Source organism: Salminus brasiliensis, chromosome 3, assembly GCF_030463535.1.
Source record: "Salminus brasiliensis chromosome 3, fSalBra1.hap2, whole genome shotgun sequence".
Lineage (NCBI taxonomy): Eukaryota > Metazoa > Chordata > Actinopteri > Characiformes > Bryconidae > Salminus > Salminus brasiliensis.
This window is the reverse complement of record NC_132880.1, coordinates 50,565,003-50,637,091: the sequence shown is the minus strand read 5'-3', so window position 1 is coordinate 50,637,091 and position 72,089 is coordinate 50,565,003. Positions and strand designations below refer to the sequence as shown.

The following is a 72,089-nucleotide window of genomic DNA, read 5'->3' as shown; positions in this document are numbered from 1 at the left end:
CTGGCGAGGCCCACGGGCTCTGAGTGGTAGGAGTGATGCATTCTGATGGTAAACACATAGCTGAGCAGACTGGCTGCACTGTCCTTAATAAGCTGTTATTGGTGTGGAATGTTTGGAGTTGAAGTTATTATAAGTGTAAAATTAGACGGAGAGCTGAAAAGTAAAAGAGCTGTGTGCTTCTGAGAGCACTTTTAAACATTTCTGACAGCTGGAATTCATACCGGTTTGATAATAAACTTATAGAAGTGTCAGAAAGGGACGGTAGCACTTCATTTAGATAGTCTACTGCAGGTGTGTTGTTTACCTACTACTATTATATACAATTTCATTTTTTTGTCTGTGTATTTTTCTGTTTTCTGTGTATAAAAGGTTATACCCTGATCTTGAAGCTTTGATATATTTGAACTGAATGAATGCATATATAATATTTAATAATATTTTAGTTTCTTGTTTAAGTATTCAGAATCAGATTCAGACCCTGACTCTGGCCTACAAAGCCAAGACTGGACCAGCCAGCCCCTCCGTACTTGATGGCGATGGTCAAAAGCCGATCTGCACTGAGAGTCCTTCCAGCTTCAAGTACGGCTCGGCTCGACCCGCCATCCTTTAAGATCCACGGAAGACGAGCGTCCAGACTTTTTACTGTCCTGCACCGAAGTGGTGGAGCGAATGTCCCCTGGGTGTCCGAACAGCACCAAACACTCACTGTCCTCAAACCCAAACTGAAGACCCTCCTCTTCTGAGAGTACTCAGGCGAAGAGAAGAGTACTATGGTCTCCATACTGACTTGTGTTTAGTAGAGTCTAAGATTAGAGGATCTGAATTTTACTCTATTTAAACTAGCTGAGGTTCTTCTTGGGTAAATAGTAAAGCACTTTTGTGAGTCGCTCTGGAGAAGAGCGTCTGCTAAATGCCTTAAATGTAAATGTCACTGAATTCAATCAAATCCTCACAACAATGCTTCGAACGACTTCCCTGGGTTTGTACATACACTTTTACTGGGACTCAGTTGGGCTTCAAATGGTCCTCATTGTTACAGCCCAAGTTAATCTCACATGGGTCTCATTTAGGCCCTATATGCAGTGTCCAACCCAGATGGGGTCAAATCACTGACCCTGGTGGGCATCCATATGTGGGTCAATCGTGGAACCCACACAGACCCCACATGGCCATATTAGCTGGGATATCAATTTCGCACACATCTCTATTATAAACCCACATCTTAATGGAACCCAAAGTGGTTCCTCTATGGCATCACTCAAAGAACCCTTCTAAAGACCCTTATCTCCAAGAGTAAATGAGACATTAACATTAACGTGTGAACATCTTTAAGGCCTAAAAAAACAAACCAGGCAGAGAACCATTCTGGAGCCTGTGTTTTAGGGGCAGAGGGCAGATCATGAAGCAGGGGAAATCCTGTGCTTGTGCTTGAGGAACACTGCTGGAACTGGAGTGAATAGCTGGTTGAGCTCCCTGTATTGGCTCATTGTCTCGGGAAGCCTAAAGAAGCAGCGTGCCGCTTGACAACAGCTTGCTTCCTGACGACACCCAAGTGACTCCCCAGAGTCTCGTTAAGAACGACACACACAGCGTTCTGCTGGAGAACCCATGCGGAAAATCCTATCTGTGGAAATATAACAGGGCGGAGTATTATATTATATTAAACGAGAGCTGGAGTTATCGGCACTGGAGCCAGCTTTGGTGTAACCGAGGTATTCACACAGCCAGCGGAGTCTTTCCCCTCTGCCAGGTGAAATGGGCGTTCTTGGAAGTCTGGAACTCCCCGGGCCAATCAGAATGGCTGCACTAAGAGCGTGTAAGGCTGGACGATTAATCCATTACACTTTCAATTACTAACGAGATAATCAAGATTAAACGATTCTTCTCTCATTTTGTCTTGTTTATTTATTTATTTTACAGTTTTTAGTATTTTTGCATATTTTATTTTAACTTTATGTAATTATATTTTATTTTTAATTTTTTAAAATGCTTTATTTGCTTGTGTATAAAAGGTTATATACAAATAAACCCTCCACCCTTTCACCCCAACCTTGAAGCTTAGATATATTTAAACTGAATAAATGCATATATATTTAATATTTTTTTATTTTATTATTTCAATCTTTTTAGTCCCTAAAAGTCCCTATTTAATTGAATAGTTTTAGTTTTATAACCATATTAAATATTACATAAAGTATTATAAAATATTACAAAAATATTATATATGCACTTAATCAGTTGAAATGTAGCTAAACTTCAAAGACTTCCATGATGTTTCCAAAGTCAAAAAGTAATCGTGTTAAATAACTGTGATCTCAGTATTGACCCAAATTATCTGTGTTTATGATTTTTGTCATAATAATCGAGCAGCCCTGGACATCTGAGTGTGAACAGCATTTTTAAGCTTTAAAGAAAGTATCGTAAAGGTTACAGTGTGATGTAAAGTTCTTGGAGGTCTGGAACGTCCTGAGCCACACTGAACCTGAATCTGAACAGGTGCCGTCTGAAAGCCTGTGTGACACAGAATAGAGGCTCTCAAACAGGTCCTCAGAGACGCCTAGATCATCTACATGACGTGAATAAGATTACGGCAAAACTGTGGACGAAGTGAAGAACACTGCTGATCTGGGTCCAGTGTCTCCTGTCTGTCGAGGGGTGGATCTACATATTAGGCAGTGAGTGAACAGTCAGTTCTTGAAGATGATGAAGGTGATGAAGCAGGAAAAATGGACAAGCGTAAGAACCTGAGACACTTTGACCAGAACCAGACTGTGATGTTCTAGATAATGACTGGGTCAGAACATCTCCAGAACATCAGCAAGCAGGTCTTGTGGGGTGTTACTGCAGTATGCAGTGGTCAGTACCTACCAAAAGTGCTCCAAGGAAGGACAAACGGTGAACGAGAGACAGGGTCATGGGCACCTAAGGCTCATTGATGCTCATGGAGGCTCCGCCCACCTCATAACTTACAGGACTTAAAGGATCTGCTGCTAACATTAGTCTTGGTGCCAGAGACCACAGCAGGACACCTCCAGAGGTCTTGTGGAGTTCAGTATAAAAATACACAATTTATCGTCACTGTCAGACAAAAACCTCATATCTCAGACCAGCAGCTTTAGAGAAGGAGGAGAAAACCTTCCAGGTCATTTTGGAGCATTTCTATTGGTCTGTTAATCATGAAGTTCTGATACAGTATAAAGAACAACTGCCAGATTCACATTATGGAGAAAGATGAGAAACGGCAATAACGGAGATACAAGGTTTTTTTGTGGGACAGCATCTCTATACTACACATTAACATACATACACACAACTGCACTGTCTGTTTCCAACACACACACACCATTAATATACAAGCTTTAAATACACAGATGCACACACTGCTATTTACATACGAGGCGTTACAGGATATATAAAATAATATATACATTTAATATGCAAATATACAGGCAAATTCACCAAGGTGAGGGGGAGTGCAGTGGGTTATATATTGTTTAAATGTGTTTTTAATGATAATTCTGCTTGTCTATATATATATATATATATATATATATATATATATATATATATTCACACAGCCAGCAGAGTCGTTCCCCTCTGCCAGGTGAAATGGGCGTTCTTGGAAGTCTGGAATTCCCCGGGCCAATCAGAATGGTTGCACTAAGAGCGTGTAAGGCTGGACGATTAATCCATTACACTTTCAATTACTAACGAGATAATCAAGATTAAACGATTCTTCTCTTATTTTGTCTTGTTTATTTATTTATTTTACAGTTTTTAGTATTTTTACATATTTTATTTTTATTTCATGTAATTATATTTTATTTTTACATTTTTAAAATGCTTCTTTATTGCTTTCATTTTTTTGTCTGTATTTTTTTGTTTGTGTATAAAAGGTTATATTCAAATAAACCCTCCACCCTTTCACCCCAACCTTGAAGCTTAGACATATTTCAACTGAATAAATGCATATATAATATGTAATAATATTTTATTTTTAACATTTTTAGTTTTAGAAACATATTAAATGTTACATAAACATTATAACATATCACAAAAATGTTATTTATGCACTTAATCAGTTGACTAAGTATATATATATATATATATATATATATATATATATATATAATCTATATAGATTATAGGATATATAATAAAATATCATTTGATTTGAGTGATTTAGGCTATGAATATTCTTTTTTAATAAATAATTTATAAGCATTTTCTGATAGGATAGGCTATCCCAATTGACTACCTACTGTTTTAACTCCTTAACCCCTCTACATAGGCCCACACTTTAGTTCCTCGCCCTCAAAACTGCAGCTATCTCATAATGAACAATTCACATGCCCTAAAATAGAACCCTGTGGGACTCCACAAAATCATTCAAATCATAGTAGTTTCTGCATTCTGATTAATAACAGAATAATAAACCCAGGGTTCAGAAGGTCAACACTGCAGAATTTCTGAAAGGAGATTAGAGTACTTTCTGATATGCTGCTATCAGGATATCCCACAGGTTTATTCCCTGCCTATAAATAAACGCTCTGGCAGGACAGGAGAAGACCAGCTGAGGCTGAAGCTGAAGTACCCCAGACAGACCCCCTGTCCCCTGTATTCCCTCTCTGCTCTGCTGGAGGTTAAGCAGCTGAAGTCAACCTTACCTCAGTCAGCAGACCCAGGCTACAGTCCCCGACCGTCTCTCTCGGTGCTGCTGCTGCTGCTGCTGCGAGACTGTGACCACATAGCCTCAGATAGTGACCCTCCAGATACTGACCCAGCAGATAGAGTTACAGCCGAGCTGGGGTTAAAATTAGACCAACGCCAATCAAAACTTCACCACGGTCCTGCGCTGCTCTCCCAGTTAATCCTCCCGCCCTGGAGACCTCGACTCAACACTGAAGATCTCAGAGCAGGGCAAATTCAGCCCGCAGCACGAGCGGGCACACCCGGGCTACCTTTACGCGTCCGCCTGCTCGGTCTGGAGTCCGCTGTGCGCTCTGCGCTCTGAGCGCACGACCACAGCGTCACAACGCATGCAAATGAGTCCTCGAGTGGGCGGGGCTCTGGTGTAGCCCAATGCTGCCTTCAAGTCCTCCTCAGAAGTTCTTCCTGAGAGCTGTGGAGGTCGCACGCCCCCTGGAAAACTACTGGTTGTTTACAATCTTATGCAACAGTGTCTACGAGAAAAACTGCTGACTGAGGATATAAATATAATTATAAATATAAATATAAATGGTGTATATATGCAAAATAGCAACAACACTTATGCAGAAGTGTTTATGTGAAAAAAAATAAATTAATAAAAACATTAAATATCTTAAATAATTTAAATAATTAAATGTTAAATTAATATAAAAAGTTTTATACATATGAATTTAACATGTAAATATAAAAATGTAATTAAAAATGATGTATTTAATATTTTATTTGCAACATTCACCTTAAATTCAGTAAATAAATCTTATTTATTTAGTTATTTCTTTATGTACTGACAGTGCAGAAGTGTCTCTGTAGACGACATCACGTTGAAAACACATCACTGTCACACTGAAACCTCATATCTCCAAAACAGCAGCTTTAAAGGAAGACTTTCTCATCTTTCAATGGAAGTAAATGTACAAAGATTTTATTCCAGGTCATTTTGAAGCATTTCTATCGGTCTATTCATTGTGAAATTCTGATGCAATAAAAAGAACAACTGCCAGATTCACATTATGGAGAAAAGTAGAAAATAGTGAAAATGGAGATACAAGGTTTTTGCGGGACAGCGTTGATTAAAGATGTTGTATGATGTCAATCTGTGTGTATCTGGAGATGGTGGAATAGTAAGAGGTCAGTAGATGGAAGTGAGAAACCGAGAAGCTCAAACTCTGCTGTTCCTCCTTCAGAAGAACCTCCAGCAGAACCAGAACAGAGCTGGAAAACAGGCCGATTCCAAACCCCCAAACTGTTACATCACAGAACCTGTCACTGGTTCACTGGTTGTTCGTCCTTGGAGCACTTTTGGTAGGTACTGACCACTGCATACTGGGAGAGAACACACCACAAGACCTGCTTGCTGATGTTCTGGAGATGTTCTGACCCAGTCATTATCTAGAACATCACAGTCTGGTTCTGGTCAAAGTGTCTCAGATTCTTACGCTTGTCCATTTTTCCTGCTTCATCACCTTCATCATCTTCAAGAACTGACTGTTCACTCACTGACTGATATGTAGATCCACCCCTCGACAGACAGGAGACACCGGACCCAGATCAGCAGTGTTCTTCACTACAGCTGGTACTAATGTTATGGCTGATTGATCCATTTTAATATGTGGATCCACTGTAAGTAAGGGTAATTAGTTAGCACTCATCTCTGTGTCCGAGCAGCTCTATCAGACTCTCTCACCCCCACCTCCTCTTTTAATACAGAGACATTTATTATATATATATATATATATATATATATATATCTGATTAAGGTTGGTTTGATGTTCTGGGTGTAAATAAGTGAATAAATCCTCTACAGGAAAATTAACTTAAATATAAACAATATAAATATGCTCTGCACATTTTTTTATTACTAAAATATTATTATAAATAAATGTGTTAAATTCAGTTAATACACAGTAATTATATACAAAATTTCAGCAGATATGCAGATAACCACCACTGGTGTTGTGTAAATCCAAAGATAGCATCCCAGCAGAGAGCCTATTTTAGGTGTCCTGGGAGAGAGAGCGCTAGAGAGACAGAGAGAGAGGGAGAGAGAGAGGGAGAGAGATAGAGAGAGAGTGAGAGAGCTACACTTAGAGTCAAATGCATTTTTTACCACATCAAATTATTAAAATCATGTGAGTTTTACAGATCGAAACAGGATCTCACATTTTTTTGACAATTAAAAATCCTATCCATCCTATCAGGAATATAGTTTTATGAATCTTGGTCATAAGGTGGTCTGTACTTGTTAAAACAGGACATATAAGATCAGATAATCCTTTATTAGTCCCACAATGGGAAAATTCTCACAGCAGAAAGGGATAGCAAAACACTCAGATGCAAAAACGTAGATAAATTACCAATATATAAACAATAATATTATAATAAACACAGTAAAAAAAAATCATAGAAAATTCAGTGAGTATGAACACAGATTTGGTTCTAGATTTCTCTTCAAGGCCCACCCATCACTGAGCCCCCACAGAGCCTCAAATCTGTCAGGTTTATGCTCACGTCACATTACACAGGTGTAAAGATGAGTGTAAATGTAGGTGCATCGTCCCTCACAGAGTCCAGGTGTAGTTTGGGTGGGGGAAAGTCTTTGTGGGTGCAGTGTGTGACTGAGCATAGGGTTTCCAGTAGTAAGTGCAGAGTGCAGAGTGTGTTGGGTGTATGGGGAGGAGGTGTAATGATCCAGATGAGGTACTGGTCCACTGTCCTATTGTTCGTTGACTGGTTTTGGTCTTCAAGCTTTTGTACCTCCTGCAGCTGGGCAGCTGTGAGAACAGGCAGTGGCTATTGACTTCCTCAGACAGCGGCTGGTGTCGAAATCCAAAAGGTTTGGCAGCTGAACCATGATGGTGCGCACCACCCTCTGCAGAGCTTTCCCGTACCAGGTGGTGATACAGCCCATCAGAATACTCTCCACAGGGCAGGTGTAGAACGTCCTGGTGAATGCAGGGGTTCATGCCGAACCTCCTCAGCCGTCTGAGGTAGAAGAGGCGCTGTTGTGCTTTCTTCACCACTCGTGTGGTGTGTTCTTTTGCTGACCCTCTCCACAGTGGTCCCCTTGATGGAGATGAGGGTGTGCACTCTCTCCTGTTTCTTGAAGTCCACTAACAGCTCCTTGGTCTCGCTGACGTTAAGAGAAAGGTGGTTAAGAGAAGCAAATTTAATGATGACATTGGAGCTGTGTCTGGCTGTGCAGTCGTAGGTGTAGAGGGAGTACAGGAGCATCCCAAGAACATCCCTGGGGGGCTCCGGTGTTGAGGGTCAGTGAGGAGAACGTGATGCTGCCCATCCTTACCACCTGCTGTTGTCCCGTCAAGAAGTTCAGGATCCAGCTGCACAGAGAGCTGTTCAGACCCAGATCCTGGAGCTTGATGTCAAGCCTTGGAGGATGATGGTGCTGAATGCTGAGGTGTTCTTCTTGCCCAGGTGGGAGAGGGCAGGGAAACAGCATCGTCAGTGGATCTGTTCCACCTGTATGCAAATTGCAGTGGGTCCAGGGTGGCAGGTATTGATGAGCAGATGACCAACCAGCCTCTCAAAGCACTTGCTTATGATTGGGGTTAAAGCAACTGGGCTCCAGTCATTTAAGCAGGTAATGCTGGCTGTTTTTGGAACATGGACAATGGTGGCTTGTTTGAGAGACATGTTGAATATGTCCGCAAAGACTCCAGCTAGCTGACTGGCGTATGCTTTAAGCAATCTGCCGGGTTTGCCATCTGGGCCAGCAGATTTATGTGTGTTGATGCGCTTAAAGGATCTACATACATCAGTTTCGGAGACAGAGGGTGGGTGGGCAGTTTAGCTGGTCTGGTAGCGTGGCACTGGTGTTCACCATGGAGCAACGGTCTTCGTGGCACAGAATCCTCTATACACTTCCAAATGTATCCGGTGACCGAGTCAGCGTAATCGTCAGTCCACATCATCAAAACAGTCCTGGAGCTGGAGTCTGATTGGTCAGTGATTTACTACCCTGATGGTGGGGGGTGGCTCCTGTTTGAGCTTCTGCCTATAGGTAAGCAGGAGCAGGACTGAGGAGTGATCTGATTTGCCAAACGGAGGTCCGGCGAGGGCTTTTTATGCCTCCACACTTTATTTAAATTCAGCTGCAGCACTGAGCAGGTACTGGATCATTACAAGTAATACTGGTCTTCCTTTAGGAGGCGTTATTGATTCATTAAAAGCACTGCGTCCTGAATTAATGTTATTTTAATATGTGGAACCACTGTCAATGTAATTAGTTACCACCCATCTCTCTGTCCAAGCAACTGTATTCATTTTAGGCCACTCGATCAGATTTCCACTTTCATTGTAAATCACCAGAAGCCATTTACAAAATAAATGTCCTATCTAACTCATAATGGTCCAAAACTAGTCCAAATTCAAGTCTGCTACTTGAACCTTAAAACTGAGAGCATGTTGACAAGTTTTTGCTTTTCCTGTTGTTTTTTGGCTATATGAGGCAATATACCAGCAATATATATATAAACTAAAAGTGGTAGAATATCATCACTGTCACACATAACATAATGACATTATATATATGTATATATATATATATATATATATATATATATATATATACTGTATATATACATTTAAAAAACACTTCAGATCTTATCAGAACAGATGAACATAAATGAGGTACACAGGTTTCTCCTGGACGCCCCCCAGTCCAGCCAGTATATATATATATTCAAACACACAAACACACACGTGTAAGTCAGGGGAAGCCAAACAGAAAATGTTTAATGAACATTAATATATATAAATTTAATGCTGATATATAGAATGATATAGAATAAATGTTGATATATATATATATATATATATATATATATAGAGAGAGAGAGAGAGAGAGAGAGAGAGAATTAATTTAATATAGATCAGCATTCATTCCATATATATATTATATCAGCTTTCATTCAATATATATTGTGTATATCTACACTGATTCTTGTAATATACATGATTCTTAATCTATTCCTATGTCAAATGTTGTTACTATTATTATTGTTATTATTATTATTATTACTTTTGTTACAGTGATTTAGCCACATTGACAGACAGAAAGACAGAAGGGAGAATGCTGAGACACAGGGTGGGTCAGGCCTAAAGATGACAGCCTCAGGCCAGGTGAGATCCATTAATGCACACTGACAGAGCTTTAAATACTGTAGCTGAGAAGTCTCACTCACTGCCAGCCCGGCTCATCGCTGCCCCACCCAATACAGTGACTACACTCACGCCACAAGCACTGACGTCCACGACGACATCACAACAAACGTATATGAATAGATGACCTTTTATTGTAATCCAGAACATCATTACTGCGCTTCATCAGTCAGAGAGCCGCCCACGAAGGCAGGCGTGTGATCTTCCTCTCTCACGTTCAGCATGCGAGTGCTTTCAGTATTGATCTGATAGCTCTTACACTCCACAACTCACACACCTGTAGACTAGAGAGGACGCAATAAAGCATGAGAGTCCGTTCATCTCAGACACCTACAGAACTTCAGGTCCTTCATGTGTTTGTAATCTACAGTAAAATCAGCACATATGAATTTCTAGGCCCCACACATTTCTGTCTGATCCACAAAATGCCATGTTTGGTCAGTTAGGTGATGGTCAGAGTTAGGTGGCGTCCCAATTGCATGCTAATTAGCACTAGATACTAACTGGTTTTGAGTATGAAGTACGTAGTATAAATAAAAGTGTCCAAGTTGATTTTACTCAAAAATTCATGATGAATATTCAGAACTGGCCCGTTTGCGAGTGTGGTTCCGATGGACACTTTTATCCCACAATGCAATTCAAAACAGAAAATTGTAGCTACTCACATCTGGATAAATTTCAACAAAAACAGAGCAATACACAATTGGGACACAGCTCCTATTTCACATACACTAAATGGACAAAAGTATTGGGACACCTGCTCATTCACTTTTTCTTTTAAAAGGAGGGGAATTAAAAAGAGATCCTGCTTCTGTTGGAGAAACTGTCTCAACTGTCCAGGAAAGAAGCCTTTCTACTAGTTTTTGTAGGAGCATGGCTGTGAGGATTTGATTGCATTTAGCGTAAGTGAGACAAGAGTGTTAGTGAAGTTAGGATGTTGGATGATCACCACCCCAACTCATCCCAAACGTATTGGAGAACACTGCCACAGCTTAATGCTGGAGGGATTTATATCCCACCATGCCTAATGCCAGACGTGGCTTAGAGGGGTCCAGTAGGTTTATGACCCCTATTCTACTGGCAGTCCTTCTCTACGGGCTGTGTGTGTGCATTTGCACATCTGGCTCGGCAATGGGTGCAACTTAAAGTAGCTGAATGCATTCATTAGAAGGGGTGTCCACAAATATTTGGACATATAGTGTATGATTACTTCAATAAAGGTATCCTACACTTCACTGCACTTCACTATTACAATTTAGTGAGTGCTGACCGGACAGTGCTGTGACTGTCAGTATATGAGCCAAGCTACTGTTCTATCATCCTTTACAGCAGGTAGATCAATGCACTCAAGTGATTCATTGCACTTCATTTTCCTTTAAGCAGATCCTTCTTACAGTGTTATTATACAGTTAGTACCACCTTCATACAAATAGAATATATATATATATATATATTATATAAAATCCTTCATAAAACTAAAATATACAAAATACATCAAGTAAACGTAAATAAAACATAAAGTGTCCAATACAGGCATGTGGCACTATGGCAACTATGGCAAATTTGTCTTCATGTCTATACATTTCATCTTCATATATAACCGATCTAAGTCTGTTGGAGTTGGAGTCCCCCAAAGTACAATAATGTGAGTCCAGCATTTCAGCTCCTCGGTGGTTAAATTCATGTGCGTTACATTTTTTTCTTATTTCCACCAAATTTCTGTATAATTTAAGGGTTAAGATGTACTCAAACTCTGTACGCAATCTGGAGATACTAACTGAGCCAGAGTTGTTTACAGTGGTGGTGAAAAATGGAACGCCTTAAAAAACTACTTCACAGAAAGTGTATTACTTACATAATAGATAGGATTTCACTGCTTGATGCCTGAGACGCTATGCTGTTTTTTGCTTTAGTGCTGAGATAGGTTTGTGGCCTAAAATATACATATTATATGGTGGAAGGATACATACAGGGCACTAGAAAAATAGTCCCCACAGAGAACTTACTTTTTCAGGTTATTTTAAACACAGTTTCATTTCAATCATTTATGAGTGAATATATACATTTATATACATTTCTCTGGTGGGTTTGGGTAGTAAATAAAATGCCTATATTTGTATTTGTGTAATAATGGCAACAAATGCCTAGTTCCATTTACCACCACTGTAAAGAAATCTGCCATTTTTCTTTTCGCTTCTCAATAACTCAATTATTACAAAATTTAAAAAACTGGTGGAATTCCCCATTAAATCCTTGTCGTCATGTCGGTCTACCAGTCTCTCATAGCACTGGTTCCTTTTTAGCAGTGCTTGGTATTGGAGTACCCCTGCCTTGCACAGTTTACTCTGGAACACTACGTCGTAGTGCTACTAAAGGTTCTCTGGAGCACAAACAGTTTTGTAAACAGTAGTGTGGAAGGAATCTAGGAACCTAATGAGGTTCTATCCCAGCTACCATGTCCATGCGGGTCTGTATGGGTAGCCTAACTGGACACTAGAACGTTTCGTTCTCAGGTTCCAGGTTGGCCCCACATATGGATGCCCACCAGGGTCAGTGTTGGGACAGGAGGGGTTACACATGAGCCCCATTTAGGTTGTACACTACACACTGGGCCTGATTGGGACCCATGTGGGATTAAGGAGTGCTATAATAATGGAACCCATTTGGGAAGCACAACTGGGTCCCATTACAAACCCGCCCACAACACAGCTAGCCCACGTTCCACCCATGTGAGCCCCACAAATGCAGGCTGGCTGGGATAGAACCATATGCCCAAGAACCATTAAGGGGCCTTACTTTAGTAGCACTGCTACTCATGAAGAGCTTGTAAGTGAGGCCTGGCCTGGTTTCCCAAAAGCCTCTTAGCACAGAAAATGGTCGAGAGAGCTTCACACTGAACTCTCTCTCTCTAAACTAAGCTGTTTTTGGGAAACTGGACCCAGATTACTTGCAGGGCAGGGGAACACCAAGACCAGGAATGGGAACCATGGTCTTCTTCCAGTCAGCGTGGAGCCTGAGCACCTCCTTTGCCTTCAGTATTTGGCGAGTCCTGGTAGTTTGAAGGCAGGCCGACGCGCATGTGGCGTTTCTCCTTGAATCGTCCCGAGCGGGACACCCGCAGGTTGCGGCGGCTCGTGCCCTCGCTGAACGTGGGCTGCACGGCCGAATCGTCGTATGTCTCGTCGCTCAGCAGCGAGGTGCCCCCGTCTGCCTGCTGTTGAGGCAGTTGGACGTTCTGCCACTCTGGTTCGGTGGTGCTCTCCTTCTGGGTGGAGATGTTGGTGGTGGCGGTCCCTGAAGTGGCATGGGCTGCTAGTTCCTGCTCCAGCATGGACGCTGATTCTCTAGCTGCCTTTCTCCTCTTCCCCACAAACGACCTCCACCAAGGGGCGGTTTTCTCTGTCATTTTGTACCTAGAACCAGGATACAACAGGTCCACTGTCATCACCATGCCACACAAAACATCTACATCAGTTACAGGTCTGCATTTTGTTACACAGGTAAGAGAATGGAGGGTTGGGAGTCTTGCCCAGGGACTCATATTGGTGCAGAGTGGAGGGCTTGTCCAACCTGGGGACTGAACCCTAGTCGTTTGCCACTAGGGAAGGTGGTGGTGTTACCCTTTGTCACACCAACCACAAATGGTAGTAAAATATATTGTAATATTTCAGGCTACACTTGGCCTGACTGTGGTTTCCAGCCCAGGTCCTGCACTTTGTAGAGATTCCCCTGATCTAACACAGCCACCTGCCAATTATCTGGAAATTTGGATCAGCCCCTGCTGAACTATAGTGGTTAACAAGTCCCTGAGTTGAAATAGGGTGTCAAACTGGGTTCCTTCCAGGCCACAGCTCTGCAGAGTTTAGCGCAGGCCTTCAAGAGGTAAAAACGTTAAGCTCTGCAGATCTGTGGTCCAGAAGAAGCCCAGGTTAACCAGCAGGGAAGCACTCAAATCTTCTAGACCTAGAACCTGCTGAACCTTTAACCATGTACACCTTCAAAATAACAGGATTTTTCGAGGGGTGTCTTGTAAACGTGACGGTTCCTTATAGATATATTAAATATTAAGATTGTTCTTGCAGTGTTGGGTGTTGGAATGGAAAATTTGCTAGTTCGGGTTTAGCTTATGGTGATTTAGGAGAAGACAGTAAGAGAGGGGGGAGGACTCAGAGAACTTTGGGCTGGAGTTCGAGTAGCTTCTGTCTTATGGTTGGATGTCAGCTCCATCTGTGGTAAGTGGAGCCAGGAATGAGAGACGACATGGTTAAAGGGAGGTGAGGGCGTGGTAAAGGTTTGCGAAGACTTGTCGTAGACATGCGAACTTTAGTTAATTAATTAAGTTAATAATTTTATCAATAGACAAATAAATCTTAATTAGGGACAAATTTAAGCCCTATTGGTGTCCTGAAACCTTTCCTTTCCATGTGCCTGTGATTAAGCTCTGAAACTTAGACTCTATTTTAACTGCACTTTACCTTCCTTTCTCCATCTCCTTTGATGTTTTACTGCTTTTGAAGTTTGGGATGCAGCTGTCTGTTTATTGTAAATTATGCTTTTGTTCTTCTAAGTTTTATCGACTCCTTCGAGGTGCTGCAAAAACACATAAACACTCACAATGGGAACGAGCTGTTGTGCAACTGACTGTACAATCATACTGCTGAAAGACATTTAAGATAGAGGAACGAACGGATTGCTGCAATTCACAGAAACAACTGAAGTCCAGGCCCCGAAACATGTAGGCTCTGTACGCTCTGAAAACAGGTGGAGAAAACCCCCAAGCACAGCATAGTTGCGTGAGTTTAGCGACGTGCTAAGTTCGATCAAAAGGGAAAGCAAGTAAACCTGGATGAGTTACTTTGCTAAATGTTGCTGAAAACAGTGGAAAACACTCACTAAGAGATCTGAGCCTCAGGTAGCTGTTAGACCTTCCTGGCTACACACTGCTGTTCATGGATCATTGGTGCTTTGGAGTCCAACTGCTGCTTGTTTTGGTCCCAGTTTGGCCGTTTCCAAACTAAACTAAATGCTTTACCAAAATACTGAGCGAGTGGCAGTCAGACATATGGTCCATATAACAGTAAATGATTGACACGCTGCCAGTAAGCTACCACGCCATGTGAGAGACTGGGGTTCGATTCCCGGTCTGGGTGACTGGGTGCTGCTCTACACCAATAAGAGTCCTTGGGCAAGACTCCTAACACTACATTGGCCCAACTCTGTAATACGAGTAACCCTGGATAAGAGCGTTAGCTAAATGCCATAAATACACAAGCCCCTAAAACTCTCAAAGTCCCACCTGGAGAGAGCTCGGCCAATTCTGCTCTCCTGGACTTTTTGGGTACTAATGGCAAACCTGCATGGTGTGGGATTCGGATTCTCGACCCCCAGGCAGTTCATTAGACCACTGAGCCACTCTGAGCCCTGATTATCAGGTGTTGTTAAATAAGCTATTATTGACTGTTATTCTGATTAACTGATACACAAACCAATCAGCCAGAACATTAGAACCACTGAAGCTGCAGTAGAAGAAAAACACTGCTGATCTGGGTCCGGTGTCTCCTGTCTGTCGAGGGGTGGATCTACATATTAGGCAGTGAGTGAACAGTCAGTTCTTGAAGATGATGAAGGTGATGAAGCAGGAAAAATGGACAAATGTAAGAATCTGAGACACTTTGACAAGAACCAGACTGTGATGTTCTAGATAATGACTGGGTCAGAACATCCCCAGAACATCAGCAGGCAGGTCTTGTTCATGGTATGCAGTGGTCAGGACCTACCAAAAGTGCTCCAAGGAAGGATAACTGTTGGTCTTGGAGGTCCCACCCACCTCACAGCTTACAGGACTTGTGGAGGAGGTCCTCTTGTGGAGGAAGTCCATTCCTCGACAGCGCAGAGCTGTTTTGGTGGCACGGGGGGGGGGGGGGGGGGGGGGGCTACACTACATTGGACAGGTGGTTTTAATGTTATGGCTGTTCTGATGTTTTGTTGTTGCATCAAATTCCTACTGTTCAGCTGGTTCTTGGGGAACAGGTCTACAGGCACTGTTCGCTTCAGCTGGGGAATGCCAGCATGGTTACACTCAGTTAGGTCCAGCAGGTTCTGGAGTCCAGCCTGTCAGTGGTGCACAGCACCGTCCACAGTTCTGGCTCCATTAACCCACTGTAGGAGGTCCGTGAAGCTCTGTCAGACAGAAGCAAAAGCAAGGCAGTCTAAACCTGCTGAACCTGAACCTGAAGGCCGGCTACAGTCAGTCCCCCTGAGGCTGTTGTTTGTTGGTAAATCCCCCCGAGGCTTTTCAGAGGCAGTGATTCATGCTGCAGGAGCGAAGCGGCTCCTCTGCCTCAGTGACTCACCTGGAGGTGGTGGGGGAACACGCAGAGATCTGAAGGCCCCGGCTGCGGGCAGAAGTGTGAGAAGCGAAGCTGTGGTCAGGTAAGACTCCCCAGGTCCAGCTCCCTCAGCTCTCAGCTGCTGAAGACCTCACCTCCTCTCGTCACGTTTAGTCTCCTCTGACGAACCCACGCGGTCATGGTCAGGCCCTGAGCACCTTTAGGACTCCACTGAGGGCTCAGGTGAACTTCCTCTGTCCACTGAAGAAGTCAGCAGTGTCTCCTGGCCGCTCGGCTCAGAGACTTTATAGCGTCGTCGTGTTTTACTAGAACCTCTGGATTCCACCTCCGAAACTGGCACGAGCGCACCTGTCCCGTGTCCCCATTGGACGAGCAGCAAGAGGATCGGTCACGTGAGCTGCACTCAGGTAAGCCTGAGTTAGGCGGTGGGCGGGGCCGGGGCCGGGGCCGTTGCCGAGGTAACGCACCGCGAGTGGCTTCCTTACACTCGGTGAAACTTTTCAGCGCGCGCGCGCTCCCTCTCCCTCCCTCCCTCCCTCTCTCTCTCTCTCTCTCTCTCTCCCATCTTTCTCTCTCTCTCTCTCTCTCTCTCTCTCTCTCTCTCTCTCTCTCATTCTCTATCTCTCTCTCTGTCTCTCTCCCTCCCTCTCTCTCTCTCTCTCTCTCTCTCTCTCTCTCTCTCTCTCTCTCTCTCTCTCTCTCTCTCCATCTTCCTCTCTCTCTCTCTCTCTCTCTCTCTCCCATCTTCCTCTCTCTCTCCCTCTCTCTCTCCCATCTTCCTCTCTCTCTCTCTCTCTCTCTCTCTCTCCCTGTCTCTCTCTCTCTCTCTCTCTCTCTCTCTCTCTGTATCTCTCTCTCTCTCTCTCTGTATCTCTCTCTCTCTCTCATTTATCTCTCTCTCTGTCTCTCTCTCTCTCTCTCTCTCTCTCTCTCTCTCTCTGTCTCTCTCATTTATCTCTCTCTCTGTCTCTCTCTCTCTCTGTCTCTCTCTTTCTCTCTCTGTATCTCTCTCTGTCTCTCTCTCTCTCTGTCTCTCTCTTTCTCTCTCTGTATCTTCTCTCTTTCTCTGTATCTCTCTCTCTCTCTCTCTCTCCCCTCTCTCTCTCTCTCTCTCTCATTTATCTCTCTCTCTGTCTCTCTCTCTCTCCTGTCTCTCTCTCTGTCTCTCTCTTTCTCTCTCTCTCTCTCTTCCTCTCTCTCTCTCTCTGTATCTCTCTCTCTGTATCTCTCTCTCTCTTCATCTGTATCTCTCTCTCTCTCTTTCTCTCTCTGTATCTCTCTCACTATCTCTCTCTCTCCCCTCTTTCTCTCTCTCTGTGTATCTCTCTCTCTGTCTCTCTCTCTCTGTCTCTCTCTCTCTCTCTGTCTCTCTCTGTGTATCTCTCTCTCCTCTCTCTCTCTCTCTCTCCTCTCTCTCTCTCTCTCTCTCCCTTCCTCTCTCTCTCCTCTCTCTCTCTCTTCTCTCTCTCTCTCTAGGTGGGGAGCATTCTTCAGTGTTTTAAACAAATGAACCCAGCCCTTCAGTACAATGCTGCTGGTTACTGATAGTCCTCCTGCTGTAGTTTAGAGGAGCAGGATCGCTGTCAGGGTGGAGGCGTGTTGTGAAAGTCGGCTCGGTCGGTGGTTGTGAATGTTGCGAATGCTGCTGTGGCTACAGTGAACACAGGGCTGTGTGACAGCTGCAGAATGTGGAGAGTGGCTGGAGCTGCTGAGGAGACTGCCTTACAGTGCTGATGTACAGACGGTCAGCAGGGCCATGAAGAACTTCACCACACAAACAACGGCAGAACAGCTGTTATCTCGAGATCTTGAGAAAACCATGTTGTCTTACTGTGAGATCTCGAGAAAAGTAAGTATTCATCAGGAGATACAGGACGACACAGGAAGATATAATTAGCTCATGGCCTTTCTGGACTTCTGCATGGTTCGGCAGGCCGTTATTAATATTTCAGATTCACTTGCATCCTCTGCAGAACGTTTTAAAAATATTGCTTTGTACTTTAGTATAAACTTCATCTCCCAGCTAACATGCCTGTATGAGTTGCCCAACAAGGAACCAGAACATTGTGTCTTTGGGCTCCACCTTGGCCCCACATATGGATGCCCTTCAGGGTCAGTGATGGGACAGGAGGGGTTACACATGGGCCCCATCTGGGTTGTACACTGCACACCGGGCCTAAATGGGGGACGCTTGTGAGACTAGGAGTGCTGTATAGATGGAGCCCATCTGGAAAGCCCAACTGGGTCCAGTAAAAACACACAAGCCCATGCCCACCTGGAACCCACCTAGCCCCTGTTCCAACCCTGTTCCACCCATTCAGCATGCTGGCTGGGTTTATAAAAGTGCACGGCCTAAATACACACTCATTTAATTTACTCTCCAATTTTAGATTATTATTAGCCAATTACCCGTCCTACTCATTAGTACTCTCCCCCTATCACATGTAATGCTTCCAGCACTGGACGAGGACCGCTGGCCACTTTAATATTATTATTATTATTAATATTATTGTTGTTGTTGTTGTTGTTATTATTATTATTATTATTATTTAGCATTATTTAGCGACTCAGGGGCTTTCGCTTAGTATCGTTATGATACATCACGATTTTCTACATTTTTACACATCTGCACACTCTAAAGCTTCATCACTGTTTGTTTACTGAATCTAATGATGGGTTACTGATGACAGGGTTGTGGGTTCGATACCAGGTTTTCTGTAAGCCTGCCACTCTTGGCCCTTAAGCAAGGCCCTTATCCCTCTCTGCTTCCCAGGCTCCACAGCAATGGCTGCCCACTGCTTCGGGAAATCAGAGATTTGTCCAAGTCAAGTCAAATTTATTTGTATAGCGCTTTTTACAACTCGTTGTCGTCACAAAGCAGCTTTACATAATTTGTGGACACAGCTCTAGTAGTGAGACACACGGGATGAACATTTGGGCAAATATTTTGCACCACAAAATTTGGCCAGAAGTTTGTGGACAACGCTCTATTAGCAAATGTATTGAATGAGCTTTTGGACGACCATCTTTTGCAACCCATCATTGCTGAGCTGCAATCACACTCACAGTCTCTGCAGAAACAGCACTTTCTCCTTATTATTATAACTATTATTATAATAATTAATTATTAGTCTTAAGGACATGGTTAAATTTACATTATGGCATTTAGCTGATGCTCTTATCCAGTAGCGACTTACAAGGTAACTCGTATTTCAGAGGAGGGCCAGTGTAGTGTTAGGGGTCTTGCCCAAGGACTCTTATTGGTGTAGCGCAGCATAGTCACCCAGACCGGGAATCGAACCCCAGTCTCCCACATGGTGTGGTAGCTTAGTGGCAGGTGTGTTATCTGTTGCGCCACACCAACCAGGTTATGATGGGGTATGTAATGGCTCACTAAATACATTCACTGTTTTTTCTTTTCAGTCATTACATTCAGGCAAGGTACTCTGAAATGTGTAGAAAATTACATCATATATATATAAATTAAATATATATTCACTTAATTACACAGAAAATCAACACGTGACCAAGGTTCCCAAACTTTGCATTAGAATGTATATATCTGTCTCGACAAAAACCGCCCTGTATCTTCATTTTTGTCATTTTTCTCCATAATGTGAATCTGCAGTGGTTCTTATACTGTATAAGAATTCAGAATGAACGGACCAATAGAAATGCTCCAAAATCACCTGGAATAAATCTCTCATTCACGTCCACTGAAAGTTACGAAGGTTTTATCTTCTCCTGTAAAGCTGCTGTATAACATCTCTCTACACACATTTATACTGTATTTATTAATACTGTATTTAAACAATTATATATAAAACAAGCCTCCCTCTCTCCCCTTCTCTCTCTCTCTCCCTCTCTATCTCTCTCTATCTCTCTCTCTCTCTCTCTCTTTGTAGTAAATACATGTGAGTTGTCCAGCTCCACACAGAGAGGACAGAAGGCCATCTGTCTGTCACACAGATATGTAAGGACTCTGAGGGATTCCATGGTTCCTCTATTGCAACATGTTCTGTCACTCCTGACTGGGCCTAACGTCAGTTTTGGTGTTCTACAGGAGACTGGAACCTGGCCAGTTTCAGTGGTGCTGGCAGCTGAGCGAGCTCCATTACTTTCACTTCATCACAGTGAGCACTCAAAGGCCGAGGCCAGTTTCTTCAGTCCAGCTCTTAATGTCGCCCTGCCCTCTCTCTCTCTCTCTCTCTCTCTCTCTATCTCTCTCTCTCTCTCTCTCTCTCTCTCTCTGCTTTTCTTTCTACTCACATTCCACTCATTCCACGCACTGACAGGACCTGTAAGGGTTTTTCAGTCTGTATCTATGAGGAGGTTCTCCCTGTCTGCTGGTTCCTCACTCAGGTCATATCTGAGTCTTATGGAAGTGGGTTGGGCTGATATCAGTGAATCTGCTCGGGGTCTCTGAGGCGTGTTTGTCAACAGTAACAGTGATAAGCAGCACTGACGGATGCTGATAAACTCTGAGAGCATGTTTACATGATATCTATCCTAGTGTGGTTGACCTGAGGTTAGGTAGATGGTTGCTGCTGTTTCTATTGGACAGATAGTGGTGAATCACTGGTTTATCTAATCAGTTTTAATTAATTGATTTAGTGCTTTTAATATTTTAAAAACTGTTTGTTATTTTACTTATTATATTATTTATCCAAAATTGTACATTGAAAATGTTAGGTTTTCCCTCACGTTCCAGTACTATCTCTAAAAATCTCTCTCTCTCCACATAGAACTCAAACAAGGCCCTAAATCGCTCTTGTGAGCATGCCAATGCTTCACATAGTGTGATGTCAAATTCATCAAGAGCAAGCGTAATGGCCAAGACAGACCTAAACACAGGCCTAAATACAGCGTTAAGCTATAGCCTGGGTAGCAAATGGGACTTAGCTGCCTCGTTCCAGTCATAAGCCCACTTTGTTGACCTTCAGAACACAGCTACAACCCATATGGTTCCATATAGAACCATAAGTCTACCATGTGGATGCTTAAATGGTACTTTCCCTGGTTGAAGGGTTCTTAATAGCAAAGGCCAGGCCTTCACTATCACTACAGGTCAAGGAACCCGTATCAGCTCCATGAAGAGCCCTGTTTGTTAAGAGTGTAGTGAGGAGTGTCTTCTGTTCCTATGCAGGCTGAAGATGAAAGGACGCCAGGTGTTCTCTGAAGTGGGAGGGACAGTTATTGCTGGACTGGATAATGCACACAATGCAGGTAGGTTTTCATGTTAGCTTACCTATTGTACAGTACACACAGCCGACACAGTATGACTAATATGACCATCCAGGCCACTGATCTGTCCATTCATAGATGAATTGGTGAATTTTGATATTGCCTTTACTAACCATGACAAATTCATTCTCTGATCGTACCATCAGCATATAAGAGCCATATGCCAGCATGTACTGGATCCTGGTATTATCAGCATGTCATGTATGTTTTTAGCCCTACCTGTATCCGCTACATTTGTAGCACACAGTCAATTTCCACTGATAATAATTCTGTGGAAACTATTTATGAATGGAAATGAGTGACATATATAATATATAATATATATATTATTCTCCCAAAACCTCTGCATTTAAAAAATGAATGGACAGATACATCAATCCATCCACCAATCAATCAATGTTTTATTAAAATCTGTAGTGCATTTAGAGAGACCTCAATATCAATTTAGCAGAGTGTGTACAGAAAGTGGGGATTGACCCCTCTAATAAAACTGTAAAAACATTAATACATTAATAAAACATTGATAAAAATGCAAATTAAAATTTGCAATTGAATCAAAATAAACTGACAAAACTACACAAGTAGCATAGATAATAACAAAAGCAAATATTATTAAAAAATATTTTTAAAGTAAAATATATTTGAAAAAGAATTAAAGAAATGTTGATAATAAAGTAAATATAACTGAAACAAATAATATATAAATATAAGTAATATAAATAAAGGAATAATAAATGTAAAAGCAGGACAGGTATACCAGAGTGAGGAAAATACAGGATGTTTCCTATGTGGTTGCTATAGTACTGCTAGATGGTTGCTATGCTGGTTGCAGATCCCAGGTGGTTGTTGTGGTTGTCAAGTGCTAGTTGACGCGATAATATTGCTAAACGTTTGCTATAGTGTTGCTAGTTGATTGCTATAGTATTGCTAGGTGGTTGCTAGGATATCGCTAAGTGGTGCCTATGATGTTGCTAAGTGTTTGCTAAGGTGTTGTTTGGTGGTGTCTTTGGAGTGGCTTAGTGGTTGCTGGGGTGTTGCAAGATGGTTGCTAAGCATTTGCTATTGTGTCCCAGGTAGTTGCTATGGTGTCTCAGGTGGTAGCTAGGCACTTGTCAAGTGGTTGCTGTGCTACTTCAGGTGGTTAGTAGGGTATTATTAGTGTGTTGTATCAGAATAGAGTCTCCGTTGCAGAATATTCCTCAGTCTGCTGAGGTGCTTTACTTCACTTGGAGCAACTTAAAGGCGTCGAGTTCAGCTAAGCATTGCTAACATTCACTATATTGACAAAAGTATTGGGACACCTGCTCGTTTACTGTTTTGTTTTTCTGAAATCAAGGGTATTAAAAGAGCTGATCCTGCTTCTGTTGAAGTAACTGTCTCTACTGTCCAGAGAAGAAGACTTTCTACTAGATTTTGGAGGAGGAGCATTGCTGTGTGGATTTGATTGCATTCAGTGACAAGAGTAGCGTTAGTGAGGTCAGGATGTTGGATGGTGATGATCACCACCCCACCTCATCACCCACAACTCATCCCAAAAGTACTGGATGGAGCTCCTCCACCATCATTCTAGAGAACACAGTTCTTCCACTGCTCCACAGCTCCTCAATGCTGGGGGGCTTTATACCCCTCTAGCCCACGCCTGGCATTATTAGGCAGCATGGAGCCAATAGGGTCATAATGTTGATCTGCTCCAGAGAGTCCTATTCTACTGGCAGTACTTCTTTACAGAGACTAGACAAGCTGTGTGTGTGCATTTGCACATCGGTGTCAGCATTAGGTGCAACCCAATTAGCCGAATACGTTCATTAAAAGGGGTGTCCACAAACTTTTGGACATATAGTGTATATACACTGCCAGAAAACACTACTGTTAGTCCTGTTTGGTTGCATTAGACCGTACAAGGCTCTGGTTGGATTGCTGATCAGTTTCTGCTTCAGTGGCTGGAGGAATGCCTGTGCAGTGGTTTCTGTTGCATTAGGATATGGAGGCAGGTGTCGCGAGGAATGCCTTCGCTAACGGTATCTCAACTCTCGACACACCTCTGAGAGAGAGGCCGAGTGAGTGAGCGAGAAAGAGGAGCTATCCAGGAATGTGGTTTACACAGTTTCAATGTTGAGTCGTTTACCTGGGAAAAGAGAAGAGCGGGTCGGAAACATCTACCTGCACTGCTGCATACCTGGGGACTCCCTGTCCTGCACAGCTTCCGAAACCACACACACACACACACACTGGTATCAGTCAGTCTGATTGACATCCTCATATAATCCACCGCACATTAGGCACTTTGCATAAGCGTTCAGCCATAACATTAGTACCAGGTAAAGTGAATAACATTGAAGAACATCTCCAGAACATCAGCAGGCAGATCTTCTAGGGTGTTCTCTCACGGTATGCATGGGTCAGTACCTACCAAAAGTGCTCCAAGGAAAGAGAACTGGTGAACGGGTGACAGGGTCATGGACGCTCATGGAGGTCCCACCCACCTCTCGACTTACAGGACTTAAAGGATCTGCTGCTAACATTAGTCTTGGTTCCAGACACCACAGCAGGACACCTTCAGAGGTCTTATGGAGTCCATGCCTCAACGGGTGAGAGATCAGGCAGGTGGTCTTAATATTATGGCTGATTGGTGTCATCATATGAATCTGTCTACAGCTTTATTAGGAACTGGAAATACCTTAAACCTTACATCACCCCTTAAGCATGAAGGCATCATGGTCTTATGAGTAAATGATCTGCAGCTGAAACTGATTCAGTACTGTGTAAGATTTCAGTCTGTGGCTCCGCCCCTTTAATTATTATTCATCTGCAGGTTAGAGCGCCCTCTATCACATGACGTCCCCTGACTGTGACAAATTGTTTTGGCAGTGGAGAGCTGAGGCCTTGCTGGGATTTGAACTGATGACCTCCCCACACTGGATGAGCAGCAGTTAGACCGTAGGGCCGGTCTAGAGCTGTGAAATTCCCCTCCATTAAAACCCAGTTCTGAGTAAATTTACCTTCCCTTCTTTCTCAGACTCAGAAATGTACACGGCTTCACAGCTCTGGAGTGGAGCGACTGTCTAACTGCGTCCTGCTTCTCAGGAGACTCAGGAGATCATAAGTTCAAATCCCATCAACACCACAACCCTCCATGATCAGGACTCTGAGAACAGGAAGGCCTCAACGGATGTGATAGGGGGCGCTCTAACCTGCAGATGGGAATAAACAGTAAACAGATTGAGGGGGCGGAGCCACACTGTACTGAATCAGTTTCAGCTGCAGATCATTTGCTGATGTTTTTGAGGATCAGATCAGTCTGGATTGTTGATCAGACGAATCAGATACTGAGATCAGACTGAGCTGGACTGACTTCTGACCATGTCCAGCTTTACCACTGTACATAAAGCCCATGGACTGCATGTGTTTACTGTACTGCTAATAAATACTGCTTCCAGGAATATCCGGTTCAGTTTCTGCTCTCTCTCTCTCTATCTCTCTCTCTCTCTGTCTCTCTGTCTCTCTCTCTCTCTCTCTCTCTCTCTCTCTCTCTCTCTCTCTTTCTCTCTCTCTCATTTAGAAAGTATGAGAGTGGGAAGAGAAACAGCCTGTTGGACCGGTAGAGTAGGTTACCCTGTACAGAAACATGAATTCAGCACAGTCTTCACTTTAACCTGTGTGTGTGTGAGTGTGTGTGTGTGTGTGTGTGTGTGTGTGTGGGTGAGAGAGAGAGAGAGAGAGAGAGAGAGAGAGATGGAGAGATAGAGAGATCAGGATTTATGCACATACCTGGGCATAAGTTATTGGCACAAGAGCTCTCAGTTCTGAGAAGGCAAAAAATCTTTCCAAGAAAAGGAGTTTCACCTTAATGTCACTGCATAGCATTGCTAACATTCTCTATATTGACAAAAGTATTGGGACACCTGCTCGTTTATTGTATTGATTTTTTATAAAAGGTTTTAAAAAGAGCTGATCCTGCTTCTGTTGGAGGAACTGTCTCTACTGTCCAGAGAAGAAGACCTTCTACTAGATTTTGGAGGAGGAGCATTGCTGTGAGCATTTGATTGCATTCAGAGACAAGAGGGTTAGTGAGATCAGGATGTTGGATGGTGATGATCTCCACCCCACCTCATCATCCCCAACTCCTCATCCCAATGAAAAGTACTGGGTGGAGCTCCACCACCATCATTCCAGAGAACACAGTTCTTCCACTGCTCCACAGCTCAATGCAAGTAGTTGAATGCATTCATTAGAAAGTGTGTCCACAAACTTTTGGACATATAATATTTATTTATGTATATACTGTATACCTATGTATGTCTATAATGAGTAGGTATTGAGTAGATCCCCCTTTGTGTCACCGAAACAGCTCTGACCCATCAAGGTATGGACTCCCATGACCCTGTCTCTGGTCACTACTAGTTGTCCTTCCTTGGAGCTCTTCTGGTAGGTACTGACCACTACATACCGGGAGAGAGAACACCCCACAAGACCTGCCTGCTGATGTTCTGGAGATGTTCTGACCCAGTCATTATCTAGAACATCACAGTCTGGTTCTGGTCAAAGTGTCTCAGATTCTTACGCTTGTCCATTTCTCCTGCTTCATCACCTTCATCATCTTCCAGAACTGACTGTTCTTCACTCACTGCCTAATATGTAGAGCCACCCCTCGACAGACAGGAGACACTGGACCCAGATCAGCAGCGTTCTTCACTTCAGCTGTACTGGTTTTAATGTTATGGCTGATTGGAATGTTGAATGGTATAAACACAATAACTGATCTGCACACATACTCATTTATAAATATTATAAAGCTTTAGAGTGGACGCTGTGTGAAGGAGCTGTGTAAGCAGGCCTCAGCAAAGCACAGCTCTGGACTTTGTTGATGGTGTAGGGTTAGTAAATGACCACCAGATGGCGCTGCTCTCGTTCTCCCACAGTCTTCTCGTTGTAAAGCTGCCCCCACTCCCAAATGTAGTTCACATCTGTTACCTTGCATTCCCTCAAATTGTTATCGCAGTTACCATGTGTGTGTGTGTGTGTGTGTGTGTGTGTGTGTGTGTGTATGACAGGAAGAGTTTTATCTACAAGGCTGGTGTGAGGAGATGAAAGACGGAATAAGGACTGCAGTTCAATGATGTGGAACAATGATACAATCAAATGTTCTACAAGTCTGGATAACATTCTCTCTCTCTCTCTCTCTCTCTCTCTCTCTCTCTCTCTCTCTCTCTCTTTCTCTCTCTCTCTCTCTCTCTCTCTTTCTCGCTCTCTCTCTCTCTGACTAGTTTTAATGCTTTCCAGATGTTGCCCGCCCCCCCTTGCTCTCCCCCAGGAGGCCATTTCACACAGCTTTCTCCTGGACGTCCGTCCGAAGTTTGCAGGACTGTTGTGGGTGCCTTGCTTTAACAGTTCAGAACTAAGAGCTGCTAAAAATCAGTGATCTGGATTCACTTGATGCAGATATTTGAGCCGTTTCCACGGAAACAACGTCTTTGTTTACCTTTGACAATTATTGTAAATTTGTGAAGTGAAAGTGCAGACTTTCAGCTTTCACTCGGGCCAGAATGCAAACCAGGTTGACGTCAAAACCTAGATTCAGACATACGTCGAATTGTGGTTGGAAATCAAGGTCATATATCCAACAAACATCAACATTAATTTGACGTTGAGCTCCATCGTTACGCAGATGTTAAATTTGGGTAAGAAATCAAAGTGACATATACATCAAAATCCAACAGTGATTTTAATGACATTTGGAAGATGTCGACATGTGACTTTTGGAAGATTTTGACATGTGATGTTTGGAAGATGTCAGCATGTGACGTTTCGAAGATGTTGGCATGTGACGTTTCGAAGATGTTGATATGTGACGTTTAAAAGATGTTGGTATGTGACGTTTGAAAGATGTTGATATCTAACGTTTGAACGATGCTGATATGTGACGTTTGGAAGATGTTGGCATGTGACGTTTGTAAGATGTTGATATGTGATGTTTAAAAGATGCTGATATGTGATGTTTAAAAGATGCTGATATGTGATGTTTGAAAGATGTTGGTATGTGATGTTTGTAAGATGTTGGCATGTGACATTTGTAAGATGTTGATATGTGAAGTTTGTAAGATGTTGATATGTGACGTTTGTAAGATGTTGATATGTGACGTTTGTAAGATGTTGGCATGTGACATTTGTAAGATGTTGGCATGTGACGTTTGGAAGATGCCAGATAACAGCGGCTATTGATGTTGGTGCCCAGCTGGAAAAGTACAGCTTGTGGTAATGGGGGTTATGTGGGTCAGCTTAGAGGTACAGTCAGCGCTACCACTGGTTAGATTAGGAGGTTTACTCAGCCTCAATCCTTATTCTAAAATAATTGTATACGGTAGAAAATCACATCCTTGCATTCAAGGGCATTACAGGTAAAAATACTCAATTTGTTGATATGAAAACGTTGTGATAAATGTTTGGCTAATTTGCATTTCATCTGGATATTATCAGGACCAGGACTTGGCTTTTTCTTTTGTGCCTGTGGTCGTTGTCTTGCTGCGTGACCCACCTACAGTTAAGCTACAGTTTATAGACAGACACCCTGACATTCAAAGGTCCCTCAATTAAGGCTGGATTGACTCGACAACATAATCAACAACATTGCTTAATTAATCGATTTGCATAACGACTGAAAAAACTACACTGCTGCAAAAAGACTCAGGTAAAGGTTTGCTCTAACATAAAACAGAGGTTAGCTTTTAACACTGAGGTATTTTCTGTTGCAGAATGCCCTGAAGTAGAGCTGGGCAATATAATGATATTTTATCGTATATCATATCAATAAGCTTTTCTAAACATATGGAGGAGACTGTTAGTGCTTAATAAACACTGACCCAGCCCTACACTGAAGTGCATCATGTTTTTTTTAAGATAAAGCCACACCCACTCACTGTCACACACAAACCGCTTACAAAAACAGATTCATTAGTCATTAGATTAATTGACTAATTTAAAATAAATACTGTTGGATTAACCCTAATGCAAAAAGGCACACTTTTGGCGGCTCATAGGCTGTTTAAACAATGTTGGGGTTAATCAATAAAAATATAATCCTTTGGATGAAGCCCTACCAATAATAACAGCTTACCATCCTGGACCCAAGGCAGCAAATCAGCCCCAAACCATCATACATTCACCCCCATGTTTAACAGCAGGGTGAGATTGTTGTTGGAATGCAGTATTGGGATTCATCAGTCTTCAGACGGGCTTCTGGAAGGTTGAACATCCTTCTTCAACCATTTCTTTGTGGGCGGTCTTTGTATCTCTTGTGCCTGTGGTCATTGTCTTGCTGCGTGACCCACTTACAGTTAAGCTTCAGTTTAAGGACACATACCCTGACCAGCTCCAGGATTCGTAGGCGTAGGCTTTGACTCAGATGCTCACACTGTTTCCACATAAACAAAGCCTGTGTTTACTTTGGGCAGTAATCGTGTGGACGTTTTTTAGTTTCTGCATGAGGGAATGGTGTACACACCTGTGTCCGATCAAAGCACTGTTCCCTTTCAGATCAGTTCACTGCAGTTAAACACAGCACTGTTTCTGTCAGTGTGAATGTAAACAGCATTTGTGACACTTTGGGAAGATTTCTGCAGCCTTCAGTGCTTGTACAATGTGTGTGTGTGTGTGTGTGTGTGTGTGTGTGTGTGACATGCCTTCAATGGATTCCACCTGGAGTGAAGCAGTAAGGAAGGAAGGCCAGTATGAGGTCCACTAACTGTTTTAACACACACATCACACCGTCACTGCAAGAACCTTGTATCTCCAAATCAGCAGCTTCACAGGAGAACATATATGTTATTCCAAGTAATTTTGGAGCATTTCTATTGGTCTATTCTTCATGAAATTCTGAGACAGTATTATAGAGAAAAGTGAAAAACTACAAAAATGGAGATGCAAGGTTTTTGTACAATTTTTGTGGGGTTTAAGCATTAAGCACAGGAACTGTGTTCTCTGGAATGATGGTGGTGGAGCTCCATCCAGTACTTTTGGGATGAGTTGGGGATGATGAGGTGGGGTGGTGATCATCATCATCCAACATCCTGACCTCACTAACGCTCTTGTTGCTAAATGCAATCAAATCCTCACAGCAATGTTCCTCCAAAATCTAGTAGAAAGCGTCTCTAATGGAGAACTTTTTAAAAACATTTACCGTTTTTTAAAGGTTCAAAGGTTTCAGGAAGGTTCACCTGGCTGTAACTTTACAGGTATAACGTTCTAGGAAGGTTCTGAAAATGTGACGTAATCATGGTTTGCATTCACAACGTTATTGGAACGTTTCCCAAACAGCGCTCCCAGCTGAGTTGTATAAACACAACTCTTTTTTAAAAGCTTTGATTTCAGAAGAAATAATGAATAAGCAGGTGTCCCAATACTTTTGTCCATAAATGTGTCCATCCAGTATTATGTGAGAATTGGCATGTTTTTGCTCCTGGGCTCCCCCTGCAGTTATGGAGTGTAATCCACTTTTACTCCACTGCAGTAAACACAAATCACGCTCTGAGCGCCCCCTCATGGACAGCTTTACACATGCATTTCTGGACAGTGTGAGAGCTGCAGAAGCTTGATCTGAAGGTGGAGCAGCATGTGGGCGGAGGTGGTAGAGTAACACTACAGGATTTTACACTAATATGACTCTATGGGTTCTGCAGCATTACACAGCAGTTCTGGAGAGAGGTTCTCCTCCTGCAGCTCCACCACCAAACCTCCATAGTGCAGTAGCAGCAGCACTCCGGCCCGAAGTGGGAATGACGGAGACGCCGTTCTCCCCCTGTTCCAGTCATTGGGACACCAGAATTATCCTGAAGCTGCTGGTTTACGGTGGAGCTGATACAGGATGATGGTTTAAGGTGGAGCTGATACAGAGTGATGGTTTAAGGTGGAGCTGATACAGAGTGATGCTTTAAGGTGGAGCTGATACAGAGTGACGATTTAAGGTGGAGCTGATACAGAGTGATGGTTTAAGGTGGAGCTGATACAGAGTGACGGTTTAAGGTGGAGCTGATACAGAGTGAGGCTTTAGGGCCCAAAACAGTGACAAATCTCAACTTTGTTAGAGTCAAATCTTTTTATACATACCTGCAATTCCAGAATGGACCATAAACAAAGCCACCAATCCATCACACACACACACACACACACACACACACACACACACACACACACACACACACTCACTCACTCATGTTCCGCTCTATATACAAGTGGAGTGTATACTTCACACAGTAAAGAGCCCACACGCAGCCTCTCTCTCCTGAACACACGTGTACACACTCTGGCTGTGTGTGGGCAGGAGAGGGTTAATGCAGTTCTTTCAGCCAAAACTGCTTAATGACCGGAGCAGCTGCTGCTGGTTTGACCCTCCACATCTCCCTCTGCCTCTGTTTCCTATCTCCCCCTCCTCCTTCATTCAGCTCCACCGACACACAGAACTGTCTCGGCCTGTTTACATGCATTGTCCATAAGTATTTGGACAGGGACACATTTTGAATAACTGTGCCTTTATACTCCACCTTTGCATTCTTGTGTAGCGTAGTGTTGCTCTGACTGAAGCTGGGGTGATTCACAGTTACTGAACTCTTTACTAAAACTACAACTGTTACAATTACAGAAGCTAAAACAAAAATAATACTATTACTACTATAACTACAACCATTACTGCTATTACTACTATAACTACAACCATTACTACTATTACTACTTTAACTACAACCATTACTGCTATAACTACTATAACTACAACCATTACTGCTATTACTATAATAACTACAACCATTACTGCTATAACTACAACCATTACTACTATAACTACTTTAACTACAACCATTACTACTATTACTACTATAACTACAACCATTACTGCTATTACTACTATAACTACAACCATTACTGCTATTACTACTATAACTACAACCATTACTGCTATAACTACAACCATTACTACTATAACTACTTTAACTACAACCATTACTGCTATTACTACTATAACTACAACCATTACTGCTATTACTACTATAACTACAACCATTACTGCTATTACTACTTTAACTACAACCATCACTACTATTACTGCTATTACTACAACCATTACTACTATTACTACTATAACTACAACCATTACTGCTATTACTACTATAACTACAACCATTACTGCTATAACTACAACCATTACTACTATAACTACTTTAACTACAACCATTACTACTATTACTACTATAACTACAACCATTACTGCTATTACTACTATAACTACAACCATTACTGCTATTACTACTTTAACTACAACCATTACTGCTATTACTACTATTACTACAACCATTACTGCTATTACTACTATAACTACAACCATTACTACTATTACTACTTTAACAACAACCATTACTACTATTACTACTTTAACTACAACCATTACTGCTATTACTACTTTAACTACAACCATTACTACTATTACTACTATAACTACAACCATTACTACTATTACTACTTTAACTACAACCATTACTACTATTACTACTTCAACTACAACCATTACTGCTATTACTACTATAACTACAACCATTACTGCTATTACTACTTTAACTACAACCATTACTGCTATTACTACTTTAACTACAACCATTACTACTATTACTACTATAACTATAACCATTACTACTATTACTACTATAACTACAACCATCAATACTATTACTACTATAACTATAACCATTACTACTATTACTACTATTACTACAACCATTACTGCTATTACTACTATAACTACAACCATTACTGCTATTACTACTATAACTATAACCATTACTACTATTACTACTATAACTACAACCATCAATACTATTACTACTATAACTATAACCATTACTACTATTACTACTATAACTATAACCATTACTACTATTACTACTATAACTACAACCATTACTGCTATTACTACTATAACTACAACCATTACTGCTATTACTATAATAACTACAACCATTACTGCTATAACTACTATAACTACAACCATTACTGCTATTACTACTATTACTACAACCATTACTACTATTACTACTATTACTACAACCATTACTGCTATTACTACTATAACTACAACCATTACTGCTATTACTACTATTACTACAACCATTACTGCTATTACTACTTTAACTACAACCATTACTGCTATTACTACTATAACTACAACCATTACTGCTATTACTACTATTACTACAACCATTACTGCTATTACTACTTTAACTACAACCATTACTGCTATTACTACTATAACTACAACCATTACTACTATTACTACTATAACTACAACCATTACTGCTATTACTACTTTAACTACAACCATTACTGCTATTACTACTATAACTACAACCATTATTACTATTACTACTATAACTACAACCATTACTACTATTACTACTATTACTACAACCATTACTGCTATTACTACTATAACTACAACCATTACTACTATTACTACTATAACTACAACCATTAATACTATTACTACTATAACTATAACCATTACTACTATTACTACTATAACTACAACCATTACTGCTATTACTACTATAACTACAACCATTACTACTATTACTACTATAACTATAACCATTACTACTATTACTACTATAACTACAACCATTACTGCTATTACTACTATAACTACAACCATTACTGCTATTACTACTATAACTACAACCATTAATACTATTACTACTATAACTATAACCATTACTACTATTACTACTTTAACAACAACCATTACTACTATTACTACTATAACTACAACCATTACTGCTATTACTACTTTAACTACAACCATTACTGCTATTACTACTATAACTACAACCATTATTACTATTACTACTATAACTACAACCATTACTACTATTACTACTATTACTACAACCATTACTACTATTACTACTATAACTACAACCATTACTACTATTACTACTATAACTACAACCATTAATACTATTACTACTATAACTATAACCATTACTACTATTACTACTATAACTACAACCATTACTGCTATTACTACTATAACTACAACCATTACTGCTATTACTACTATTACTACAACCTTTACTGCTATTACTACTATAACTACAACCATTAATACTATTACTACTATAACTATAACCATTACTACTATTACTACTATAACTACAACCATTACTACTATTACTACTATTACTACAACCATTACTGCTATTACTACTATAACTACAACCATTAATACTATTACTACTATAACTATAACCATTACTACTATTACTACTATAACTACAACCATTACTACTATTACTACTATTACTACAACCATTACTGCTATTACTACTATAACTATAACCATTACTACTATTACTACTATAACTACAACCATTACTGCTATTACTACTATAACTACAACCATTAATACTATTACTACTATAACTATAACCATTACTACTATTACTACTATAACTACAACCATTACTGCTATTACTACTATTACTACAACCTTTACTGCTATTACTACTATTACTACAACCATTACTGCTATTACTACTATTACTACAACCATTACTGCTATTACTACTATAACTATAACCATTACTACTATTACTACTATAACTACAACCATTACTGCTATTACTACTATAACTACAACCATTACTGCTATTACTACTATTACTTCAACCATTACTGCTATTACTACTATTACTACAACCTTTACTGCTATTACTACTATTACTACAACCATTACTGCTATTACTACTATTACTACAACCATTACTACTATTACTACTATAACTACAACCATTACTACTATTACTACTATTACTACAACCATTACTGCTATTACTACTATAACTATAACCATTACTACTATTACTACTATAACTACAACCATTACTGCTATTACTACTATAACTACAACCATTACTGCTATTACTACTATAACTACAACCATTACTACTATTACTACTATAACTACAACCATTAATACTATTACTACTATAACTATAACCATTACTACTATTACTACTATAACTACAACCATTACTGCTATTACTACTATAACTACAACCATTACTACTATTACTACTATTACTACAACCATTACTACTATTACTACTATAACTACAACCATTACTGCTATTACTACTATAACTACAACCATTAATACTATTACTACTATAACTATAACCATTACTACTATTACTACTATAACTACAACCATTACTGCTATTACTACTATTACTACAACCTTTACTGCTATTACTACTATTACTACAACCATTACTGCTATTACTACTATAACTATAACCATTACTACTATTACTACTATAACTACAACCATTACTGCTATTACTACTATAACTACAACCATTACTGCTATTACTACTATTACTACAACCTTTACTGCTATTACTACTATTACTACAACCATTACTGCTATTACTACTATTACTACAACCATTACTACTATTACTACTATTACTACAACCATTACTGCTATTACTACTATAACTATAACCATTACTACTATTACTACTATAACTACAACCATTACTGCTATTACTACTATAACTACAACCATTACTGCTATTACTACTATAACTACAACCATTACTGCTATTACTACTATTACTTCAACCATTACTGCTATTACTACTATAACTACAACCTTTACTGCTATTACTACTATTACTACAACCTTTACTGCTATTACTACTATTACTACAACCTTTACTGCTATTACTACTATTACTACAACCATTACTACTATTACTACTATAACTACAACCATTACTACTATTACTACTATAACTACAACCATTACTGCTATTACTACTATAACTACAACCATTACTACTATTACTACTATAACTACAACCATTACTACTATTACTACTATTACTATAACTATGATGACTGTTCAAACTACTACTGTGATGCATACCACTAAATCTCATACTACTAACATACTATTAGTCTAGAGTAGAGCTGTGTAGAGCTGTGTAGTGATGTATAGTGTAGAGTAGAGCTGTGTAGAGCTGTGTAGTGATGTATAGTGTAGTGTAGAGCTGTGTAGTGATGTATAGTGTAGTGTAGAGCTGTGTAGTGATGTATAGTGTAGAGTTGAGCTGTGTAGTAATGTATAGTGTAGAGTAGAGCTGTGTAGTGATGTATAGTGTAGAGTAGAGCTGTGTAGTGATGTATAGTGTAGAGTAGAGCTGTGTAGTGATGTATAGTGTAGTGTAGAGCTGTGTAGTGATGTATAGTGTAGAGCAGAGCTGTGTAGTGATGTATAGTGTAGAGTAGAGCTGTGTAGTGATGTATAGTGTAGTGTAGAGCTGTGTAGTGATGTATAGTGTAGTGTAGAGCTGTGTAGTGATGTATAGTGTAGTGTAGAGCTGTGTAGTGATGTATAGTGTAGAGTTGAGCTGTGTAGTAATGTATAGTGTAGAGTAGAGCTGTGTAGTGATGTATAGTGTAGAGTAGAGCTGTGTAGTGATGTATAGTGTAGAGTTGAGCTGTGTAGTAATGTATAGTGTAGAGTAGAGCTGTGTAGTGATGTATAGTGTAGTGTAGAGCTGTGTAGTAATGTATAGTGTAGAGTAGAGCTGTGTAGTGATGTATAGTGTAGAGTTGAGCTGTGTAGTAATGTATAGTGTAGAGTAGAGCTGTGTAGTAATGTATAGTGTAGAGTAGAGCTGTGTAGTGATGTATAGTGTAGAGTTGAGCTGTGTAGTAATGTATAGTGTAGAGTAGAGCTGTGTAGTGATGTATAGTGTAGAGTAGAGCTGTGTAGTGATGTATAGTGTAGTGTAGAGCTGTGTAGTGATGTATAGTGTAGAGTTGAGCTGTGTAGTAATGTATAGTGTAGAGTAGAGCTGTGTAGTGATGTATAGTGTAGAGTAGAGCTGTGTAGTGATGTATAGTGTAGTGTAGAGCTGTGTAGTGATGTATAGTGTAGAGTTGAGCTGTGTAGTAATGTATAGTGTAGAGTAGAGCTGTGTAGTGATGTATAGTGTAGAGTAGAGCTGTGTAGTAATGTATAGTGTAGAGTAGAGCTGTGTAGTGATGTATAGTGTAGAGTAGAGCTGTGTAGTGATGTATAGTGTAGAGTTGAGCTGTGTAGTAATGTATAGTGTAGAGTAGAGCTGTGTAGTGATGTATAGTGTAGAGTAGAGCTGTGTAGTGATGTATAGTGTAGAGTTGAGCTGTGTAGTAATGTATAGTGTAGAGTTGAGCTGTGTAGTAATGTATAGTGTAGAGTAGAGCTGTGTAGTAATGTATAGTGTAGAGTAGAGCTGTGTAGTGATGTATAGTGTAGAGTTGAGCTGTGTAGTAATGTATAGTGTAGAGTAGAGCTGTGTAGTGATGTATAGTGTAGTGTAGAGCTGTGTAGTGATGTATAGTGTAGAGTAGAGCTGTGTAGTGATGTATAGTGTAGAGTAGAGCTGTGTAGTGATGTATAGTGTAGAGTAGAGCTGTGTAGTGATGTATAGTGTAGTGTAGAGCTGTGTAGTGATGTATAGTGTAGAGTAGAGCTGTGTAGTGATGTATAGTGTAGAGTAGAGCTGTGTAGTGATGTATAGTGTAGTGTAGAGCTGTGTAGTGATGTATAGTGTAGTGTAGAGCTGTGTAGTGATGTATAGTGTAGAGTAGAGCTGTGTAGTGATGTATAGTGTAGAGTAGAGCTGTGTAGTGATGTATAGTGTAGTGTAGAGCTGTGTAGTGATGTATAGTGTAGAGCAGAGCTGTGTAGTAATGTATAGTGTAGAGTAGAGCTGTGTAGTGATGTATAGTGTAGAGCAGAGCTGTGTAGTAATGTATAGTGTAGAGTAGAGCTGTGTAGTGATGTATAGTGTAGAGTAGAGCTGTGTAGTGATGTATAGTGTAGAGTAGAGCTGTGTAGTGATGTATAGTGTAGTGTAGAGCTGTGTAGTGATGTATAGTGTAGAGTAGAGCTGTGTAGTGATGTATAGTGTAGAGTAGAGCTGTGTAGTGATGTATAGTGTAGTGTAGAGCTGTGTAGTGATGTATAGTGTAGAGTAGAGCTGTGTAGTGATGTATAGTGTAGAGTAGAGCTGTGTAGTGATGTATAGTGTAGAGTAGAGCTGTGTAGTGATGTATAGTGTAGTGTAGAGCTGTGTAGTGATGTATAGTGTAGAGCTGTGTAGTGATGTGTAGTGTAGTGTAGAGCTGTGTAGTGATGTATAGTGTAGAGCTGTGTAGTGTAGTGTAGAGCTGTGTAGTGTAGTATAGTGTAGAGCTGTGTAGTGTAGTGTTGTGTAGTGTAGAGCTGTGTAGTGTAGTATAGTGTAGAGCTGTGTAGTGTAGTGTTGTGTAGTGTAGAGCTGTGTAGTGTAGTGTTGTGTAGTGTAGAGCTGTGTAGTGTAGTGTTGTGTAGTGTAGAGCTGTGTAGTGTAGTGTTGTGTAGTGTAGAGCTGTGTAGTGTAGTATAGTGTAGAGCTGTGTAGTGTAGTGTTGTGTAGTGTAGAGCTGTGTAGTGTAGTGTTGGTCTGACTGTAGCAGGGGTGAGTGTGAGGTTGTGAGCTGTTCTCAGTCACACAGCATGTGTTTCCAATACACACTGCTTCAGCATTCTCTTAGCCAAAGATCATTACTAAAGAGACCCCCTTCCATCTGTGTGTGTGTGTGTGTGTGTGTGTGTGTGTGTATGTGTATGTGTGTATGTGTGTGTATGTATGTGTGTGTGTGAGGGTGTATGTGTATGTGTGTATGTGTGTATGTGTGTGTATGTATGTGTGAGTGTGTGTGTGTGTGTATGTGTGTGTGTGTGTGTGTGTTAAGGGGTAAAACACTGTTGCTGGCACTGTGTTGTGCTGGTTGGGTTCTGCAGTGATGGTGTTAGGGTACAGTGAGTGAGTCTGAGAACACAGACCCTCGTGTTTGGTAGATTCTCTGTCATGTGTTTAACAGATTCTCTTATCCAGCTCAGCTTACACTCACCCATTCTCTCTCTCTCTCTCTCTCTCTCCCTCTCTCTCTGTCTCTCTCTCTCTCTCTGTCTCTCTCTCCCTCCCTCTCTCTCTCTCTCTCTCTCTCTATCTCCCTCCCCCATTCCCCTGTCCTCTCTTCCTCTCTTCCTCCTCCACATGCCTCTATTTTGTCCACATCTGTTCTGCGCTCTCCTCAGCAGATCTTCCTCGCTCTTCCTCTCTGTCTGACCTGTACACATCTTTATTTCTCAGCCTCTCTCTCTCTCTCTCTCTCAGTTTCAGTGGTTTTATTGTTATGACTGTAATAAAATAACAATAACACTAATAACAAAACAATAAGACTAACAGATGTGCCAACAGGAGCAGTTCTGTCTATACACTGATCGGCCACTTCATTAAAACCACCATACAGCAGCTCTGCGTAGATCTATAACTCCATCTGTTCCTCTGCAGACTCTGTTATCAGCCTCCTTTTTTCTTCAATGGTCAGGACCGCACAGGACTGACCACCACAGAGCAGACTGTAGTATTTGGGTGGTGGTCAGTCATTCTCAGCACTGCAGTGACACTGACTGACCTGGTGGTGGCGAGTGTGTTAGTAGTGTGTGTTGGGCTGCTGGTTTGAGTGGATCAGACACAGCAGTGCTGCTGGAGTGCTTAAACACTGTGTCTGTCTGACCACTCACTGTCCACTCTATTAGACAGTCCTACCTAGCTGGTCCAGCTTGTAGAGACAGTGAAGTCAGAGCCAGACGCTCTCTGATCTGCTGCTGCACAGTTTGTGATGGTCATCCACTTGTCCTTCATCAGTGCCCATAGGACGCCGCCCACAGGACGCCGCTGGTTGGATAGTTCTGGTTGGTGGACTATTCTCAGTCCAGCAGAGACTCACACCCACCACCAGGTCAGTCAGGGTCACTGCAGTGCTGAGAATGACCCACCACCAAAATACTACAGTCTGCTCTGTGGTGGTCAGTCCTGTGGGGTCCTGACCATTGAAGAACAAAGGAGGCTGATAACAGAGAAACAGATGGGCACAGTCTGGACTCACAGATCTACACAGTGCTATACAGTGGTTTTAATGAAGTGGCAGGTCAGTGTATGCATGTGTGGGGGGGCTGTGTGCCCCTCTCCAGTCTCTCTCTCCAGCAATTAACTGTAAGCTTTTCCATAATTTGGGATCAACTGTCTAAACATGTCTGTCTCTCTCCTGCTCACAGACAGACACAGCAGTGTGGGGTCACTCAGGGTCAGTAGAACACCAGATTCATAAAGACTAGACAGGAAATGACCTCACTGACATAAAGGGGGTCTTATTGGAGTGTGTGTTCCTGTGGTTCTGGTAGTTGCACTGAGTGTGTTCTCACGACTGAGGCGCAATCTCCAGAGCTGATCTCTCACTGAGCTGCTGAAGGTTCTCCTCCCACTACACCAAACCTCGTATCTCCAAACAGCAGCTTTAGAGGAAGTCAGTGTATACAGATTTAACTCCTGGTGATTTTGGAGCATTTCTATTGGTCTATTCATCATATATATATTATGATACAGCATAAAGAACAACTGCCAGATTCACATGATGGAGAAAAGAGAACAACAAAAATGGAGATACAAGGTTTTTGGGGAACTGTGGCGATATATTGGACATATAAATATATTCGGCTCATACGTATATATTTTACACATTAATGTGCATAGTATATTAATTACAGTGAAAATATGAATTATACTACATATATGTCACATACATTAGATGGACAAAAGTATTGGGACACCTGCTCATTCATTTTTAGTAGTTTCTACTTCTACTCTCCAGGGAAGACGCTTGCTTTCTACTAGGTTTTGGAAGAGGGTTGCTGTGAGGATTTGATTGCATTTGATTGCACTCAGCTACAAAAGTGTTAGTGAGGTTAGATGTTGGATGATGATCACCACCCCACCTCATCATCCCCAACTCATCCCATGCAAAAGTACTGGATGGAGCTCCACCATCATCATTCCAGAGGACACAGTTCCTCCACTGCTCCACAGCTCCTCAATGCTGGGGGGCTTTATGCCCCTCTATTAGCCCACGCCTGGTATTATTAGGCAGCATGGTGCTGATAGGCTCAGGTTCATGAGGTGGGACCTCCATAATTATCAGTGAGCCTTGGGCGCCCATGACCAACAGTTGTCCTTCCTTGGTAGGTACTGATCACTGCATACCGGGAGAGAACACCCCACAAGACCTGCCTCCTGATGTTCTGGAGATGTTCTGACCCAGTCATTATCTAGAACATTACAGTTTGGTTCTGCACTCTGCACTTGGTTCTGTGTAGAACTATTGACTTTGCTAAAGAACCCCTGAAGAACCCCTTTTTAAATATGGGACAGAGGTAGAGCTTCTATGTGTTCTCCTCTGCTGCTTTCTGCTCCATACTCACATTTATAAACATCAGGCAGATGTAATTAATACACACACACACACACACACACACACACACACACACACACACAGGAGGACCTCTTCCCACGGCCTGGCGCGGAGCCTGAGAGAGGAATGTGGGCTGATAATGCCTCTCTGGACTTCGCTCTACTTCTCTCGCACTGTTGTGGTGTTTCCCTGGATCCGTTCGCTCTCTGCAGGCCCCTCAGGAGACCCCCGTGGGAAGGAGAGGCTGCTTTACCCATATCCCAACAGTGTGTGTGTGTGTGTGTGCTGTTAGAAGACTGCTGTCCACATCTGGCCAGTAAGGAAGGGAGGAGGGGTGGAGACAATGTGTGTGTGTGTGTGTGTGTGTGTGTGTGTGTGTGCTAAATACACTGAATACGACTCAGTGAGCTCTTTTCCTCATAAACACCTTGTATGCTATTATACTCTGTATGTCCAAAAGTTTGTGGACACCCTTTCTAATAAACACATTCAGCTACTTTAAGCTGCACCCATTGCTGACACAGATGTGCAAATGCAGACACACAGCTTGTCTAGTCCCTGTAGAGAAGAAGAAGTACTGCCAATAGAATAGGACTCTCTGGAGCAGATCAACATCATGACCCTATTGGCTCCATGCTGCTTAATAATGCCAGGCGTGGGCTAGAGGGGTATAAAGCCCCCCAGCATTGAGGAGCTGTGTTCTCTGGAGTGATGGTGGTGGAGCTCCATCCAGTACTTTTGGGATGAGGAGTTGGGGATTATGAGGTGGGTGGTGATCATCATAATCATCCAGCATCCTGACCTCACTAACATTTCAGCTCTTGTTGCTAAATGCAATCAAATCCTCACAGCAATGCTCCACCTCCAAAACATAGTAGAAAGGCTTCCTCTCTGGACAGTAGAGACAGTTACTCCAACAGAAGCAGGAGAAACTCTTTTAATAGCCTTGATATTAAAGGGAAACAATGAATGAGTAGTGTCCCAATACTTTTGTCCATGTAGTGTATGTTATAAAGGGGTCAGTTTGTTCTGCTGGTAACAAAGAAAAGTGAGGGCCGGCTCAGTGTGTGTGTGTGTGTGTGTGTGTGTGTGTGTGTAATCTGCACCAGATGACCACTGGTGGAGAGAGAGAGAGAGAGGTTGCAGTAGGCGGACTCTCTCTCTCTCTCTCTCTCTCAGTCTTCACTGCAGCTGGATCTGCAGGGCTGCTCGCGCCCTCCGTCCGGACACAGCGGGGTCTCAGCAGAGGAATGTCCACTGCACTTTCCCGGGAATGGCCGCGCGCGCGCTCCTTTTCCTCCTCCACCTCTTCGCCCTCTGCCTCGCGCCGGCCAGCCTACATCATCATCTCTGCCCCGAGCTCTGCGAGTGCGGGCGCGCGCCGCTGCACGTCCTGTGCGCAAACAGAGGACTGCGCGCCGTGCCGAGCGCGCCGCCGCCGGAGAGCGCGAGCGTCGTGCGCGTCCTCGGCCTGGCGGGCAACTTCATCGACGACGTGGGCGCTCGCGACCTAGCTCGCTACGGCCACCTGGAGCGCCTCGACCTGCAGTTCAACCGCATAGGGCGCGTGCACCCGCGCGCGTTCGCGAGGGTCCCCGAGCTGCGCGAGCTCTACCTGGGCCACAACCGCCTCGCGGCCGTGCCTCCGCGCGCCCTGCGCCCGCTGACGCAGCTCGCCGTTCTCTACGTCAACCACAACGTTATCGAGGAGCTCGAGCCCGGCGCCTTCGGGAGTCTGGCGAGCGTGACGCGACTGCGGCTCGAGTCCAACCGCCTGCGTCGCGTGCACCCCGCCGCCTTCGCCAACCTCACGCGCCTGCAGTTTCTCAACCTCTCCGACAACCGGCAGACGGAGCTGCGGGACGCGCGAACCTTCGCGAGCCTCCGCTCGCTCAGGACGCTGCTGCTCGCGCGCAACCGCATCGCGCACGTGGGAACGCGCGTCTTCCAGGACCTACGAAGGCTCGAGACGCTGTCGCTAAGCGGGAACGGGATCGCGTGGCTCGAGCCCGAGGCTCTGGAGGGGCTCTCGCGCCTAAGGGAGCTCGCGCTAGACGACAACGCGTTGACCGAGGTGCCCGCAGGACTGCTGGATCCGCTCGCGCGCCTCGAGAGCCTCGATTTGGGCGGGAACCAGATCTCGAGCGTGCACGAGGATGCTTTCAAGCACCTCGCGCGCCTCCGCGTGCTCACGCTGCGCCACAACCGGCTCGCGAGGCTGGAGGGCGGCACGCTCGCGGGGAACGCCGCGCTGCGCGCGCTTGACCTGCGCGGGAACGTGTGGAGGTGCGGCTGCCGCGCGGAGGCACTGAGGAGTCGCTCGGGGGGAGGTGAAGGAGATGGGGAAGAAGGAGGAGAGGTGGAGGTACGATGCAACGAGGGGGAGGGGGAGGAGCACGCGGAGGAGATGGAGGAGAAGGACTGGTGCATAACTGGTGCGAAAGAGGAGGAGGAGGAGGAGGTGGGGGTGGAGGTAAAGGAGGAGGAGGAAGAGGAGGAGGAGGTGGGGGTGGAGGTAAAGGAGGAGGAGGAGGTGGGGGTGGAGGTAAAGGAGGAGGAGGAAGAGGAGGAGGAGGTGGGGGTGGAGGTAAAGGAGGAGGAGGAGGTGTTGGAGGAGGTGGAGGAAGAGGAGGTGTTGGAGGAGGTGAAGGAGGAGCAAGAGGAGGTGGAGGAGTCGTCTCCAACATGGCAGAGAACAAAGGAGATGCGTGGGAAAGCCAGAGCCCTTAAGGTAGCCTTGGCAACTAAGGCAGTTCCCATGACAATGGAGGACGCCTGTCACTTTAACCGTCACCACATCGACAACGTCACTGCGGACGACGTCACGGACACCACGGCAACCATCCGCTGGAGCACAGGGGTTCACGGCAGTGAGCTCGCGCTGCACTTTCGGGTGTTTTTTGACCGTCTGGGCAGCCCCACGCGATTCCCGCGCTACGCACATGCTGAGGGCGCGAGCAGGGAGCTGACCTTGCAGGAGCTCCGCCCAAACTCTGCCTACCTGGCATGCGTAGAGAGTGTGGTGGGCGGGGCCGCGTGTCACGTGGCCTCGCGGGAGCACTGCACAGGCTTTGTGACCGGAACAGGAGGCGCTCATGAGGCGGGGGCGTGGCCTTTGTCTGTGACTGCTCTGGCGGTGAGCCTGCTGCTATTGCTCATGCTGGTAGGGGCGGGGCTTGTGCGTGCTTTCAAGAGGAGAAGGAGGAGGAGGAGCAGCAGGATCAAAGGCGGGAGGGGGTACTCGTACTCCGCACGCACCCCTTTCCGCACTGCCATGGTGACCGCCTGCGCGTCCTCAGAGTTCAGCGCGTACCGGAGCGGGCGAGCGCTGGCCGAGGAGGGGGACCTGATCCAGTTTACAGGGGACAGGGTCTACGGCGCCCCCCCTGTGTGCAGAGAGGGGGACGTGACCATGCCGAGGTTCTCTGACTAGGGGTGTGAGAGAGAGAGAGATGTGTACAGCTGTGTGCAAATGTTTTGGCACTCCTGGCCTACGATGTCCCATTAGGGTTCGAAAATTAGGGTCCCGTTATCTTGTCTGCTGGAACGTTGTCATTCCATGTAAATTCCATTCCGTTTAGCCATCTGTCAGATGTACGTGTACCATCAAATGAAGGCAGAAATGCTTTTTAATAGAATCTAAAAAGGTTCTTCTATTGAATCGCTTAAAGAACCCTTTCTAGCACCGTTATTTTTGAGAGTGTAGTCCCTGTCCAGATACTTTTAAAAACATAGGTCTCCAGCAGCATTCCTGAATTCTCCCCGTCCATACGAGAATATAAAAACAGCCCTAAAACAACAGCGGGATCCTGCTGTTTCAGCAGGTTTGATGCAAAGTTCATCAGGATCCAGCATAACGGCCAACATAGACCTAAACACAGCACTGAGCTGAGCTGAGAGATTTCTCAATCTAGACTTAAACTACCATTGAGATTGTTTACATTGCCGTGGCGACAGCACTGTCTCTAGATCCCAAACACTCCCCATAATGCAGAGAAGTGGAGTTTCTGCAGCTTCTTTGAATGTGAGGCAGCCTGTTCTGTCACAGCGTGATGAAACAGTAAACCCAGCCGTGTGCAGGTTATCTGTGTGACGTCAGCGTTCACATGAAACCACTGAAGATGGATCTGAAGACCTCCACCGGCAGAACCTTTTCAAGGACCTCCGTTTTCTCATCTCCTGAAGGTTGTGTCGGTGTGGACAGAACTAAAAATAGAACTATTTTTTATATTTTATTTTTTAATTGAAAAATAGAAGTAAATTAGTCTTTGTGAAAAACGTATTTCCCTGGACAGTGTTCTGGAAATCTCAGTTTGCTGTGTTGGAGTGGACAAGAGGCCAAAACAGAGAAGCAGCTGCATTTTTACACATTTCTGGATCCGTCTGGACAGGGCCTGACATGCTCACTACATATACACTAATATACACCTTCTGGCAGATGAGGGAGTGGAGGCATTCATATTATTTTGACCTAATAATGTAAATTTGTCTAATGACCTAATTATGTCATATTGATCTATTTACATATTTGATAAATGTTTTGAAGTGAAAACTTCAAACATTTTCTTCTGTAAACATTAAAGCAGTGTTACTTTATACAGTAAAGTACAGTAGCGATTGCTACAGATGCAACTTTTTTTTTTCACCCACTCAGTTTTGCAGAACGCTCTCAAAAGCCTCCTTTTCAGAGTCTCCTTAAATGCTGTGTTGGTGGACCAGAGAAAAAGCTACATTTTTAAATATCTCCACAAAAACATCCAGGTGTGGACGGGGCCTGAGATTCTCAGTATTTGCTGACACCACCAAAACGTTTTACAGACAAATCTGGTAGACAAGTTTAAATGACCAGTTTAGGGATATTTCTGAAGTATTTTTAAACTGAACTGTCCTGTAAACGTTAGCACAAACAGAAATGAAAAACAGAAGAGTAGAGTCGTGAGCAGCCTTCACCCTGCAGAAGGGTTTAAAGTACTCAAATAAACAACTTACCTTAAAAAACGTAATAAAAGGTTTTAAGAGGTTTTCTTCTGACAGCTCTTCCAGTACGCTGCACAGTAGAACAGTGCACCACTACGCCTGTGTTGGTGTCATAGGTTTGCTTTGCCCTTTCTGGTCAGTTTACCAGCAGTACTAGAGTATCTGTGTTCGTCCAGCTCTTCCCTTCCAAGTTTTAATAACTCTGCAGGCAGTGGGGATTGGGAGAGCACTTTGACATTTGTTGATATCCTCCTTTGCTTCACTTTTATGATCTTCAACCAGGCGAACTGGAAGAGCCAACTGACAATTCTTGACCAGCCTTGCCAGTCCTAATGAGTCAGTTTAGACCTAATGAGTTGTCTAAACTTTTGCACATGCCATAATTACTATTTTCTACCAAAGGTTCACTTCAAGAATCTTAACCAGGGGTGCCTATTTGACCAGGGGTGCCTAGACCTTTACACTGCTAGGTTTTTGTAATGTGTGTGTGTGTGTGTGTGTGTGTGTGTGTGTGTATGTCTGTGTGTATTAGGTAAACACAGATAGAGCAGAGACTCATTGCACAACATTGTGCCTCACAAGTAACCACTACTTTATTAAGACTCATAGAGGCCGGGCAGCTGGGGACAGAGGGCAGTATACAGGCCTGTTTGAGGAATTAGGAGCAATGTATTTGTGTGTGTGTGTGTGTGTGTGTATGCTTGGAAATTCTTCAGGGGTGCTAAAAAACCTAAGGTTCACTTTAGAAGCACATTTGCTTCACATTTTATACCAGCTGCTGGTTGGCATCACTTCTTGATGTTCCTCTGATGATAATGGACATGTACGTAATAACTGAACTGACTCTGTATGATATTTCCTAAATAAACTCCTGTCATTAATCACAACCCTGCAGATCTGAGAGTACAGGATGAGAAATGTTTTCGTCAGAGCTCTGGAACGCTATCCAGTGGATGATGATGATGATGATGGTGATGGTGGTGGCGTGTATCTGCAGAACTGCTCAAATGATCAAGGTCCAAAATCAGAGTGTAAAGCTGCTGATCTGCTCAGTAAATCACTGATATTAGAATAAACACAGAAAGTGGTGGAGGTTCTCCATCACTGTGCTCATCATTAGAACATCTCCAGAGTTCTCCTCTCTCATGGAGTCTAGTATTATTTAGAGTTCTCCTCAGATCAACACCTGGTTTGGTGGTGAATCAGGGCTTAATGATGGTAAATCAGGTGAGCTGCTGCTGCTGCTGCTGCTGCTGCTGATGGAGGTGAACACATCCTCCACGCTGTGCTGGCTGGACTGGGGGGCGTCCAGGAGAACCCTGGAGGAACCGAGCTCAGAACACAGCTGCTATATTTTCTTCATTATTTTTTCAGCATTAATGTCTGTAATGTCTGTAATGACTCTAACAGTATGATGTTTCCACAAGCAGAAACACACTTACCCCCCAGTTTGGTGTTTTCTGGTAATTAAGGTTCTGCAGATGGTTCCTGGAGGAAGTCTCTGAACTCTCTTGCCTGGTCTGAGAGTTTCGGTGGGCACCTCTATCTTGGCAGGTTTGTTGTGATGTGGGTCAAAGCTTGGGCTATTTTTCTGGACCCCAATCCTGATCTGTCCTTCTGCACAACTTTGTCCCTGACCTGTTTGGAATTCTCCATGATCTTGGTGGTGCCCCTTGCTCAGTTTTGATGACTGTGGGGCCTTTCAGAGTCTTTACGAAATACACTGTGGGGCCTTTAAGGACTACAGTGCATTGCAAAAGTATTCCCCCCCCCCAAAAAAAGAGACTGAAAAAGCGGTGCGTGCATATGTGTTCACTCCCTTTGCAATGAGGCCCTAACAATTACCTTCAGAAGTCACATAATTAGTCCACCTGTTTGCAATCTAAGCGTCTCACATGATCTGTCACATGATCTCAGTATAAAATATACCTGAGAAATGTCCCAAACATCCCACAGAGCGCCATCAAACCCAGGGCCGCCCACCAAAACTCTCAGACCAGGCAAGGAAGGCATTCACCAGAGAGGCAAGAACGAGACCATAGACAACCCTGAAGCTCCACAGTGGAGATTGGAGTATCTGTCTATAAGACCAGAGCAGGGCTTTATGGGAGAGTGGCATAAAAAAGGCCTCCCAGCATATGGAAGAAGGTACTCTAAGAATCCAGTCAATGCTTAATGGTATCGGGTCAAAATGGTTCTGCTATGGCATCGTTTAAAGAACCTATTGTAGAACCTCTATTGAAAGAGCCGGAAAGCTCCACAGCAGAGATCTGAGTATCTGTCCATAGGACCACTTAAACCCGTCCACTCCACAGAGCTGGGCTTTATGGGAGAGGGGCCAGAAAAAGAGAAGGAGCTAAAATCCCAGTTGATAGATGTGCCAGACGACCTGATGACTGCTGTGAGGAGTGTAGATGATGCAGTGTGTGATGAGCTGAGCTATGGGTAACCTACGATCATCGTCCTGTATCGCTTCACTTCACACAGCTAAATGTTGAAACACAGATAATAATGGAAACGTTGCTGATCGGATCATATGGTCGGCCACGGCAACCAAAAAGAGACGAGTGTAAAGAACCTTTCCAAGCTTCAGAGGCAGGTGTGTCACACTCACATCACTTTTATGTTAAAAATGGTTTATTATGGAACCAAAATGGTTCTTCTATGGCATCACCTGAAGAACCTTTTGTAGAAGCTTTATTTGATCTATATAAGAATCTGGAAAAGGGGGTTTCTGTTCCTCCAGACAGATTCCAATATCCCCTCTTTCTGTCAGGTCACTTAATCACATTGCTGTGGTAATACTTGGGATGTGATATGAATGGTGTCCAGAAGGGGGCAGTGTTCTTTCACTGATAAACTATAATTTTGTCAGCTCTTATAGTGAAATGAACATTTATAATGATATACACTAATTTTAGATGTAAAATTAATATCAATATTTATAACTGATTTTAGATTTTAACAACAAAATATATTATAAATTATAATAACATAAAACTTTATTTGTAAAATATACTACATTTAGATCTAATTTTACATTTAAAAATAATAGAAAAGTCATTTTAGATTTTAAAATAATAGAAACATTTATAATAATATGAAAAAATGGTGAAATATATACTGGTTTTAGATTCTAACATAATAGAAATGCATTCTTAATTCATTTTAAATGTTAAAATAATTAAAAACTTTATAATAATAAAAATTCTAACATACTACATTTAGATCTCATTTTAGATTTAGAACTAATTATTTTTTTAATAATAGAAAAGTCATTTTAGATTTTAAAATAATAGAAACACATTTTAATTTTTTTTAGTAATATAAAAGCTTTATAATAAAACCACAAAATAGTAAAATACTACTTTTAGATCTAATGTTTATGATTTAGAATTTTTAAATAATAGAAAAGCAATTTTAGATTCTAACATAATATACAAATAACTTTACTTTTTAATAAAAATGATAAAAGCCTTATAATAATAACCACAAAAATAGTAAAAATCTACTACATTTAGATCTACATTTTAGGTTTACAATAAATTGTACATTAAAAAAAAGTCATTTTAGATTATAAAATAATAGAAACAACATATTTTAAATGTTAACGTAATAAAATAAAACTTTATAAGAATATACAAAAATGGTGCAATATACTATTTTTAGATACTAAGAGGACAGAAACAATTCATTTTAAATGTTAAAATAATATAAAAGCCTTACAATAATATACAAATATACCATAACAATGTACTACTTATACATTTTAGAATAATAGAAACAACTATTTTGTAATTTTAAAGCAAGATTTTAAAAAATAAATCATTTTAGATTTATAAAGTGTCTTTTGGTCAGGGGTAAAGCTGCTTATGTGTTAAGCAATCAAACATTTGCACAAGTAAAGAGACAAATTGGATGTAGAGCAAGATTTTTAATTAGAAATAGCAATAAAATTTGTTAGTTGGTACAAAAATAAAGAAATATGGATTTTCATCTCAAAAACTGTACATGGAAAACTCTGTCTTCCAGCCTGAACATTTAGGCTGAGTGATAGTCTCTCACATTTCGTGGTGCACTGTAGGACAGGCAAAGATTTGCATTAAAGGGAAACAGCAGTTTAATGGATCTCTTACCTTCTCAACCATTCATTGGTTGGTTATACACTGTTTAACAGGTATCCCTCTGTCTAACCCTGCTGTGCTCACATGGAAGAATGCTGGAGATCATATTAGTCTGAAATGTGGGCGTCAACGCCTGAATGCCTGAATAAGCTCATGTTAATACACTGCTCTAGTGAAGTGGTCTCGGGATGGTGCAGCATATCTCCACATGTGATGTGATACCTGACTAATTCACTGATGTCCCATGAGGACAAAGGCGCAGCTAAATAGCTAAAGGTGCAGTTGCAGTCCAAAGCAATAGCAACCAGTCTGTCTATATTTACAGTATGGTACACTCCCCTGATCCACGATGAAGCCTTTCTTTCTACTCATGTTCTCCTCAGACGCTTCAGCCGCTCACACTCAGACACAACTACAGTGGCAGAAAGAAGGAAACACACACATAGTGAACGTCCCTGAGGAAATACTGCTGGGCTGAGAATTGTCATAGACGCTGATGTGTGTTGACTTTTCCAGTAGGTTTACTCACGACTGGCACAGTGTGGAGGGATCCAATGTCCTGCTGTTCACGTCCCTCAGTTAAACACCTGAGATTCCCCGCCCCTGACCACTAGGCTAGGTCTTATCTGTCAGGCCCTGACTGATGTTAAGGGAATACTCCAGCGCTTTTCCACCTGACATCTATCAGTCAGTTATATTAGACACTGCTCAAAGCCACGGGTCATAGAAGACACTGGGCAGCTGCGATGAACCATGCTCGGCCAAACACTTCCAAGCCAGTGAGTCATACATAACACACACCTGTGGTCTAGAATCAGCCATACAAACTCAAAGCACACATTTACATTAGAAACCAGTGGGCAGTTTTGGTCATACTAACAAAACACTCAACACACACTTACAATAGAAGTCAATGGGCAGTTGATATAGACCATAATCAGCTACACTAACCAACCAACTCAAAACAGTACAATAGAAGCCAATGGACAGTTGCATTGAACCATAATCAGTCATACATGTAATAGAAGCCTGTGGGCAGTTGTAGTGGACCATAATCAGCCACATTAACCAATCAGCTCACACACACTTACAACAGAAGCATGTGGGCAGTTGCGGTGGTCTATAATCAGCCATACTAACCAACTCAACACACACTATGAATGGACGCCAGTGGGCAGTTGCTTTAGGCTATAATTAGCCACACTAAGCAACTCAACACATGCTTACAATAGAAGCCAATGGGCAATTGCATTGGACCATAATCAGCCATAACTCAAATCACACCTACAACTGAATCCAATTAGCAGCTGCGATGGATGACAATCAGCCATACTGGAAACACACTGACAATAGAAGTCAATAGGCAGTTCATATAGACCATAATCAGCCATGCTAACTCAAAACACACACCTACAGTACAAAGCAATGGGCAGCTGCAATAACCTTAATCTGCCAAATCAACCAATCAACTCAAATAGGCTTAGAGTAGAAGCCAATAGAAAGCTGATATAGACCATAACCACAGCCATACTAACCAATCAGCTCACACACACTTACAATAGAAGCCAGTGGGCTGTTGTGGTGGTCTATAATCAGCCATGCTAACCAACTCAAAACACACTTATAAGAAGTTAATGGGCTGAATACAAACTTTCAACGGAAGTCAGTAAACAGTTGCAGTGGACCCATATTCACCCATAACTGAAACCACGCCAACAACTGAAGCCAATTAGCGATGTGATGGATGAAAATAATTGCAATAACCCTAATCTGCCATTCCAAACAATCAACTCAAATATGGGAAGCTGATATAGACGATGATCATAATCAGTCATAGTCATAGACGCCAGCGGTCAGTTGCTTCAGCAATGACCCACGACTGACTGCATGCCACAGGTTCGGCAAAGAGGTGTTAGGTGGAAAAGCAGTGGAGTTTCCTCTCTGTTCTCTTTTTGAACACAACACACGACATTCTTAGAGGAGATGAATGAAACTGATGGAGTTCGGTAGCGTGAGCTACATTAGCATGAGCTACATTAGCATGAACTACAGTCACGCCTGCTTGGTTGGACTGAAACGTCTGTCCTGAGCCCTTTGAGAAAACCCACTGATGGCTTAAAGAGGGACAGAAGGTGCACACTGGAGCAGCATTTAGCTCGCAGAGTGTGAGGGCGTGGTGAGATGGGTGTGTCCTGCTGTGATACTGGACGTTGAGATGCTGTTGTGTTGGACACCATGTGTCTGGATGGGGCTTCGTGTTGGACTGCCTCCTGCAGGTGAACACAGGGAATATCAGATCAGTAGTTTACTTAATAAAGTACTTATTGTTCATGTCAGGAATTCTATAAGATTTTGGACACGTTCCTTTGAGATTCGGCTTCATGTTGAGATGATTTATTATTTTTATTTATTTATGGCATTTATCTGACGCTTTTATCGCTCTTTTATCCAGAGCGACTTACAAGGTTACACATATTTGCCCAAGGACTCATAATGGTGTAACACAGCACCCACAGTCATTCAGACTAGGAATTGAACCCCAGTCTCCCACGTGATGTGGCAGCTCAGTGGCAGGTAGTGGTGTTTTCTGTTGCACCACATCAACCAATAGATGATTACATCACTCCTGCAGATCTTCCAGGAGCACTTTAAAGCTCTGAATCTCCGGTCCTGCTGGGTCAGATCTGAGAAGAACCAGCACTGAAGAACACTAGACTCATTCTCATGTTCATGAAACCAGTTTGAGAATGTGAGGTGATGCAACCTCATGGTGGAAGCAGCCTTTAGAAGACTGTGGTCATGAAGGGATGCACCTGGTCAGGAACAATACTCACTCAAACGGTCTGTGGCCTTCAATCGTTCAAAGCCATGATTGTTTGGTGTTAACGGCCCAAAGCGTGCCGAGAAAACCATCCCCACACCATTACACCACCTTTACACCACCTCCACCAGCCTGGGCTGTTCACACAAGACAGGCTGGATCAATGGATTCATGCTGTTGGTGCCAAATTCTGACCCTACCACCAGTCTGCAGCTGGCCAGTGCTGGTGAGTCTGTGCTGAGTCACTGCAGCCTCAGCTTTCTGTTCTTGGCTGACAGAAAAACAACTTGGGTCAATCATGTCAACATGGACCAGAATCTCAGAAGGAGTGATTCTAACATCCTGTGGAATCCAGGCCATGTGGAACTGAGGCTGTTTTGGAGAACGGAGGCCCCACCCAGGATTAGTACAGTGTATCTAATAAACTGTATATCTGTAGAGTTATGAGTGCAGTAAAATTAATAGAACACATCATTGTTTAGGGCGGGGCTCTGTGTCATCTGGCCATCTTTTGAAGTTCAATACATACATAGAATATTGAAATGTTGATCAAACTAAATTCAAAATTTCAATAACATTTATTATATTCATTATATAATATTATATATTCATGGTATACATATATATCTGGACAATGGTTATGATATTTTTGTGCATCCCCTGTAATAAGCATTATAGAATATTTAGAATATCTCATATTTTAAGTGATCAAATCTCAAGGCAATTATCATTGTAAATCAGTAATTGCTGTATATTAATTTTCATTGAATTGCATATTTCTCCAGAATACAGTTACGTCTTTATGATTTCAGACATTATTATTATTATTATTAGTATTTATTATTATTATTATTATTATTGCTATTATTGTTAATACTACTACTACTAATAATAATAATAATAATATGATTATGATTGTGATTAGTGTGTGTGTGTGTGTGTGTGTTAGTTTGACTCACCCTGTGATTCCTGTCTGGTCGTGACGGGGCAGTCTTTATGGGCCAGCAGAATCTGCTTTAGCTGAGTGACCTCTGACCTGAGCAATGTCACTTCATTCTGTAACAACACAAATAATCAATATAAAATCCATACCTTTATGGACAATGACAAAAGTATTGGGACACCTGCTCATTCATTGTTTGTTCTGAAATCAAGTTTCTCCTGCTTCTGTTGGAGTAACTGTCTCTACTATGCAGAGAAGAAGACTTTCTACTATATTTTGGAGGAGGAGCATTGCTGTGAGGATTTGATTGCATTCAGCGACAGAAGCGTTAGTGAGGTCAGGATGTTGGATGATGATGATCTCCACCCCACCTCATCATCCCCAACTCCCAAAAGTACTGGGTGGAGCTCCACCACCATCATTCCAGAGAACACAGCTCTTCCACTGCTCCACAGCTCCTCAATGCTGGGGGGCTTTATACCCCTCTAGCCCACGCCTGGCATTATTAGGAGACATGGTGTCAATAGGGTCATGATGTTGATCTGCTCCAGAAGGTCCTATTCTATTGGCAGTACTTCTCTACAGGGACTAGACCAGCTGTGTGTGTGTATTTGCACATCAGCAATGGGTGCAGCCTAAAGTAACTGAAAGCATTCATAAGATGGGGTGTCCACAAACATTTGGACATGCAATGTATCTATAATCAAACATCCTGACTATGTGAAGTGTGTCGGTTCAGTGTGTGAGGCCACCTGTAGCTGCAGGTTCGTGTGTGTGAGCTCCTCGGCCTTCTTCTCCAGAGACGACACCCAGACTTTCCTCTTCTGTCTGCAGCGCGAGGCTGCCGCCCTGTTCCTTTCCAGAAACTTCCTCCTGCGCTCGTCTGGGTCATCGTCTGCCGTCCGTCTGCGTCTCCCTCCACTCGTCTGCGGAGGAGACTCGGAGCAGGAGCTTTTGGGAATGGGAGACATCTGGAAAAAAGTCATTTATAAACAAGGCTTTAGTAATTATGATTAGATTAGCTCTTATTAACATATTATTTAAATATTCTATAATTCTGCACATCATTACTAAAATACATTGAACGTGTTGTGGGCAAAAGAAAAAGCTCATTAAATATGTTACTTAAAGATTTATAAGTATCTATATATCTTTATTATATATATATATATATATATATATATATATATATATATATATATATATATTATATTTTTTTTTATTCCAGGTATTTCATCAAACAAAGCTGAATTAGCTGAATTTACAGACTATGAATGGCATAAGGTCCCAACAGCAATGTAAAAGAATAGTGGAGAGCTTGCCAGGACATGAGAGCTGTGATTGGCTGTCGAGGTTATTTCACCATAGTGATTTATGAATGCTCTCAAAGTTCAAATATAAGCAAATATTAGTGTTTATATCTTAATAATAATATATTAATATTATAATAATAACTTATTATAATTGCAATTATAATTATTATAAGAATGTCTTTGCATTATTTGAGCAGTTGTCATTTCTGCAAATAAATAAATGCCCTAATTAGTTATTTTTTTTATTTTTATTATTAAATGTTGTCCAGTAAAACCAGAGAAATTGATTATGTAGGGTGGTCCCTTCATTTGTTCTGGAGCTACATATATTCAGCGCATTATATATAAATAAAATCTTATGTAATCTTTACTATATTCAAATCATTTATCTACATTTTTTCTGGTATTTCACAGGTAAAAGTGATTTTTATATGAATTTATTTTTATAGTCGGCTCACCATACTAGGTTAATTGATTCCTGCTATTGGCTGCTGCCACTGTTGGGCAAATGCAGATATGCGCCGCCTTGGTGGTGGATAAAGGTCCTGGTGCTTCAGCGCATTGCGCAATATCTCTCTCCCTATGGAATGATGAAGCATCTGGTGCTGAGGTGGGGGTGGGGGGGGGGGCAAATTAAAATCTGCATAGGGCCCCATGAAGGCTTGGGCCAGCCCTGTGTGCAGGACAGGGTGCTGTGTTTCTCGAACCTTGGTCCTGGAGGCACCCTGTCCTGCTCTGAGGGGCTGTAAATAAGGGTAAACAGCCTGTCTGAATGGTGGGTTGGCACAGCTAGCCACTTGATGGTCCTTTATGACCAGTGTCCCCAGCAGTAGCTGCAGTGACTGCAGACTGCACTATTACATTGTTCTATGCTAGAATTGGTATTTTTTGCTCCGGGGCTCCCCCAACAGTTGTGGAGTGTAATTCATTTTTACTCTGCTGTTGTAAATACAGATCCTGCTTTGAGCGCCCTCTCCTGGACAGCTGAGAGCTCCAGAAGCAGCATCTGAAGGTAGAGAAGCATGTGCACTGAGGCTGAACGTCTACCTGTGCAGGTATCGGCTGATGTGTCAGGTGAGTGGCAGTCAGATGGGCGGGGCCTGGGTGCAGGTGTGCAGGGGGAGAGTGGTGGGCACAGCTGTGAGGTGGCTGCTCCTGACTTTGCTGTCGGTGGACGTGTCTTTGCTGTGATTGGCTGTGGCAGTGCTGCTGGTAAGTGTGGTGAGGCGGTGCTGGCAGGTGTGTCAGTGGTGGTAGCCCTGCTCTCCTGTGCTGTTGTGATGACACCATCCCCATCATGTGACCCACAGGGTTCTGGTTCCCATTGGATACTGCGGGGTGTGACTGGCTTGGCATGACCTTTGACCTCTGAGGGATTGGGTGAGGGAACAAGGCCGTATCTGTCAGCAGGTATTCATCTCTTTACAGGTCAGTGATTCCACTGAGAGGTTAGACCCCAAAGATTTACAACATTTATGCAAAATTACTGGACAATGTCCAATATATACATACACTATGTGGACAAAAGTTTTGAGACACCTTCTAATCATCAAATTCAGGTGTTTGATTCAGTCTCATCAGCACAGGTGTATAAACTCCAGCCTCTAGCCCTGCAGTCTGCCTTTCTTCCACACATCAGTGAAAGAACGGGAGGTTCTGAAGAGCTCACTGAACTCCAGCGTGGTTCTGTATGTAATAGGAGACACCGCTGCACCAACTACAAGTCAGCTGGTGAAATCTCCTCCGTCCTAGATCTTCCTCCATCAGCTGTGAGTGGTGTTATTATTGAACAGTGGAAGAGTTTAGGAGGAACAGCTCACAGAGAGCAGCTCAGTGTCCACCGAGTGTCTGTCAGACCACGTAAAGTTACAGAGCGGTGTCAGGGCCGAGTGCTGAGCTCAGAGCAGAGTGCAGAAAAGCCTCCAACTGACTCAGTAACTGCAGCAGAGCTCCAGACCTCCTGCTGCTGCTGGTAGAGCTTAGAGCAAAGGGGGACCAGCTCCAGATTAATAATGACTATGGTGTTAGAACAGGATGACATAAAAGGTCCTGTAGGTGTCCCAATACTTTCGTCCAAATTGTGCATATATTGTTGAGTTCAATTCAAAGTCAGGGTAAAAAGATTTTACTCCAGGTCATTTTGGAGCGTTTCTATTGGTCTGTTCATCCTGAAATTCTGATATAATATAAAGAACAATTCCCAGATTCACATTATGAAGATACAAGGTTTTTGCCTCACATCAACTATATATACACTGACCATATTGCACAGTAATTCTGTACTGTATATTTCTGTTTAATACACATACATATACATACACCAATCAGCCATAACATTAAAACCACTGCAGCTGGAGTAGAAGAAGAACACTGCTGATCTGGATCCAGTGTCTCCTGTCTGTCGAGGGGTGGATCTACATATTAGGCAGCGAGTGAACAGTCAGTTCTTGAAGATGATGAAGGTGATGAAGCAGTAGAAGCGTAAGAATCTGAGACACTTTGACAAGAACCAGACTGTGATGTTCTAGATAATGACTGGGTCAGAACATCTCCAGAACATCAGCAGGCAGGTCTCTTGGTGCCAGAGACCACAGCAGGACACCTTCAGAGGTCTTGTGGAGTTCATGCCTCCAATGGTTAGATCTGTTGTGGCGGCACGAGGGAGATCTGCTCAGAATTAGGCAGGGGGTGCTATTGTTATGGCTGATCAGTATATATATGTATATAAATATATATAAATATATATAAAAGGCCTGTTTATGCTTTCATGTGTTTTGTCTCTTGGTAGTTAGGCCAGACAGGCATGCCAGCACACGCATGCACAGACACAACCCATACACACAACCACAAAGGCATCTTTGACAAAGTTAGTGAGGTCACCACCGGGTCAGGACCTGGGCTTTGAAACCTAATCTGCTCCTTTCTTCACTCAGAGAGTCAGAAACTGTGTGTGTGTTTGTGTGTGTGTGTGTGTGCGCGCGAGGAAGAGTGTGTGTGAGGGTGCAGTGAAGCTGTGTGAACACCTTCACACTCCCTGTCTGACTCTGTGGTTACTATAGCGACAAATCACAACTCTGTGAAAATGAAGAGGATAAAGGTGACATGTAAGACGCCCTACCTGGAGGGAGGGGCATGATCCTGGATGGGCGGGGCCTGGCATTCCAATGAGGTTGGTGTCCATACTTAACTGTGTGTTCATCTGTCGTCACACCAGAGCAGAAGGAGCACAGTTAACACTCACAGCTGCATTTACAGCAGTTCTTGCATGCCTTGATAACTGTCTGCTTGCACGTGAGACAAGATCATGAGGACGGAATATAGAAGATAATAATACAGTAAAATAATTAAATCAACAAAAACAAAACATACAGTAACATAAAATGACCTTAATATATATTTATATGTACGGACGAAGTTCACAGAATGTCAATATAATGCCCCTGTTTGTTATAACAATAATAATAATTGTGCATATGATATGGACAAAAGTATTGGGACACCCGCTCATTCATAGTTTCTTCTGAAATCAAGGGTATTAAAAGAGCTGATCCTGCTTCTGTTGGAGTAACTGTCTCTACTGTCCAGAGAATGAGACTTTCTACTAGATTTTGGAGGGGCATTGCTGTGAGGATTTGATTGCATTCAGCGACAAGAGTGTTAGTGAGGTCAGGATGTTGGATGATGATGATCACCACCCACCTCACCATCCCCAACTCATCCACAGTTCCACTGCTCCACAGCTCCTCAATGCTGGGGGGCTTTATACCCCTCTAGCCCACGCCTGGTATTATTAGGCAGCATGGAGCCAATAGGGTCATGATGTTGATCTGCTCCAGAGAGTCCTATTCTATTGGCAGTACTTCTTCTTCTCTACATGTGTGCATTTGCACATCTGTGTCAGCAATGGGTGTCCACAAACATTTGGACATATAGTGTGTGTGTGTGTGTGTGTGTGTGTGTGATCATACTCACATGCATAGTAGAGGTCCCCTGCATAGCACAGGCTGTGGGGAGCCTCTGTTGGCTGTGCAGACAGCTGGGCGCTGACCTGGAGTCAGTCAGACACACAGAGAGACGTTAGGAAAGTAAAATTAGTGTCTTGTTATAAGTTTTTTTTTATATTTTGACATTATTAGTCAGAATTAGAAACAATAATAATTTTAATAAAATAGGTTGGTAAAATAATTCAGAGAAAATCAGTAAAAATGATTACTTCTGCAAAATAAGTAAACATTTATAGAATATATCTAAATATTATTTTTTATTTTATTTTATTTTATTTTATTCATTTATTTAATGTTTCTGTTTTTTTCTTGGTGTTAAAAAAATATTTATCATTATATAATTTTTTTTTACCATATTTATTAGGCCAATTAATCAATCCCTGTTAATGTGAACTCCTAAAGCCACAACAAAAAAATATTAAGATACAGAGAAACTTCTGCTCATTCTAAAGCATCTTTACTGTTTATTTACTTAGTAAAAAATTCCAGAATATATCTTATTATTATTATTATTATTATTATTATTACATCAAATACTGAGAAAACAATTTTTAAAAATACATACAAAAAAGTACATATATAGAGAATAAGTAAAAACAAAAGTGCTGCAAACAACTCATAATGCACCCAAATATATGATATTTTAATATTATAAAATTTTATAACTTATTTTGACAAAACCATTTGTGCACTCCTGGTCTAATGACATGTATATTTAATGTGAGTGTAAATAAGTCAGATCCTCTACAGAGACACTTCTGCTCAATCTAAAGCATCATTACTGTTTATATACTGAATTTATTAGAAATAAAAAATAAATGTGTGCAAACGTAGCGGCACATTAAACACTTCTGTTTATTTTCTATGTTTATGAATTTTGTTAAATTCAGTAAATAAATAAAGATTGTGTCTGAAATGTTCGGGAAATGTTTGTATTAAAGTTTGGATGATTTACTCCTTTATTTTCTCTCAGGTTTGTGTTGACAGGATAGTGCAGCCGTACTCACTGTGTGTTAGTGGTGCTGTGGGTTGTGTGCCGTGTCGCGGAGCACTGAGATGCAGACTGAGAGGTGTGTGTGTGGAGATGGCTCTCATGGAGCTGAGCCAGGGAGCACTGCGGCTGCTGCTGGGGCTGATGGGAGAGCTGATGGGGCTGATGGGGCTGATGGGGCTGGAACTGAGGATGCTGCCTCTGACCCTCATGGTGAGTCTGGCTGGAAACTGACGAGCGCTGCCCTTCAAAGCTCTGGAAGAAAATGACTGCCATTGTAAAAAATACTTAACTGTATACTGTACATGGAAAAAACCTTGTCTCTCCAAATTACAGCTTTACAGGAGAAGAAATCAGGCTGCTGAATGAACAATAGCTTGTGAACTGTGGATCATCACACCTCCTCCACATACACACACACTTACTGCACCCTGCACTTACTGCTGGAAACCCTACGCACAGTCACACACTGCACCCACCCAAACTACACCTGAACTCACACCCATCCAGTGCCTTTTGTAAAAAATATATCGTAAATATTCAGATTAAATTAAACCTGTATATTAAACTGCTTTAAACAAGTGCAGTGTTGTAAATAGAGAGTGTGTATAGTGTGTGTATAGTGTGTGTATAGTGTGTGTATAGAGTGTGTATAGTGTGTATAGAGTGTGTATAGTGTGTGTATAGTGTGTGTATAGCGTGTGTATAGAGTGTGTATAGAGTGTGTATAGTGTATGTATAGAGTGTGTATAGTGTATGTATAGTGTGTGTATAGTGTGTATAGAGTGTGTATAGTGTGTATAGAGTGTGTATAGTGTGTGTATAGAGTGTGTATAGTGTATGTATAGAGTGTGTATAGTGTATGTATAAAGTGTGTATAGTGTGTGTATAGAGTGTGTATAGTGTATGTATAGAGTGTGTATAGTGTATGTATAGAGTGTGTATAGTGTGTGTATAGAGTGTGTATAGTGTATGTATAGAGTGTGTATAGTGTATGTATAGAGTGTGTATAGTGTGTGTATAGAGTGTGTATAGTGTATGTATAGAGTGTGTATAGTGTATGTATAGAGTGTGTATAGTGTATGTATAGTGTGTGTATAGTGTGTATAGAGTGTGTATAGTGTGTATAGTGTGTGTATAGTGTGTGTATAGAGTGTGTATAGTGTGTGTATAGAGTGTGTATAGTGTATGTATAGAGTGTGTATAGTGTATGTATAGAGTGTGTATAGTGTGTGTATAGTGTATGTATAGTGTGTGTATAGTGTGTATAGAGTGTGTATAGTGTATGTATAGTGTATGTATAGTGTGTGTATAGCGTGTGTATAGTGTATGTATAGAGTGTGTATAGTGTATGTATAGTGTGTGTATAGTGTGTGTATACACACCCTCGTTTTCACTCACCTTTACACCTGTGTAATGTGACGTGACAATAAAAGTGATTTGATTTGATTTTATTTGATTAAAAAAAAACCTTCTGAACTTCAATAGAAGTCAATGTAAAAAGATTTTACTCCGAGTCATTTTGGAGCATTTCTATTGGTCCATCCATCCTGAAATTCTGATAGAGCTTAATAATAATAATAATAATAATGATAATAATAAAAATAATGACATATGTAATAAGAACGTATGACATTACATTTATATTAGTAACTGTATGCACGGTAGTGCGCTGTATGCAGCCCTCCAGTCAAATCGATACACAGAGAGTTAAGAGTCAGCTCTCTCTGCCGGGTGCAACTTTTCTGGTAATTCATAATGACAGGAAGTGTAAACTCATTTTAGCAGCATCTGAGTTTCACAGTAAGTAAATGGGATTTCCAGTGATTACCTACTGTCTACCGTCTGTAGGAGGGTTAGGGTGAACCTTACTGGCTCCAGTTAACCAATCTTAACCTGTCAGCTCCTTTTCATTGTCTCACACACATACAGTCTCAGAACTAGTCTGAAAAGCAGAATATGATAGCCTATGGGATTTTGGTTACAGTGCTATATGTAGTACAGCAGCTTATTTATGAATATTATTTATGAATATTATAACTTATTTTGACAAAACCATTTGTGCACTCCTGGTCAAATGTATATTTGATGTGAGTGTAAATAAGTCAGATCCTCTACAAAGACTCAATCTAAAGCATCATTACTGTTTATTTACTGAATTTAATAGATTTTAAATTTAAAAAAGATGTGTATAAATGTAGTAGCACATTAAATACTTCTGTTTATAGAATTTCATGATGAATGGACAAATAGAAATGCTCTACAATTACTTAAATGAATAAAATATTTTTATTCATTTTTTAAATGTTTTTAAAATGTTTTTAATAGTTTTAATAGTTTTTTTTATAGTTTCTTAAGATATAACAGCAAAACATGCTTTAGGGTTTTAGAAGGAATTTTTCATTATTTGCTTTTTTCTGAAAGTTTTTTCTTGGTGTTTTTAAAAAGAAAAAAAAATAATTTTACACAATTTTATTAGGCCAATTACCCAGTCCCCTTTAATGGGAACCCACCCATTACTAGCAATACCTCCAACACTCACAGGGTGAAGGCTAGCACAGGCGCTACACATGCGAAGCCATCGCCACCTCTTTTCCAACTGCCACTGATGCCGCATCGCTACACAGCCAGCACTACCCAGCCGGAGAAAAGCTCGGCTCTCCAGCGCCGATCCAACAGCTCACAGACGCCAGTGCTGACCAACATCACACTAGGAGGGATGTGGGAAGGAGGTGCCATCAGCCCACCCCTGAGAGAGCCAGGCCAGTTGTGCTCACTCTGAGTCCGGCTGCTGATGGCAAGCAGCACGACCCGGGATTCGACCCCGCCATCCTCAGATCACAGTGGCAGTGTTTTAGTCCACTGTACTAATGTTGCAGTTTTTCTCACCTGCTTGTCGTCTTCATCCTCTTCCTCTGCTTGATCCAGCTCCAGATCACTGAAGAGTCCGACCTCCTCACAGTTCCTCAGAAAGCGCGTTGGAGTCGGCGTCTGATCTACACATTAACACACAGAGGTTTAGGTATGATGAAGCGAGAGATACAGAGGGAGTAGACACACAGTGCAGAGACAGGGAATCACATGATGGGGCAGTGCTGGCTCAGAGGTTAGAGCTCCAGGCTGTTGATGACAGGGTTGTGGGTTCAATACCCGGGCTCAGCAAGCTGCCACTGGTGGGCCCTTAAGCACGGCCCGTAACACTCTCTGCTCTGCATGTATGGCATATTTTAATTGTTTGATTAATGGATTAATAGTGAGTGTGTGAGTTTGTTTGGGGTGAGAAAAGTGCAAATATGGTTTAACAAGCCTGTTTACCACCCTGTTATTCTGCTTCTACTCTTTTGGGGACACAGGACCAGTCTGGAGGTGATGAGCTGCTCTCCAGTATCAACACCACCATATTCTCCTGAAGACGCCGTCGCATTTTACAGCCTCTCCAGCTCTGACTAGAGTTTCCTCTAGTGGGCGGAGTTTATGTAAATGTTTGGGGTGTAATTATAACGAGTCAGGACTGTGATGTAACAGTTTGGGGGTTTTGGAATCGGCCTGTTTTCCAGCTCTGTTCTGGTTCTGCTGTAGGTTCTTCTGAAGGAGGAGCAGCAGAGTTTGAGCTTCACAGTTTCTCACTTCCATCTACTGACCTCTCACTATTCCACCATCTCCAGATACACACAGATTGACACTCTAGGGGACCTTTAATGGCTCGTAATGTATTAAGATCGACCCTTAGAGTCAAACAGCCACATAAAACTACAATCTTAAGCCTTTTTATATGTTATGATCGGCTGATCTGACACATATGTTCTAGACAGCCATATATAAATTTTTAACTGAAGCATCTGATGTTGTTGTGCAGTCTAGCTTGGAAATAACAATCTTTGGGGTTTTGGAAAGCGGGGCATCAGTGATTCATAAAAAGAGCGATGGAGAAGAATTTTGCAAGATCAGAAATTAACACCCCCTAAATTTCCACACCTCTTTTGACCTCTTACTATTACATTTTTACTTATATATAAGTATTATATAATACTATTATAATATAATATAATATAATATAATATAATATAATATAATATTATTATAAAGTATTTATACAAGTGTTTATACATGTAAATAATATTGTTATTGTTATTGCTTTTTTACTTCTATTATTTATTTTGTGTATATATTGGTAATTTATCTAAGAGTGTCTTGCTATCCCTTTTCTTCTGTGACTCCGAGAATTTCCCCACTCTTGGACTAATAAAGTATTATCTTATATGTATCTTATATATATATATATATATATATATATATATATATATATATATATATATATATATATACATGTATATACTTCACATTTGTTTGTTATATACACTGTTTTAACCTAAAAGGCAGTTTAAGCAGGGCAGTAGAGAGGGGTGGAGGGAGGGTTTCAGAGATATAACAAAAAAAATCTCAAAATTGATTTTGGACGCCTGTATGTTAAATACTTAATAATTAATCTTATAAACAATACTGTGTTTAAAAAAAAGTTATGATCAATTCATATGAATCTCTGCAATAATGACTGAGACGGGAGTGGCTACTCGATTTACGCAATGCCACCAGTCACCTCCACCAAAAAACATGATGATGGGTCTTATAACCCACTGATAGCAATAATTCATTTTTAGTATGAACATTAGCGGCTACAGATTCATGGCCTGTATGCAGGCTAAAGGCTATGCTAACAATGGCTTGCCTTAATGGCTCTGGATTTGACTGAGGTTTATCACAGAGATGAACGACCCAAGCTCCTCCATACTGGAGAAAAACATGAAGACCTCCTTTTCCACTGGATATAACGGGACATGTACCCACATGTGGATTTGCAGGGGGTTCTTATAAGCTGAGGTTAATTTGACGGCTTGTTTTACAGAAGGTAAAAGGCATAGGACTCGTTACTGATGCGGGAGAAGGCAGTCCGTAAAAATGACTGGTGCAGCGTTCAGACGGGTCTAAAATAATTCTATTAACTCTAGTAATAATTACATTAGCCCACCTCCCCTTAGAGCACTAATCCCCCCTGAACAGGGCTTAAGACCCTGAGCATGAGACGCGGTACGAGAGTCTGACTCACAAAGTCCTTTTCCTGTGTGTGTTTTCTCAGATCTCCTCAGAGCTATACCGTTACAGACACAGACCTGATGTTTCTTTTATCGCTGTGGCAATTTCACCTCAGACTAAACCAGCCCGTTTCTGCAGGCTATCACTGACAGGACCGGGTTCAAGAGGTTGGAGGTGAAGCCTTCCTTTTGTTTTTCATGTAAATGTTCCTGTCGCTGTGCTGAAAGCTCACAGGCCTCAGAGGCCAGAGGTCAAGCTGATGTTTACATATGTCAGACACAGGGTTTCCAGGGCAACAGACACCGTCTGAATCTGAAATTAACCGAGATGGTGAGCCTGACACACACACACACACACACACACACACATACACACACACACACACACTCACACACACACACACACACATATACACACACATACACATACACACACACACACACACACACACACACATACACACACACATACACACACACACACACACACACACACACACACACATACACACACACATACACATACACACATATGTGCATTGGCTTGTACTGCTGTAATGCCCGTTACTGCTCTCACTAATGAAGCTTAAACTCTACAGTAATTCAGATTCAGCGACCCCTCCACTCTCAGACCCATTGTCCAGTTCATCACTTTCATCATTACCCACCTTTCATCTGATATGGTCATTACTTTATTGACTTATCGTACCATATATGACCATTTTCCTGACCTTGATATTGGTCATTGTGTTCACTGGCTGAGGACAGCCCTTTAATGTGAATAGGCTGTCTATGTTTAAAAGTGTGTTTTTATTTAAGTTTATTTGAATTATTTAGGTTTTTAACCATTAAAGATTCTAATATCTGATTATTCTTATTAATGAAAAGTTCATTACTCCTTAAAGGGGTGGGAATGCATTATTATGCTATTATATTATCACCAGATTAGTGACATAAAATGCTCTTAAAAAGACAATATTATCATTTATCATAATTATCTCTGGAATAAAAATAGTTATGGTGAAAGGTAGACCTTTTATATTATTTGTAGTTATTGTAAGATAATTAACACTATTTAATACGTGCAGTTTAATTATCTTAATAGATTTATGAAGAACTTGCTACTGAGCACTGCATAATTCTACATTTAAGAAGATCTATCTGTAGAGAAGCTTAAATCCATAATCAAGTAATTATTATCCTTATAATTATTAATAATAATAATAATAATAATAATAATAATACTGGTGTTAATTCCTGCAAAAAAACTTTTGAAAATTGAAGGACAACGAAAAAATATTTTTTTTTCCATATTTGAATACAGCTGCTATATGGACAAAAGTATTGGGACACCTGATCAGTCGCAGTTTTTCTGAAATCAAGGGTATTAAAAGAGTTGATCCTGCTTCTGTTGGAGTAACTGTCTCTACTGTCCAGAGAAGAAGACTTTCTACTAGATTCTGGAGAAGGAGCATTGCTGTGAGGATTTGATTGCATTTAGCAGCAAGAGCATTAGTGAGGTCAGGATGTTGGATGATTATGATGATCACCCCACCTCATCATCCCTAACGCATCTGATCTGAAAGTACTGGATGGTGCTCCTCCACCATCATTCCAGAGAACACAGTTCCTCCACTGCTCCACAGCTCCTCAATGCTGGGGGGCTTTATACCCCTCTAGCCCACGCCTGGCATTATTAGGCAGCATGGAGCCAATAGGGTCATGATGTTGATCTGCTGCAGAGAGTCCTATTCTATTGCAGTACTTCTTCCCTACAGGGACTAGACCAGCTGTGTGTGTGCATTTGCACATCTGTGTCAGCAATGGGTGCAGCTTAAAGTAGCTGAATGCATTTGGACATGTAGTACACTGTAATCTGTGTGTGTGGAGGCGAGCAGTCTTACCTGACAGTGTGTTGTCACATTTAATGGAGGGAAACTTGAGGGTCATCTCATGTTTGTGTCTGTGGATGATCAGGTGATCTTCTCTTTGGAAACGCTGCAGAAAGCAAACACAGGTGTGTGAGGAGATGCTGTAGTGTTGATGCAGGTGTGTGTGTGTGTGTGTGTGTGTGTATGTGTGTGTTCTAGCCGGAGGAGGAGGGTCTAGTCTGAGGTGGAGGATATGCTGATCAATGTCAGAAAGAAGCATAGTTAGCATATAGCAACAAAACCCTGTACAGCGACCAGCCGTTACATTACTACCACCTGCCTAATATTGATTAGGTCCCCCTTCTAGATCGGACCATTTGAAGCATCCACAAGACCTCTGAAGGTGTCCTGCTGCGGTATCTGCAGACTGATGAGACAAACGTCAGCTGCAGAACCTTTAAGTTCTGTAAGTTGTGAGGTGGGACCTCCTCAATGACCGCTATGTGTCCATGGCCCTGTCACCGCTTCACCAGCTGTCCTTCCTTTGAGCACTCTTTTGATAGGTACCGACCACTGCATACCGCAGTAACCATATATATAATAATATATATATACCATATATATATTATTATTATTATAATTATTATTATATATATATATATATATATATATATATATATATATATATATATATATATATACCATATATATTCCAAAGTAAAAAACCTTCTTAGCTTTCAATGGAAGTCAATGGAAGTTATTACATTCCAAGTAATTTCTATTGGTCCATTCATCAAGAAATTCTGATACAATAAAACAACTGCCAGATTATGAATATGCCACATTATGATACCATGCAATCAACACTGCGTTTCCCAACATTGGTCAATTTTAGATTCTTGCATAAGTATACATGACCTTAATATTAACTAAAATACTCTTTTAGCTCATATTCTGAATATATAATTATAAATATAATATATAATATGCTAACATGCCTACATGATTCACTTTACTGTAATAAATTGCAATACCATAAACAATCTGATCAATTTTTTAATCACATTTTAGAAAAACACACCATCATCTGCATAAAAATCTGAGTACACTTGACTTCTTATCCAATCAGAAGAGTGGGATCTGAAAGGCAGAGTACAGCACTGCCCTCTAGAGGTCAGGGTTTAAACACAACACTAAATGAACCCCTGTCTGAACTATTCACTAATAATCAATACTTTAGATCAGAATACCACGATACTCCTTGATATATCAATATTGTCAATATTGTCTTACACCCCTAATAGTAACGTATTTCAACTGACATAATGCATAGTGTCAAAAAACGGAGATACAAGGTTTTTACATGAATGCGACTATATACTTGTCCATCACAGAGACTACATCTGAGGTTCTACCTGCTTTCTGTGCTACTACAGTAGGCAACAGTAGCCAAGGGCCGGCAGGGGTAACCAGGGGCAACCGTGGGTGTGCATGGGTGACCAGGTGTGACTCACCTGAGTGCATCCGGGAGCAGTGCATACATACGGCCTGTCCTGATCAACATTCATCACTGGGAACCTGAAGAGCCTACACACACACACACACACACACACACACAGACACAGACAATGAGACAGGCGTAGTGAAGTACCTAGCTGTACTGCCTTTGATAGCCGATTAGTAAGTCTGGGGTGTAAGGGGTTAAAGAGGGTCAGTAACAGTGACTCTGAAAGGGCCCTGAGGGGCAGCTGAAGCGACCCTTTAGCGGATGGACGGCGTAGTTGTCACGGTTGGAGTGTCCGTTTATAAGTACACTGTCATCGTCCACAGACGTCAACTGACCTGACCTCTGCTCAACTTCAGTGCTGTGTGACCCTTCTAATAAACACATTCAGCTACTTTAAGTTGCACCCATTGCTGACACAGATGTGCAAATGCACACACACAGCTTGTCTAGTCCCTGTAGAGAAGAAGTACTGCCAATAGAATAGGACTCTCTGGAGCAGATCAACATCATGACCCTATCGCACCATGCTGCCTAATAATGCCAGGCGTGGGCTAGAGGGTATAAAGCCCCCCCAGCATTGAGGAGCTGTGGAGCAGTGGAAGAGCTGTGTTTCTCTGGAATGATGGTGGTGGAGCTCCATCCAGTACTTTGGGATGATGAGGTGGGTGGTGATCATCCTCATCCAACATCCTGACCTCACCTAACGCTCTTTTTGCTGAATGCAATCAAATCCTCACAGCAATGCTCCTTCTCCAGAATCTAGTAGAAGTATTCTTCTCTGGACAGTAGAGACAGTCACTCCAACAGAAGCAGGATAAGCTCTTTTAATACCCTTGATTTCAGAAGGAACAGTAAATGAGCAGGTGTCCCAATACTTTTGTCCATGTAGTGTAGCTTTATTGGCATGTCTGTCTGCCTCTGTCTCTGTCTCTCTCTCTCTCTCTCTCTTTCTCTCTCTCTCTGTCTCTCTCTCTCTCTCTCTGTCTCTCTCTCTCTCTCTCTGTCTCTGTCTCTCTCTCTCTCTCTCTCTCTCTCTCTCCTCTCTCTCTCTGTCTCTCTCTCTCTCTCTCTCTCTCTCTCTCTCTCTCAGTGATGTCATCACTGAGCTCATCTAACGTGACGGACGGACAGACTGAAGTCTCGAGCTGCTGTAACGCCCCCCCCCTCCTCCGGTCACTGTAGGGAACAACAAACCGGCCAACTGCAGAATGACGTCATGCACACAGTCCGCGCGCCGGTCGGTCCCGTTAACTTCAGCTAAGTCGCGCGCCTCTACTGACACTGGGTGCGTGAGCGCGAGAGGACCACCAGCTGACCACCAGACAGGTGGCACAGGTATAACACACACACACACACACACACACACACACACACACTCACACACACACACTTCAACTCGCTCTTGGTCCAAACACACGCAGTGACAGCTTCGTCCACACACACACACACACACACACACACACACACACACACACAGACAGACACACACTCAACAAACTTCACCCTGCTCGTGCCCTCACAATCTCCGCTGTCACACACTCACACACCCCTCTCCGAACTCCTTAGCGAGCTGACACACAACTCCAAACACAACAAACACACACACACACACACACACACACACACACACACACACACACACTAACCCAGCTCGAGCCCAAAGCGAACTGAAGGTATAGACTCACCGAAGCGCGCTGCTCAGCTGCTCTCTTCGCGCGCCGGACTGAAGCGCGGGTACAGTGGGATCTATTTACAGCAGCATTACATCACCGCGCCGTGACGTCACGTGGGATTCCTGAACTTCTAAATCATTGCGCTCCGGTTCCCTTTTCAGGAAGGAGAGGGGAGGGGGAGGCCTGGACACGCCCAACGAGCGGAGCGCACTCTGTGATTGGACCGCTGGAAGAGGGAAGGAAGGAAGCAGAGGGGGGCGGGGAGAGGTGGGGGGCGTGTCTTCAGCCGCTCTCTGAAAGTGCGCGCGGGACGGCCCGGCGTGTGTTTGTGTGTGTGTGTGTGTGTGTGTGTGTGTTCAACACAGAGAGAGAGAGAGTGAGAGAGAGAGAGAGAGAGTGAGAGAGAGAGAGAGAGTGAGAGAGAGAGGGTGAGTGAGAGAGAGAGAGAGAGTGAGAGAGAGAGAGTGAGAGAGAGAGAGAGAGTGAGAGAGAGAGACAGAGAAAGAGTGAGAGAGAGAGTGAGAGAGAGGGTGAGTGACAGAGAAAGAAGAGAGAGAGAGAGAGACAGAGAGAGAGAGAGAGAGAGAGACAGAGAAAGAGAGAGAGTGAGAGAGAGAGAGAGTGACAGAGAGAGTGACAGAGTGAGAGAGAGAGTGAGAGTGACAGAGAGAGAGAGAGAGAGAGAGTGACAGAGAGAGTGAGAGAGAGTGAGAGTGAGTGAGAGTGACAGAATGAGAGAGAGAGTGAGAGAGAGTGACAGATGAGAGAGAGAGTGACAGAGTGAGAGTGACAGAGAAAGAGAGAGAGAGAGTGTGAGAGTGAGAGAGAGAGAGTGAGCTGAGAGTGACAGAGAGAGAGTGAGAGAGAGAGTGAGAGTGAGAGTGACAGAATGAGAGAGAGAGTGAGAGAGAGTGAGAGTGAGAGAGAGAGAGTGAGAGTGAGAGAGAGACAGAGAGAGAGAGAGAGAGAGAGAGAGTGAGAGTGAGAGAGAGAGAGTGAGAAGAGAGAGTGAGAGAGAGAAGTGAGTGAGAGAGGAGAGAGTGAGGAGAGGAGCTGAGAGAGAGTGACAGAATGAGAGAGCAGAGTGACAGAGAGAGAGTGAAGAGAGAGATGAACAGGAGTGAGAGAGAGTGACAGAATGAGAAGTGAGTGAGATAGAGTGAGTGAGAGAGAGAGAGTGAGAGAGAGAGAGAGAGTGAGAGTGAGAGAGAGAGAGTGAGAGAGAGAGTATATATTAGTATATATATATAGGTTGTAAAAGTGTATGTATATATATACCAAGCAGCCATAACATTAGTACCGATTGGGTAGGTCCTCCTCGTGCTGCCGCCACAGCTCTAAGAGGTCGAGACATGGACTCCTCAAGACCTCTGAAGGTGTCCTGCTGTGGTCTCTGGCACCAAGACTAACGTCAGCAGATCCTTTAAGTCCTGTAAGTTCTGGAGTGGGACCTCCATGAGCACCAGTGAGCCCTGGCAGAGAGGGTGACGGGTCTTGCTCAAGGGCCCAAAAGTGGCAGCTTTCTGAGCCCGGGTATCAAACCCACAACCCTGTGATCAACAGCCAGGAGCTCTGACCGCTGAGCACCACTGCCCCATCATAATATTCATACATATTGTAACTTAAAGATTTTCCTTGTTTAAACTATTAACTATTAAACACAGCCTTGTAAAAACAACACAAATAAAACAGTACATTTCACACAGGAATTTAAACGGAATTGAATTGAATTGAATTGAATTGAATTGAATTGAATTGAATTGAATTGTACCAAATTAAACTGATCTAATCTGAACTGAATTGAACAGAATTGAATTGAATTAAACTGAACTGAATGGAATCAAACTAAATTGGATTGATTTGAACTGAACTGAACCAATTGTGTGTTTATAGTCGGTGTG

General features: G+C 42.1%; 3 protein-coding genes across 4 annotated transcripts in view; 1 reads left to right on the top strand and 2 right to left on the bottom strand.

Annotated features, from left to right (window-relative positions):
- wipf3 (WAS/WASL interacting protein family member 3) overlaps positions 1 to 4,984 on the bottom strand; it is a 17,527-nt gene extending 12,543 nt beyond the window's left edge. For both annotated transcript variants that reach the window (XM_072676497.1, XM_072676498.1), the window contains exon 1: positions 4,668 to 4,984. The gene's annotated coding sequence lies outside the window, so the exon portion shown is untranslated. The remainder of the gene's footprint in view (positions 1 to 4,667) is intronic.
- Positions 4,985 to 42,075: 37,091 nt separating this feature from the next.
- Positions 42,076 to 46,714, top strand: tril (TLR4 interactor with leucine-rich repeats). The gene is made up of 2 exons (XM_072675005.1): positions 42,076 to 43,383; positions 43,489 to 46,714. Exons 1-2 carry the CDS (start codon positions 42,148 to 42,150, stop codon positions 44,305 to 44,307), a joined length of 2,055 nt encoding a protein of 684 aa, XP_072531106.1. The 5' UTR covers positions 42,076 to 42,147; the 3' UTR covers positions 44,308 to 46,714.
- Positions 46,715 to 52,126: 5,412 nt separating this feature from the next.
- creb5a (cAMP responsive element binding protein 5a) lies at positions 52,127 to 68,589 on the bottom strand. The gene is made up of 10 exons (XM_072675003.1): positions 68,523 to 68,589; positions 67,042 to 67,135; positions 62,937 to 63,043; positions 60,064 to 60,302; positions 59,025 to 59,100; positions 58,171 to 58,251; positions 56,100 to 56,420; positions 54,492 to 54,710; positions 53,756 to 53,852; positions 52,127 to 52,245 (listed from the first exon to the last, which is right to left on the bottom strand). Exons 1-10 carry the CDS (start codon positions 68,574 to 68,576, stop codon positions 52,127 to 52,129), a joined length of 1,407 nt encoding a protein of 468 aa, XP_072531104.1. The 5' UTR covers positions 68,577 to 68,589.
- Between the last annotated feature and the right edge of the window lie 3,500 nt (positions 68,590 to 72,089).

Coding starts and splice junctions, on each gene's coding strand:
- tril (XM_072675005.1), top strand. CDS start 42,148: ATGGCCGCGCGCGCGCTCCTTTTCCTCCTCCACCTCTTCGCCCTCTGC. Junction 43,384..43,488: donor AAGAGGAGGAGGAGGTGGGG/GTGGAGGTAAAG, acceptor GAGGTGTTGGAG/GAGGTGGAGGAAGAGGAGGT.
- creb5a (XM_072675003.1), bottom strand. CDS start 68,576: ATGAATGTTGATCAGGACAGGCCGTATGTATGCACTGCTCCCGGATGC. Junction 67,136..68,522: donor CTGCTCCCGGATGCACTCAG/GTGAGTCACACC, acceptor TGCTTTCTGCAG/CGTTTCCAAAGAGAAGATCA. Junction 56,421..58,170: donor GATCATGCCCCTCCCTCCAG/GTAGGGCGTCTT, acceptor CCAATCCCTCAG/AGGTCAAAGGTCATGCCAAG.